We start from the raw sequence: 72,089 nt of genomic DNA on the forward strand, positions 1-72,089 counted from the left end.
TTTCTATCGACGAGTATACAAGCAAACAGTGCGATTCAAAAGAATTGGTTGAAATAATTGACGTACAAACAATGTATGACGACAACATTTGTTTAAAATGCAATATAAAGGACAAATAAATAGTTATTCGAAGCAAACTGTACATCCTCCTCCCCAAATTCGTTCAGAGTTTGAAAAGAATATTCAATCATTATTATTACAAAGGTCTTAGTCCAGTCTAGATTGGTGAGAAATCGACCAGAATGTTATATCGTTGTTTCTCAAGTGCATAAATTAAAAATATATTTTAACTCTGAGTGAATTCTTTTGATTGCAGCCCTTTTCATTAGGGAGCAAAATCTTGAATTTACTTTTCTGCTTGGCCAATTTCACTTCATATTTACTCTATTCTTTTTCTATGAAATGCTTTATTACTACTCATGACAAAGACACCACAACTGCAGAGGCAAACAACAGTCTCTTCGAATTACAACGTACATGAGTATAATTTGGTCTTGTCAACGTGCTTTCTGACTAATTTTGTCCTTTTGGGTCCCTAATGACATGGCACAGGTTTTACCGACCATCATGTTCTAAGTTAGTAATATACACATGTATAGCCACTTTTTCGAGAACGCACACGGTACCAATCTATACACCTTGTGTGGCCCACAAGGAATCGCTCAGAAGCTGCTGCTGAATCCATAACTAGGCCTCTAAAAATAATATATATCAAGTAAAACAATATACAGAAAAACCGACGTTCAAGTCTTAACAGTTCTATATTCAGAAAATTCAGATGACTACTCTTTTTTTATTTAATTTAGCAGTATTACTTTCGACATGCTATGAATAATCGAATAGAAATTATTATAAGCCATGACAAGCTCTGCTCTGCTCTGCTAATTTCGAAAATGAACCGGAACTTGTATGCAAGCGGGATGGAAATATCCGTTTGGTCAAAAATTACTAGTATTCACTGCGTATGCTTGCCATTACAGGTGATGTTTCTGGACATGGATACTAATGCTGTTAAATAGTGTTTGAAAAAGCTTACATTTTTGAACTCAGCCTTATTCTTAGATGTCTCATCACGTGCTTCACCAAGCATTTGCTTAAGGCAAAATACGAGAAGTTTAATTTCCTAACTAAAAATACACGCCAGGTTTAACAGATAGTGCGTCTAACTCTGAGACACAACATTGAGAGAGTAAGAGTTTCGGAGTAAAATATCTTTCTATATATAGGTAGGGAAAGAAGCAAGTCTTGCAAGTGAGATTTAACAAAATTGAGTCATTTTGATGACTGCAGAGTCGATGCCAGTGATGAATGCGTGGCTCGCATAATATTTGAATATTTGAATCGTATTTAACACTACTCTTGACTAAAAGGCATTAACTGACCATGAAACTCATGTGGAAAATGTTTAAAATTAATTGGGTTCCAATATTTCCAAAAGGACCCAATCATATATTAGCCATACAAACGCCCTTTTTGTGTAAATGAAATTATGGTGATATTTAAATGGGAAATTAATCAGATTGCTTCTCAAAATATTTGAAGGAATTTATGGAGTTCGTAAACAAATGTTATTAACTTACCAAAGGACTGAAATTTTATAATTGTAACTTTTTAACTGAGATCGCTTTATTGATCGAATGCATTATGCAGATTAAACAGAGAGGCTCAATATATGTTATATGAACGTTTCAGAGACATACTCAAAACACAGTAATAAATTGATTATCTTCAAAGTGACAGTAGCATCGGAACAAAACTCAGTGAGGCCTATACAGAGAGTTAAACCAAAAGAGGTTACTTAATATTATGCAGGAAAATGTAGTCGCCTAAGGGGGGATAAATCGCTCACTGCCTCTGGAGTGTATGATGTTTGGAATGAATATGTTCGCTATAATGATGAAGTTATCCGAGAGTAGGTCAATTAAACCCACATTTTCCGACATTATTGTTAGCATGACTTCCCTGAGCTCATATCTCTTCAGTCCATAAATGAATTTTACTATGACTACGCAGAATAGAATAATCACAAGCACCGAAATCAATTTTCGGAAGCAATTACTACAAACAACGAAATAAAATCAATAAAACATTTGAGTCATTGGTTACTAACACACAAAGCCTGGTTATGCGCATAATGTCGTGAGAGGTCGTTTGAGTTTTTTGGCAGACTTTAAGATGGATTTTATTTTATTTACGTATTCCCATGGCATATATACTAACTCTAAAGGGTGTCTCATTTTATCCGAGAAAGAAGATTTATATTTTCGAATTAGAATGAGACTCCCTGTCTGACTCGCCTCCATACGGTATACCATCTGATGCAGAGGAGGAGGTAAAAGAGCGGCAAATGGTTACCGAAGACTTGGATACATCTGAATACATCATGACCGTAGTGTTTCCACCAGTTAGAGACATTTAAGCGCAATGTTTGAACATAGTGCGAAACGTTTTTGCTATAAGCGTAATGTTTGTTTTAACGCTCCTCAAAATTGCTTCAACGGAGCCGTTGAATATTGGATGAAACATCGTCGTGCTTTGCTGCTTGATCTACAGCGACCGAACAAGTTCAGATAAAATACTGACGCAGATTCAGTTATACAGTTAGTGTCGATCTCCTTTGGCACCCCTGAGTAGACAAATATGTACACTGTCTCATCCAAACATAAGATTTAGCCTTGAGCCCGTGATATATTTGTATTATAGGCAAATCAGATGCATGTAGATACATAAAGAATAAACGAATGATTCTAATTTGGTGCCTAATTCCTTCAAATGGAAACAAAAATGATGTACGTGATGTGTTGAAGTTTAGTGTATTTAGTCATGTTGTAAAATATGTGCCCGGGCATTGTGTTTGATCGACGATACAATGACTGTACATATTTGGCAAAGGTAAGAGATAAAACTACATCTTTTCAATCGTATCTTTCTTGAAATTGCCTGTTTCGAATCCGTTATTATAAGATTCGTTTTTGTTACGGAAAAAGCACTTCCTCTTTTTATCATTTTTTACGTATTTCTCATTTGTTCCCATAATTTCCCACAAAAAAACAGAATTTCATGAAGTCCAAGATTGGCACAGACTGAAATTGAAGCGTATATAATATGACATCAAAAAAGAAATTATTACCACATAATTCATTTCTACATTAGAAGTACATTGTAGCGTAACGCTACATTCTCTATTCCATACCCACGCATGAGATGAAAAAGGATCAGATTTAATTACATATGTACAGGCTTATAATTGAAACATTATGTAAAATGTAATACATTGCAGAAGTATTTGTCAGAAAAACGTAAAAGAAAACAAGCACATATAATTTGTAAAAGGGGTAGTTACAAATTAATTCTAGTGGTTTACATTGAAATGTATTCATCGCCAGTGAAGTAAGTAACATACAGAATAAACCAAAGAACACCGCACTTAAAGTGGGAGAAAAAGTATGGAATGGTAATATGTTCGAATGACAAGTTTAATCGCAAAAATTGCTCATTATATAAATTATTTTCCAATTTTTACATTGAATATCATGTGATCGTTTGAAAGACTTTCATCAAACCGATCACAGTACCTTTCTCGTGAATCAGTTAATTTTGTTAAACTCATGCACAATATACGTATTAAGAAAACATAATAGTTGTTATCCGCGAAACAGAGCCTAAATTGTACAGCATTATCTTAATTATTATTATTATTATTATTATTATTATGTTTTATGGGTAACGAATTTAACGTATTCTAACATAATAAGATAAATATCATTCAGGTATGATAGTTGTTGTACTCCCTCATTCTTTAACGACCTTACTTTAAATAAAATCAACAGTAGTGATTTTAACTTAAACAATGAACACGAAAGTTCGATGTGCCAAAGTACATCCAACATTTTCAAGCTTTGATGCAATGCTACCAAATATTGGGCACTATGAATAAAAATGATAGGTTAAATATAAGCAATATTATCATTTTCATATATCTGAATATAATTTTTTAGTGTTTCTCCAATCGAATAATTTTTATAAAAAAAACAATTGATTCTTGAACTTGATCTTACTGAATCATTTTGGGTCTTTTATAGCACCATATATATGCAATTGGAGATGTTAAACATGCGATGACTTCAACAAATAAGTTGTGGTACTGTTAAAGATGGATAAAAACAATCAATCTTTTAGAGTCATAGATTTCATGCCTGTCTCATTATAAACTTTCAATCTGGTCAAGGTGTTAGGACATGTGTTGATGTAAATCAATATTATGTACTGCTCATCGTAGTGTCTGAGCGTTGACTAGGGAACTGGATTTATATGCAATATCTTCAACTAGCATTTTGTTCATTAATCAGATATATCTAAAGCTTTCCATGATAACAAAAGGCCTCTTAAGCCACACATTTCCCTATACCAAGAGTGTAGCAGCAGTTTTGATTACTTACCGACAGCGTATTGAAATAATCTATACTGCTCCCTCTTTCTCTCTATCTCTTTACGTATGTTTAATGAGAATTCGGATGCCCTTTAAGTGTACAACACAAATTTGAGTATCGTAGAAAGCTTGCCAGAAGCTTCTCGCGGGTCGGTGGTTCTTTCCGGAATTTTCCCGTGTTCTTCCTCCACCATTAATACTGGCCGCGATGTATAGCCTATCGTGTACTTAAAAATGGCATTAAACCCTACAACAACAACAATATCGAATTTTAAAAGAATGCTGGATATAATAAGACATCTTAAGAATTGTACAAGAAATTCACCAATTAAGGAGAACATGAGAATCATAGTCAGTGGGTAATCATTAAACTGCGCAAGAGTGCATTTATCTTAGGTATCGGAGTTTGGAATATAATTCGTGTAAATTGAAACAAAATGTAATTAGGAAAAATACCATCATATTCAATCTAAATTAGACCACATGTTTGATTTCAGCCTAAATAAGTTTTCATGTCAATATTCGTGATTCTAATTAGAGGCTGTTGCAGGAACGATACCTCAAATGAACTGGGAGTGATTTTGGGGTTTTCTGTTTTCAAACATATATTACAAAATGATCTGATTCGTATCAATATGATACCATTTCTTTGAAATCGTTGATTTACCAAGGTAATCGTGAAAGTCCTTAAACATTTATTTTATATTTAGATAATATCATACAAGACAACACTTATAATGCTGCTTCCTCCTCGCCGTCGTACACTGTTTTGATAGATGATTTCACAATTCCTTCACAAATCGTATTCCAGCCGGGTCTGATAACAAATTGACCATTCTGTAATCTCCATGTTGCTCGGGTACACCATTTTAAAATATCTTTTAGCGCTGATGGAACATTTTGCTTGAAAACGTCTTGATTAACAAGCAATATCTTTAATTTGTTTTTCTGCTTGGCCAACATTACCTCGTATTTACACCACTCACTTTCGATGAAATGTTTTGTTACAACCATGACAATCACATCACATTTATTCAGATAACGATCAATTTCTTCAGCAACCCATCGCCCAGGGGTAAAATGTGTGTCTCCTGTACATATCAAATTGCTATTGTTACCAAACTTTTCTCTCAAACCTTCTTCGAGTACAGGATATATGTAATTACTCACTATCTCATCGTCTCTTCCAGCATACGATAAAAACACGAAATATCGTTGTTGATCATAATTGTCCTTATGATTATATCTCTCTATCAAAACGCGCTCATCTTCTCTCCTTCGTTTAACTTTACGGCGAGTCCTTATTATAATGTATATAATTACTATCGTACAAATTATACTACAGGGTATTGCGATTATTAAGCCAATAAAGTCGTTGAGTTTACAATGGTACTGTAAATCTTTCTTGAACTCATACGACATATAATTTAAGTTTCCATCGAATTTGCATTTTAACAAGTGCTTGTTCAACAAATTAATATTGGTAAACAATATCCAATCATTGAACCAAATTCTATCACATTTGCATTCCATTAAATTACCTGTTAAGTCTACGACTAATTGGCTAGTCTTTGATTTACCTAATAATAATGAATACTTCATTTTTTGTGGTGGAACATTACCTTCATTTGCCATAGATGTATTTGTATCATAAGTGTTATTCCTGCAACGAGTCTGTTCATTAAAAATTGTCACTAGTCCTACGATTGTGTCTCTTGAAATGTATTTAATCATATTATCACTCAGGTCCAATAGCTTAAGGTTACTCAACTTCTCAATATGAAAATCGCAACTGGACAATGAATTTCCTTGCAGACGTATAATCGAAACATTTGGAGTTGAAATGAACATAGAAAATGGTATGGATGTAAGACGGTTTTGAGAGAGATCTATGATTTCTAATTTTGCATTACCTTCAAAAAGATTTTCGAGGTTTGCCATCGATGATAATATGTTCCTTGAAAGATATATCTCTCGTAAATTTGGAGCCTTCTTCAGTCCTTCGGGGGACAAATATTCTAGAGAATTGCCTTCAAGATCGACAATTTTCAAATTTATTAATGTTATGTTTATTGTAACGTTAAGCCAACGAATATTCGAATAACGAATATAAAGTTCCTCGATACCTAAAGTAATACACTTAAACCGGACTCGATAATCGTACAAGTAAAATGGGCTGTTCGTCCTGAAGTTATTTAAGATGACACGTTTCAGTGATGATACATATCGATGGCAAGAAAGTTTCTGATTAACTGGTCCTTTCACTGATAAAGAAATTGCACCCGGGTCATAAAAAGCCATGTATGAAATATCAATCTCCTCTACATTGGGAAACAGGTTATGGTTGTTGTGACGCAAATACCATAAACCTGTAGTATATGATAAGTTTAAATACCGGATAGACTCCGTAGTGAGTCCATCGTTTAAAAGAGATAGTTTTGTTTTACTAACGTTGAGCGTAATGAGGGGCTTGTTTTCAATAGCCATTGCAAACGTATTACCTAAAATAAATGGCTCACTTAACGCATTCTGTAAGTAACACAGATCCAAATATTTTAATTTTGGAAGCGATCCATTTAACGCTGCGACAACAGTTTCCAGCGACAACCATGGATTGTAGCTGAGATCGAGAACTTCTATGTTTGGCGTCAGACGAAAAGCACCCGGATGTACTATATTTTTTAACGTGTTCTCCTGCATGCGTAAAACTTTCAGTCTTGAAAGTCCTGCTAGTCGTGTTTCGTTCAACTGAAAATATGCCACATTTCGTAGAGTGATTTCTTCTACCTGTCCCCAGCTGATGTCTGCGAATGATATATCTGTTCCTTTAAATGCATAATTTTTTTGCGTGACTCTAAAGGAAAATACCCTTGTGTTGTTCGGTAGAATGGTTGGGAAATCGAAATAATCTGATCCTGGATTCTGAGTAATGGTATCGCAGGAAACGCTAAGCTTTCCGCTAGTTGTCTCTGTAGTACACGTACAACCAGGAGAACATGTCAGAGACTGTGTTCTGCAGATGGAAAGGTTTCCAAAAATCAGCACAATACTGAAGAATGTCTTTACCATTTTGGATCTGAAAATTATAAATACTGGTCAGACACCCCGAACGAGAGAGAATCCGGTTTCATCTTGCATACAAAAGTGAAATGCATCATGTCTTCCAATTGACGAATCAGCCTCGAAGTAAACGTTACATATGACCAACGCAGTGTAGTTTCTTTACTAACGGAGAAAAGTATTCCGACACATGTACAAGGGTCATACAAATTAACTACGACCACTATTAAGAACGTGAATTATTAGACGCATTGAACTAGCATACCCGTGTATGTCATTTAAAGATATTGAATAGTACAGTGTTATAAGTGACGCTTGGCTTCACTTGACAAATACTACTATCGCGGAATGTGGAAATTAATGTCATTGATTCCCCGTTTATTCACGTAGATTCCATTTCGTATTTTAAATTCACTGCTCAATGTATGTTCATCAAACTCAATGGATGCTTGCATCTCAATTTAAGCACAGTACCCTCACATTTTATTGGCTTAGGTAAGTTTAGCTTTCAGGTCATAATAATAAATAAATACCTTTATCACACTAAAAACATACGATTATTCCTAAACTCCTGAAATGCATTACGGGGTGTATATCGATCGATACCTTCGTATGTGTTACTTATATGTAAATGTCATAAATGAAAGACATATAATCAGTTTTATACGTTTACTTTTCATAATTGAAACATTAAGTAAGATGATTATATGCATCTATTGTACTCCCAATCCTTTGCGGAAAGGTCACCCTGAATTACATTCCAGACTGTATTGGCTTAGATCATGTTGCTGTATTAAGCAAATGATGCAAGTCGCTGCTTACATTCTATATCGGTATTATCTAATCTAAAATGACAACAGTTGGTTTGGAAATGCGTCTTGATGAACCCTAGTCCATCACTTCCGAAGTAGGTAGTTATAGTACTTACTTCATACTTCACATATGAGTGTTTAGTGTTGTGTATTTATATTCATTTATCAGAAAGTGTTGATAACGATAATCCAGAATTTTATGATCATAAGTAAATATGTTAACTAGTCTACTGGTGACCTCCAGTATTTCTTCCAATGACTTTATTTTATTAGTTTGCGTTGAACCTTAAAATCTATTTGCATAATACGTTGCAAAAACGTCGAGACCTTTCTACCAAAAAGAAACGACCTTCGTTACTATGCTGAAATATTGATATTACAGTTTCTTTTCTCGGTGGTAGTTATTTTAGCATCATCTAAGTTTATAACTCTCTGAATATCATTAAAATGTTTCAGCCTTACAATATACAGTCTCAGTTGAATACCTTTGTCAATAGAAAGTCATCAATTTGGAATGGAAAAGAGTCAGTATAAGCTTTACACGCCCATTTAAGACAATTGTGCACTTATTGCGAAAACCAAAATGTAATGTGCCATCCACTTGCCATTTAAATGTGAATATGGTGATACTTACCTTCTTATTGGCCAATGTGGATGAGTGCAGGCTCAGTTGTATAATAACAATTAAAATGTGAAACGACAGTAACTATGAACAAAGTTAAGGGTACTTTCTGTAGTCTTTACTGCCCCAGTGTCACGGACATAAACTCGGGAATACATAAGGATGCAATAGAGGCATATCATTATGTCAGTATACATGTCCGAATGTAACTTCATTGCTAATGCAGTATATTAGTAATGTGACCTTTTACATTTACAATCCAGATAGTGTTGACAACATGACTAATAATGAACAGTATATTGATTTATTTTAAAACTTTTATTTGACACAACGTAAGCCCACAAGACAATAGTCAAGGTCATTATCCGGAAGCGTTTCATATTATAAACGTGTCATGTTGTGACTGCCTACACATTAAGACATGTATATTGTTGCATCCAAAACGTGATATTCCGGTCTTATAATCATTATGTTATATTTTCCTTAATATTATAAATCGCCTCACAAAAAAGAGAAACTAATTTTACTATAGTTATAAAAATGTCACTGCATTTTATAATTAGTCAAATAGACTTGCCAAAACGTTAGTTCTCCACCGCTCCTTCAGTATGACTGCCCAGTCAGTCAGGCGTCGTTGTTATATTCTAGATAATTCTTCAACGTGTTTAAACTGCCTTGAACACATTCTTTATACTCCGCAACTTGTTCTGGAACAATGTATGGTTTCAAGCATTGACAACGTGTTGATTTTCATATTCAATGACTGTAATTTACAATCGTTCTTGCTAAATCTAGGCATTAGACGAATTGATCTTTAAAACACATAAAAATGAAATATTCGTTATCATGTTTATGATACGATGTATTCGACCTTGACCACGAGTGCTCTATTCCGATAGAAAAGAAAACAATGCCAGTTTAATAACCGTGTTAGGTCCAAAAAATATATGATTTAACTGAATGACTGTTTACTGCATACTAAAAGAATAAGGCAAATGAACGTAGCCGAGGTTTCGGATATGGATATTTTGACAATAAGATGTGGATCACATAAGTAATATACAAATATTAAGCAACTAGGTTGGCAAGCATGGCTATAAAATATACAATCTTGAAAATATTGAACATATCTAATCATTTGAAGTATGCCATACTACTGTTGAACGACAATTATGTAAACGTTGGTCGTATGATTTATCCACGCGATCGTCTTAGAGCCGTTATTGCTGACAATGTATTAGTGAAGAATGCTCGTTCATGGAAAAAGGTTATGTTTAATCTTGATTAAAAATATACATATGTTATTACCACGAATCATTTTATACAGAAGCCTGAAATATGAAAATGTAACATAACTAATACGACAGCAACATTCTAATATACGATACAAATATCTTTCCTAAGGCATGAATGTCTAAAGACACTGTCCACTGTTTATCGATATATATACAACGCACTATACAAAATAACTTACCTGTTTAGGCTTATTTACCTGCTTCTTCCAGAAAAATAGTATAGCGTCACTCATTTCCTCATTATTCCAACAAATAAAGCATTTTCACTATTGCCTTCAATGATAGTTGTTCAAATATGTTCTTGCGAATTTTTAACAACAACGTTTTTGTTTGTTATAACGAGTTCAAGTATTCAGCCAATGTGGGTATCTGAGAAATCATGCCAGTAGCTTCTCTTGGGTCGGTGGTTCTTTCTGGGGTTTTCCCGGCTTCTTCCTCCATATTAATACTGGCCGCCATGTATATCCTATCGCGTGCTGAAAAATGACGTTAAACCCTACAACAACAACAACAACAACGAGTTCAAGGATAATGAATTTTAGTAGAACATGCATCACCGTTGGTAAATTAACAAGACAACCAACTTAACATTACAAAATACAATATAATGAAAAGACTTATCTCTGACTGCTGATATGTTGTCTTGTCTTCTGCGTTATTCTTGTATGAATGCAGGAAGATAGGAAACGTAATTTGTCGGCTTTTCATCTTTATGTACCATCAAAGCTAAAGACATACTATACTAATTAGCATGTGTGTACTTGTGTATGTCAGTATGTACTTGGGATCGATAACAGGAATTTAAACAGCGATACTCGTGCACAACTTTCAGCATAATATTTTAAGAGAGTCACTAAACAATGAAACTTGTCTATATTGATAGGTCAAAGTACCAAGCATTCTTTTTAATTTTTTTGATTTCTCAGCTGTCCATATGTATTTAAGGAGCCATTCTTGAAAACTTAGTTGTGTTGCCATAACTAAGCCATGACTAAGCTCGTGTAATAACTGATATCGATTAAAATGAACCATGTGTTTGAAGGAATAATGATTTAGAATTTCAGCATTAATTTGATATAAGGAAAACAAGTTATATGCCTTATTGACTGAACCGAAAGCTACTTTGATATTGATGTTTGTTCAATGACCTTCAAAACGATATAACCAGCATCAATCTCATCGTCGTTACTCACCATGCAAAGTAGGATTAACTATATTTAGAATATCCTGTCTAGATTAATATATAAAAATACCATAGTAATGGATAACATCAACGGTTAGGAAAGCAAATACCTGATTCACTAAAACAAAATTCACGTATAGCTGTATTGTTCTCGTATATATCCTCCTTAGAGAGATGTCGAGCATTTACGACGGTAATGATTAAATATGACAACTGACGATAAAAGGTAATAATACTTTTATAAACAACTATTTAAAATATCCTGTTAAACAATGATGAATCTCGGGAAATATAAAGCACCGTCAATTTTTGCGCTAAGGTAGGGAGCAAAGTATTATAAATTTTCAAAAACATAAACACCTGACCCGCAGTCTAGAATCTGCGCGCAACATATAAGGTCCAATATATATTAAGAAAGTTTAAGAATAATTCTGAATCTGCTTTTTTGCATATTATATAGAAAAAATACAGACATTATTCTTGAACTTAAATCCGATTTCGCCTATATAATCAGAAAAGGAAGACAGAATCTCATGTGTTTATTAAAGTAATGACCACTAAAATAAACGTTGTCATGTTCATATCTTTTTTTCCTCTGCTTACACGTTAGAATGTAACTTAGTTTCTCACTAAATACTTATAAAGTAATCGAGTGTTATGATTTTGTGACTCACCTAATTAATGCTTGGAAATGAAGTAGGAATAGATTCAACATCGAAGCTGTGTCACCAAATGATCAATCATAATTTGGGACCTATGATATATATATATATATATATATATATATATATATATATATATATATATATCGAGAGAGATAGATATATAGATAGATAGATAGATAGATAGATAGATAGATAGATAGATAGATAGATATAAGCTAGCTAAGTTGGGATTATGATGCAATCGACAATTAAATTTATTCTCATAGTTATGGTTATTTCATAATGTTCACCCAGCATCACGTTTCACGTTAAGCGATTTTCGCTAGGAGAGTTGACATCGAAAATATAACTTTCAAGTACTTTCTATATCATGGACCTCGCGCTGATTCCCAATGGATAAATAAGGGACAATACATACAAGAATCTAACACTTGTATGAGAGCTTCTAATCCTCGAGCTTCAATATTTTCTTAACCATTATTTAACTTCCAATTTGTTAGTCATTTGGGAGCACATTAGTTACGCATGGAACATGTATGTGATGTAAAGGAATCATATACTTGCAAAACACCTAGAACTGTAAAATAACATTGCTAATGTGATGATGCTGTTAACATGTGTTTAAGAGGCACTTGTTGAAAGATGTTATATGCTATAAAGAAAAACAAACGCAGAGCAATCGTGAAATAACTGATAATTATAATTATGAATCCAATGTTTGAATTTGAAGGGATATATGCAATGTCTGTTCATTTGATGGAAGTACGAAATACAGATACCTTAAATATTGAATCAAAACTTAGATTAATATAGTTATATGTTAAATGAGCTTCAAAACAATAAAATCACCAACAAACTTACCTGTGTTAGTAACGTTCACAACGTCGATGAAATATGGCTACATGGTAGTGTGTAAATTTATAGATACTAAAGGTTATAAAAGGACGTCATGCCATCGAAACAGAATGTTTGACTCATTGTATTATGACCAATGTATTGTTTTATTTTCCACGGATATGTCCTACTTAGCGAGCTCACGATCTGACATCAGATGGATTGTAGTCCAAAGTACACAATTTAGCACAGACACAATATATATATATATATATATATATATATATATATATATATATATATATATATATATATATATATATATATATATATATATATATATAAGACAGGGACTCTTTCAGATTAAGTCTCATGACAAAATGCAACAAATGATTTAATGTCTTAGAAGGCAAAAATAGAAAATCTAACATACATATCATTAGTACTGATTCGACTTCTGGTGTTAAAGTAGGAAGGAGTAATTTGAAAAGACTAAGAACAAATACAAATCCATGTTGTAAGTCAATGTCTTTTGAAAATATTCTAAGTGAAGGTTATGCATTTCCAATTGAAAGATTAGTAGTTTCCATTCAGATACAAATAAATGTATACCTGTACTAATAATGATCCTAATATTTATTATATAATCATAGAGAAATATAACCCATTTGCTATAATGTTTACAAAGAAAAATGTTAATAGTTTTGTACACCATTAGTTTGATTTTGGAAACATGGTCAGTTGCAATACATGGAGAGATTAATATATAGATAAAAATATATATAGATAGATAGATAAAGAGAATGAGAGAGAGATAGATAGATAGATAGATAGATAGATAGATATATAGATAGATAGATAGAAAGATATATAATATATATATAGATAGATATAGATAAATAGACAGATAGATAGATAGATTGATGTATATATATATATATATATATATATATATATTTATATATAGATAGATAGATAGATAGATAGATTGATTGATTGATTGACTGATTGATTGATTGACATATATATTTATATATATATATATATATATATATATATATATATATATATATACAAATGTATCGTTATGTAGATATATATATATATATATATATATATATATATATATATGTATGTATATATGTATGTATATATGTATATATATATATATATATATATATATATATATATAAATATATATATATATATATATATATATATATATATATATATATATATATATATATATATATATATATATATATATATATATATATATATATACAGGCAGAAGGACATACATACGGAGAGAGACAGACAAACAGACTGAGACAGAGAAATTGCAACAAGCAAAACAAAGAAAGGCATTTTGGACATCTGGAAACATGTGATAAACGTGTTGTTCACAATTAGACAAGGAACCTTTGAAGAAACATTTATAGGATCTGAGGGTTAAAGGCAGTTAGTTTATCAACAACTCGTTATTATAGTAAATTACAGATTTCACATTCACTTGTTGTGGTCAATGGACTTTAATTATCTTAGTGATTCGTCCAGCCTCAAAAACAGCTTTTAGAAATTGAAATCCTACTACTCCGTCTTTCTAAAGGTACAAACTAACGTCATTTGAACGCCTTTCCGTTTGTTTGGAATTTGATGAATTTAGACTGTCCCATTTATACAGTATGTGTGGGATATAGATTGTTCCGTTTGTACAGTAAATGTGGGATTTAAATTCGCTCATTTGTATAGAACATAGATGATTTAGATTGGTCTATTTTTACAGCACCTACTGAGTGTAGATTGGCCCGTTGTTAAAATATATATAATGTGTTATAATCAAGTAATTGATGATGATAAATGTCTTTATTTTATTTGTTTGAGACTTCTATGCATAATATATTTCTAAAAGCTTATAACCTTTGTTACACAACGAGGCGCTTTTCGTGACTATACTGAAATGTTGAACATTTAAGTGTTTATGTGCTAGTTTTGCTCCAAGTATATAACTTTCTAACCCCATGCATATTGTTAAAGTGTTACATTCTTACAAACCACACGTATATGTGACCTGCATGGTATCATAAACTCAAGTAAAAGAAATATTTGCATGTATTATATCATCATGTAGATTTTTCAAGCATATGTGCATCATAGCCTGCAGAAAAATCAGTTTCTTTAAAAGTACTATTACGGATATGTGTACTCGACGATAAGCTTTCTATATTCTGCAATCTTATTTACAGACAACTTTAAGACCTAGTTTATGTTCCGATGTAACTGAATGCATTGCGAGTTGTGCCCGAGTAAAAAGTGAAAGCTAGCTAAATTTTGCGTTTGCTTGTAAGCAAGTGAAAATGCATATTACCTTGAACTATTTAAAAGTTTCAGCGGACGTCTTATTTTAATACCTAGCAATCGTTATGACAAAGAAAAGATTCAGAGTTATCTTTCCTATCACATACAATAGAAAAAGCTATCCATTGTGCCAACCTCAGTTATAATGTAGCTGGCACTTGAAAATCTTTATTCCACCACATATTTCCTAAACCAATGAAACTTCCTCTTCTTATAATTACGTTTTGTCTTTGATTTCGACCGTTTTGATTCCTTAATTGCAAGCTGCATATGTATTGTAATAAAGTAATCCCCTTTATGACATGGTGTATACCCTGTTTCGTCTTTCCGTCCTTGGTGTCCTAGTCCCATAATTTATCCAAAGATGTCCTTAAAGGCTGTCATATACAACGTGCTTATTTTGTGTCTTTCATCGACGGCGTGTGCGTGGGAGTGCGTGCGCACGAATGAGTATGTAGGTGTATGTGCATGCGTGAGCTTGGGAACTGATGTGTGTGTACGTATATTTGCATGTGCGTGCGCATTAGTATATGTGTGTGTATGTGTCCGTGCGTGTGTGTGCGTGTAAGAGCGAACTCGTGAGCATAAGTGTATGTGTTTGTGTGTGTGCTTATGGATGCATGAGTATGTGTATTGCGTGCGTGCATGCTCTTGCATATTGATGTGTACGTGGTTGCATCAGTGGGTAAAATACCTCGTGTGTGTGTGTGTGTTATCGTTTGAGTACGTAAGAAAATGTGTGTATGAATATGCGTTTGTTTGTGCATAGATTTGTGTTTGTGTATGTGCACATATGTGCGTATTGAGATGTGGGTAGGAACGTGTACATCAATATGGATCTATGTATGTATGCGTTCCTGTGCGTGCATATGAATCGGTGTATGATTGCATGAGTTTGCATGAGTATGAATGTGTGTAAGCGTGTGTATGTTTGTGTATATAGGGTGGATATGGATAATATTTTGCATGTGTTGGTGTTATTGCTTGTGTGTGGGTATGAACGTGCATGTATGTGTTTTACGTATTGATGTAGGTGCTTATGTGTGTGCGTGTATGTCTGTACTAATGTGTATGTGCATTATTTTTGTGCATGTATGCATGGGCTTGTTTCTGTGTTTGGCTTTGTATGAATGTGTGAATGTGTTATGAATGGGTATGTGTTATGGTGATCGTAAATATGGATAGGTGTAAGTGTTTTAGGAGGACGATATAGCGACGATGGGGATTAGCATTACAGACCACATGGGAAGATATAGCTACACTATGTATAGTGACAATGATTATTGAACAGGTGGGTTACGTCACGGTATTGTAAATTGGCAACAACGTTTTAAGTACTGACCTCAATCCGGCCAAACAGAAAATAGTGATAGGAGATGGCGGGTAAGTTCAACTAATTCATAAACTATACGAATAATAATGCTTGTCGTGGCTGGAATGTCGGGACGTATACATACGACACATATAGGTGAACATCAAGATATAACATCTAAAATTTCAAGTCGACTGAAAACATTTTAGGCTCCATAGCAAATCCTTTCTAATAAACGGAGTAGCTATGAAATGGGCCGTTGTTTATTTTGTTAGGATCATTCCGTTAACAAAGAGGGCATCGCATTGTTCTTCTCGTCCTCAAAATTATTCTGACTTCTTGATCGTAGAAGAGGAATCTCTTCAGACAGACATGTCTCTTCAGATAGATCATTCTTTTCCAAACGCTCGGTGAACTTGATGATAATACATGATGATTTGACATAGGTGGGTAAGTACGTGCGGATCAGTATCGATTATACGAGGGTATACGAGTCAGTGTGAGGCCACATCTTGTGACGAAAACAGGTGCAGGGAATGACGTGAACCGTGGTTAGATATAGTGGAGGATAGGATCGAAACGGATTGAGTTTGTTTCACTCATCCTAGCACGTGTTACACAATTCAGTCACAGAGTGGTGTCTGTTTTCCAAACCAAAGATAGCTAACAATGACGACATGTTTCTAGATATGTGTTCAAGCGTATGTGCGCAATCAATCAATGCGACATTGTTTTGAAACATGACGGAAACTAAGAAGACGATGAAAATGGGTGAACCGGCCGCGGAGACGATATGTGATGGTATAGCAGAGGCTACTAAAGTCAACACGGTCCTACTTCCAGAAGAAAGCAGTTTTAATTGGGATTTTGTGGGTTTTCGTTCTTCTTCGCAAGATTTTTTTATAATACCAGCACCATCGCAACATTCTCCTTCCTTACCACACGTCGAGGATTTTAAACAGAGACACACAGAAGAAGAAGAACTGGATAAATTGTGTACAGCAGCTGAAAAAACAGTACAAGATTTCGCCTTCAGCAGCAACAGCCAGAAGAAGGAAAGGAAAGAAGGATACGACAAGAAGAAGAAGAAGAAGCAGAAAAGAAACAAGGTCTTAGAGAGAAGGAGGACCGATAACGTCTAACGGTGACGGTACGATTATACATCTTGACAAAGTTAAGGAGTATTAAATAAATGTATCACATTTATTAAACATCACCCAAGAGATAAAGACCGTCCAGAGTCATACAGCCCAACCCTGTTACTACGCCTGGGATAGCAACTCTAGTGATTACTAACAAATTATCGATAGGAGCATGTCCAAAAGTAGGCCTTGGCAGTGACAAAGGCTTCATCAGTAAAGCTGATTCCTTCTCGTTCCTGTCTTTTGTTCATACAAACACCCAACGGTCCTTTTCAGGGCCACCCACTATTCTCGAAAAGAGATACTAGTCTATTTGCCAAAATCAGTTAAAACTCAAATTAGCATCGTTGCCCCTTGTTGAAGTTGCGTTAATGTGGTAGTGTGCGTCATTTTTCTAAAAAATGAAATCTAGAGACACTTACGGTTTTGTTTTGTTATATTATGGTATAAATTGTCAAATTCAATTCAAAACACAACACTTTAAAAAGCACAGACTCCTTATGTACCTTTTTTAAACTCTCTTTTGAATTTCTTTACTGTGACAATTTGCTCCTCTTCTTCGTCACATTTCTTCTCAGCCTGGACGTGTCGGGATTATTCCTTTTGGGTGGGTACCTCTTCTTCCTTTTCGGAATCCATCACTTCCTCTTGCTCATGTTGTTTTCAAGGGCAGTCTGAAGACCAATCCTCTTTCTCTTGACAATGATAACAATTATTTTGACTTGTGCATGCCTGTTTTGTTTTTCTGACGAACTGGACACTATATATCCCAATACCTTTTCTTTTCACAGATATAGCAAGCATCTTGACTTTTATCTCGAAGACATCGGAGAGTAGTCCGTCGGCTTGTCTGAAGAAAATATTCGTATGACATCTCACAATGTTTTGATCAGAAGTTCGAGATGTGTTGCCTCTTTCATCTTTCTGGTAAAATGAGTGAAATGAATAGGTGGATGGACGACAATGCCCCGGCCTGGCATTGATATATAGACCCATAGCGTTTAAAATGTAGTCATTTGACGTTTTACAGTCAAGAGGAAACGATAGCATCATATATTGCATAAAGGAGAGAAATGTAAGAGGCTGCGCCGTGACATATCGCCTAGTAGAGTAGCTGAAGTCTTGGTTCGAATTCATGTCAGCGAATTTGAAGATGACATGAGGGAACCACAATAGACCTAGATAGTCTACAACAAACCAAAGTCCAACACCAACACCCTCAAAACTACTTCCACTTCTGAGAAACGGAAAAGAGCTCCTCTAGAAAATTTAGAACCACAGCCTACACGTACACGTTGCGGTTTAAATACTTCAAGTCCGACGTACCGTTGGAGAAATCAACAATGGGTGATATTATTTGTTAACCACGCTGCAACGGCAATCTCAAGCCAACAAGACGATCGCTTGAGACTTTCCATTCATCACAACCGCTTATCAGGCAATGAGAACTGACACCTTCCAAAGTCATCGACTATATTCAATACAAACAACAATCCAACGACAAGTTTCACATCACCGACGGAAAAGCGATCCTTTTTCATGACCCACGTTTCCCTTCCCCAAGGGAGGGGACAACACAGAAAAGTGTTATTGGTGGAAAACCTTCGTAGCATCAAGCGTTTTGTAGTTCAATTGAACAATCCTCAAGTCAAGATGTATTTAGCCATTGCCATCGTGTTGGAACGAACTTATGGCGACAAGAACCACATGCTAGAATGAAAAAGAGCCGGAAAACATTTCACCAATCGGACCGAGCAAAACAACGACGAAAAGCAAAACTCCTGTACATCAAGCGGGGCAATCCAAAGGCACACCCTGCGACATTCCTGAATTTCTAACTTTCAAGACGTCTTGGCTCCAACCTACACAATGAAACTGCACCCTCAAGACTGCCGCATACCTCTGTTGTTTCGTGGCAAACAGTTCAAATACGGAAAATACATTCAAACCTATCATCAAGATGGACATTTGGTTATCACTGAATTCCTGGAGTTATTACTGTGAGGAATATGATTATGACTATTACAATTAAGAGCGACATAAGCATGCTAAATCCTGTCTGGACGAAGGACACGAACGAGTGCAATATTATGCTTTTCAGTGAACATTTTTTAGTCCTATATGTTGCTAACAACATCTGAAGATGCAATGTTAAGAGTAGAAAATAGCTTTTCAACTCTCGAGATTGTGCCGCACCTTTTGACAAGTCATACGTAGCATTAATTATAAGATTATCATATGTTCAGGAAAGAAACGACGTCACATTTGTCATTAAATCATGTACTTTTAACACGAATGCTACTTTCAAAAATAGCATTACAAACTTGAAAAGGAAGACGACCATAAGAAAGAGGATTTCACCTTGTTCAATTTATAATGCATGCAAGATACCAACATTCACATTTTGAATTTCTGCGTGGCTCACCTAGAGTGCGAGAACTGCTTACAAAAGCCTATCTTTAGTCATTGCCCTCACTGCAGCATTATTCTTGGAGAACGTTAACAAACCATTCGGAGACCGAACAAGCTGACAGATTTTACCCAATGAATAGTAAATCATATCAACGAAACGCGGAGTCAAGAGGACATCGAACGTTACGGATAGTTTCATCGCCATGCCACGAGTATGACTCACAATTATTCTGGATAGGACGGAGAATTTATTTTGAGATGCTATACAAAACAATGTACCGAACGTCATAAATTTACTTTGAAGGGAGCCAAACTGATTTACATGTAAGTGGGACAAGTGCAGTCTACAAATTCGATGAGTAATTGGCCATGCCTTTGAGCCGAATGCCTTAAACATTTGGAATAAAAAGGGTCGTAGTTATTTAAACATTATTTCTTTAACATAAAGGGTATCGCACATGTATTTTTCTCTTCCTCTAACATCTTCTGACATAGGGACCGTAAATCATGACTGTCTTGAGACAGACATGTCTCTCCAGATATATTCTTTTTCAAACGATCATATCGTTAATCCTGATGATTGTACATGGTGATCTGACATACATGTTTGCTCAATACTACGACCACGAAAACATGCACACCGATCAACGGGTAGCTTTCTACACTTGTTACCAGAATCAGGCCTCGGACCATTTCGACTTTCAGGGGAAATGTTCAAACATTTTTGTTCCCACTTGGGCATTTTACGGCGATGCTGTGTAAAAGTTCGAGAACTGTTCATGGAACACGCAATGATCGATCTCCAAATCGTGTTCCTTAGTGTACCGCCAACGAATCATGCACGAAAACACACTGGCTGTCATAAACCTTCAAATGACGAACTTTGTCAAACGTCTTAACTTGGTCAAAACCCTACTCTGCTTACATTATTTGTGCGACAAGGAACACAAATGGATCCAACATGCCCGAAACGGAGGAGGCGAAAAGACATTCGGAACGTATTCAATGGATGATAGGGACTTAAAAAAACAATATAATGTGTAAGACTTTAACGGGTGCTTATTTCACAATTGTCCCATCTTTTACCCTCAACATGACAACAAAAATCAGTTTATACAACGGACCATGAAAGACCAGTACCAACCAACTCGTTCTAATCACCTGAAACAAGGATACAAAGTGGTGGAAATGTGTGACCACGAGTACCATCAGCGTTTGAAATCAGATCTCGGGTTTACACGCATCGTAGAAAGTTACAAGTGGGTTTAGACATTGAACTCGCGGGAGAGTTTTTACGGAGGACGAACGAATGTCACCCGTTTGCTGTACCAAGCCCACGAGAAGAATGGAGAAGAGATAAAATACTTGGGCGTGTGTTCGCTGTATTATTACGTGCATGAATATTGTCACTTTTCGACAGGTCACCCACATATATAGATAGAGCATATCGATCTGGACATAATTCAATAATACGAAGGATTGATTAAATGTAACGTTTTGCCTCACACGGACTTGTACAATTTCGTTTTACCTCACCCGTCTCAAGAAAAACTTATGTTTGCCTAAAGCCTTACTTGTGCATAAACATGCAACCAAGACCGACCTTGTCAGCACACGCGGGAATATGTATCAGCGTGGAGGTGTTTAAATGTATGGGATACCAACTGTTAGAAGTGTCATTTTCCCAACAGAAAATACTACCACAAGGGTGACCAAACTCTGAAAGGCATTTTCGCTGACTATGTAGATGCATTTTGAAACTGAAACAAGAAGCATGCGACTATCGTTCCTGGTGTCACAATCCCGAAAACCAAGAGAAATACTGGGAGCAGGAATACTTCACCTTATACAACTTGGATACAAACGAAGCAAGGCAATCGCTTGCTAAATTGATGTTGAATTCTTTTTCGGGTACAATGGAAAAAAACGAATGTGTTTAGCCAAGACATAGTATTTGACAGAACGTTTCCTCTACTTCCAGATAATTTACAGCAAAACCAAATACATACAATACGTGGACGGCCTTCGTGGCGGCTTGATCTTAGTCAATTACGAAGAAGAACTGGAGTTTGTAGAGGCTGTCGAATTTGGGAATGCCATCATTGCGGTTTACGTGACAGCCCATGCTCGCTTAAGATTGTAGGAAGCGCTACACCAATTAGGAGATCGTGTGCTGTATTTTAACATAGACAGTTTGATCTACATCGATCGGCTGGGTCAACGTCACCATGTTATCGAACGAGACCCGATTATGAGTCTGGACGGACGAGCACTCCAAGGACAAGATTCTAAGTATTGCTAGTGGCGGTCCAAACAATTACGGTTAGGAATACCGGAACCCCACAAGAAGACGTGCACACGGAGTGTAAAATGAAAGAATTTAATCTAAATTATCCCACCTGTCAAGTGGTGAACTTTAGGGTACTGAAATAAGCCTTGCAGTGTGGAGAGGATCGAAATTTTAAAGTGACCACATACCAACGTCACAAGATTGTACGTCTAGCCACATATCAAATTGTACGTCAACGCTTTGAAACAGTGAAACAAATCGTGTACCTAAGTGAGTGCGACTTCTCTATCACTTTATTTTGCCACACGGACACAATGGTATAAAAGATGGTTCAAAGAGGATAGCCACCAACAAGGATGATGCTATCGACACAGGATGAATCGAGTGAGAGACCCACTGAGAACTCCAAGATCAAACCATACCATGTCCTGTCTTATTGCCCAACTATTGTAATTGTGCCAGTCGATTGGATACGTTTCAATAATGGCCAGCCTATTGGAAAGGATTACCTATTACGAACGTTTTAGCTAGAACAGGATTTGTCAGTTTGTGATCAGAGATTGGTTTAAGATACGAAGTACAGTGTTTCAGTTGTTGTCTGAAGTTGCAAATGGATCTAGGTATATATAAAGATTAATATATTCTTGACCATATTCGATGGTCTCCGCACTGTTTTACCTTTTTATGGCCTTTCCACCAATTATACTACGGTACAGGTATGACGGTACATTAGAAAAGGTAGTACCGTTGTCCAAGAAGAAGAAAATGGAAGACATCCAAAACTAGGCATATAAAGGAAAGATCAACACGCGTGAGACCTCGTTACGACTAGTATTAAAAGGGACAACGTCCAAGACCGATAGTTCATTGCAACTGCCAAGATTTCGCCAGAATAATGAATACAAACAAACAGATCACATCATTCCAGTTCGGTGTTTATCAGTTGCGGTGTGTCATTTCACCAGTGGGAGCAGAAATATTCGGCTTGCCTGGAATATTATCGATTGTCTCCGGATTGTCACAATCTACCTTTAATGGGACTACCTAAGTAATCTCTGGGTATATACTAAACAAGAGAACATTCGTGGTTTGCATGTGGATTTGGGAGAACGAACTTACCGAGAGTGGGTCAAGATAAGCGTTCAACGCAAAAAAAAAAAACTGCATCTGATACGTCACCAATGTTGTAACCACTGTTATCAGAATGGCATAATATGATTGGTTCAATTTAGAACGTTCCAGCGGTCAAAAATGGTTGAACTAGCCTAAGACCAGAATACTTTGGATGGCTACTCATCATACTGTTTTCAAGGTGGCAATGCTATATCGAATTACACTGGAAGAGTTACAGAATAACCAAAATAGTGTACGTTCTAGTGACTAAACATGTTGAATACGACGACGGAGTACGATCAGTTTTGTACACAAAAGTAAACGTATTACTTCAAAGAAAAAGAACAATAAACACGGACTACAATGCCACGAATTGTATCACTCATGATACAACGATTGTCGTTGAATGAAATCAATGACAGTGTTCAAAATGAGGAGGATTACAATCTCTTTTTACGAGAATTGCATCCCGTGAATTTGGGTCGCCGTGTAGTGTGTGCCTTAGTGACGTGTTTTCTTGGATTTCGTTTACCAGTCGATTTAATTTGGGTTCTGTGCGATTTTTAGTGGTAATCGACACAAAGCATGACAGTAGTACCATTAAATGTCAACGAGAGACTCATTATGTTCAAGGCCCTGCACTTTTATATGGATACTTCTGGACCTCTACGGGAAAAAAAGATTCTTCAACTTGTAGGTACTGAAGATGTGTAAGACGATATGTGTGTAGAATGTGACTTAACACCCTCACGGGATAAATGTATGTGACTGGAAAAGTTGGGGTTTCTCAAATTATGTCTAGGACTTGTGATCCTAAATTCAAACGTTTAGTGAAAAAAAATAACTTGTAAACCTAAGTTAACTGGAGTGGCAAAAGCAGAACTCGTCACAGAGGAAATACGCTCCCTTCAGGACAGGACTGTCATGTACATTCCCGATAAGCCCTTCCGTGATGACAATCATGTCAGTGTACCAAATGTACAAACTCTAAAACCATTACACACTGACCCTAGGACACCACACATTCAAAGCTAATGTTGTGCATAGACTTTATATTCCAACTTGATCGTTTTGATGTGTATTTTAATGATGCACTTGACCATTTGGTGTTTATTTTTGTCTATTTTTGTATTTCGTCTTGTTCCCTTTTAACGTGCACAAAACGTGTCTTGAAAAAAGTATAGAAAATCGTGTCTTGTCTGTATATGTGTCAAAGTGAAATTCCTTGCACTATGGCTATCTCTACTGTCTCTGTTTCCTCTTCCTGAACTTTAAAAGTCATCGACTAAAACTTAGATCGTGTTAATTGTAAGGCCTTGTATCTTCGCCATCCCTTTAACATGTTAATTGCTGGACCAAGCGGTTCAGGCAAATCTGAATTTGACAAGCGTTTGATCGAAAATTAAAATTAATTGATCGCTCTTCCACCTCAACGTGTTTTGTGGTGTTACAAAGAGTGGCTAGTCTTCTGCGAGAAAGTCAAGGAGATTCAATCGTGTTTGTGGAAGGCATTCCTGGCGAAGACGACGGGATCGTGTCTGACCCCAGACAAACGCATCTGGTAATCTTCGACGGCATCTTAGGAGAATATGAAGAATACATTAAGCTGCAATTTACGCGCAAACCCATCAGCGTTTCATGCAAAACCAAATACGTCAAACGTTCGATCAAACATAAACATCATTTGATCGATCGTCCACCTCAAATGATCGTGTGGTGTTACGAAGAATGGCAATCGGCATACAGCCTTCTGATAGAAGGTTAAGGCGATTCCATCGTGTATGTGGATGTCAGTCATGCAGAGACAAAGGGATCGTGTCTAACATACGTCACACAAGTCAGGCTAGGAGAAGATTAAGAAGAAATTAAAGTGTAGTTTACGCTCAAAGGGCATTATCTTAGTGCCATTGTCATTTGCATTGCTCAGAATTGTATTCAACACAGTAAAACCCATCTCAACATCAGTCTCAATCCTCATTACGCGGTCTTGTTTAAAAGCCCTAAATATAAATCGCAAATGCAAGTGTTAGCCAACCTGTTAGGAACTCATTTGCTGCCTCATGAGTACGGCGATGCCACTCAAACACTTCACGCATATTTACACGTGGATTTAAAACCCACCACTCCCGATTATTTTCGATTTTGTACCCATCTGTTTCACCACTGGTGCTAAGACCGTGGGCCTGTCGTGTAAACGATCCCGTCGTCGACTTCACAGCAACAAAAAAAATCTATTAAAACCTCGCACACTTTGAGGCTGTATCACACAGCGCCAACATGACGTCTCTCCAGTTTCATCTTTCCGTCAATTGTATTCGTGCCTTGTACGACATCGGTCGCGACTAAAATCCACAAATACGTGCTAATATCTTAGAAGCCGGTCTCAAATAAGTTTTTCGTTGATTTACAGTGGGAGCACGTCAATTACTGCAATGTATCATTCACATCAAACCAAACACTTTTTGACAGAAACAATGCAGTCTTGACGGAACTGGCAAATCCTTTCCTAGACACTCAAACCATAAAGCAAAGAATTTTGAAACTTGGAGGTAGCAGTTCTCTAGGAGGTGTCATAGTTCGCTCCCTCTTAAAATGAGATATAACTGTCCCAAAAATCTTCCCCAATGAAAAAAAACACTCGCCAACGTACCCAGAGGAAGAAATAGAGAGACGGTGTAAAGACGAGGACACGGCCTCAGAAAGAAGTAAACAGAAAACACCCGATAAAACACCTTCTTCCCGCTAGATAGTTACTTTGGCCAGCACTCAACCTTACATTCGCAAACCACTACCACCAGTGACTGTGACCGCATCTCCAGTAGCCTCAGGTTCTTCGATTTATCCGTTGCTGGTGATGCCTGATAAACCCAATTTGACAACCGTTATTCTTAATTTGATGAAACAATGGAAACCCGTGTCTCCAAGAACTTCTCACCCAACGGTAATACCCTCTCACTCCTTAGCTGCAGTAGCAGCTGCTCACAAAGTAAATTCTCCAAATATCCAAGTCCTTTAGAGATCGGGCATGTTACAGATATTTCTGGATTTATCCAAGAGAGAACTGTCCAGATTTAGTAATTTGCGAACCCCTTCACGCCACGCATTGCCTACCATCAAGCTGATACGATGTAAAGACAATCAGTCGCGACGAATTTTAGCATAAAAGAGACCTGAACCAAACAATGTGCATCAGTGATTTTGTGCTCTTGAACGCCCGGATATGCCCACTCAATGAAATGTACCTCCATCGTCGTTATCTTGTTCGAAAAGAAAAAGGAAAAATAAAATGACTGTCTCTTTATCCAAACTAACGCTTAGCCAAGCATTGACGTCACCACCAGAAAGCACCCTGTAGTTTAGAGTAAAGGAGACGCCAGAGAAGAGAAGGATGTTCTTGGATAAACATATGGTCAATTAGTTTAAACAACACCTTGAACAAAGGTTTCATCCGATAAAAAGATAAAAGGACGCGTTTCAAGTAATGGACTTTAGTGTACATTGTGTGTGCTCCTGAACGCCAAAATATGTCCCCTCAAAGAAGTGCACACCGTCACCACTGTTATTATTCTGTCTAAAATGGAAAAGGAAAAAGAAAATGATACTTTGGTCATTCGAATATACGCTTAGCCAAGCATGGACCTGCCCCCCCCCCCAAGAAAAAGCAGCCGTCTAAAGACAAAGAGGAGCAACCAAAGGGGAGGATTATTTTGGCGATTTTGGAAAACAAATCGTTACCTTTTAACGAACCAATAGTCACAAAACGGAAAGGGTGTATCCCAAGTCATCAACGTCAGTATATTTTGGTGTGTGTACCGAAACTAACCAACCAACAAGCAAACAAGGATGCCACGCTCTAGAATACATCATTCTGTACTCATGAAATAATAAATGGAAAGGACTTCCTTCTTGTTTAGTCAAACATGGGGACATGTACGTCCTGTCCCAAAGCTTCTCCATCCATGCGAAAAGAACTCATTAAAAAAGGCCTCCAATGACATCGGCGATACCGTGAGGGAATGCTGTTTGAAACACTTGAAAGGCACAATATATTTTTCTAAACATCATAAAAAAATGCTTGGTCAAGCATCGACACGTTCTTCGCCATATGTTGCAAAAGAAAATCCCCATCCATCAAAGAAAAATGTTGGTCCAACGCGGAAATTATTACCCCTGTTAGGTGCTATTGTCATACAAATAGTAGGACCCATGTTGGGACTCCTGGGAGGTATTTTACCCATGCTTCCAAGATAAAGCTGACCAGGAAGATAAAACTGACTTCTGGATTTAAAAGATCTCAGACCTGACCATCACAATCTGATGAAATGACGAAAGCTGACTTTAGTGAATTACAAACGATAAACGCAGTATTGTCGTTTGCAAGAAGAACGGACCACACATTTACTTCCCAATCCTTATCTGACCGAGATTGACCTTTACAACACGAATCGCAATCGTTGAGGAAACGCAGCCATTTGTCAGAAACTGAAAAATCCCAAAGGTACTGTCAAATGTTACAACGCCTGAAAGTCTATCTACAGAAAGCATTAGACGAAACAACTATGCGAACTCTGAAAGATTGTATGACCCTGACGAAAAGTCCATCACCACCCCTACCACGCATTTGAAAAGACAGAAAAAGGAAATGATGAAGAAGAGTTTCAAACTTCACCAGAAAAAGTGCGCAAGTAAACACCACCACCAGAGAACGTATGCAAGTTAACAACACAAACAACATCCATCACTGGATGGACTAAAAAGACGATGGTCACCCCTTCTTCCACAAAAGAGAAAAGTAAGGTGAAGACAGTAGTGAAACAAGAACCGATTACACATGTTCAGGTATCCAACTCCTCGACACGCAAAGAATTACAATCCAAGACAATACCAAACGAAGAAAAGAGTATAATCAGTGAAGAGTGCTTTACCTCTTAACATAATCAATGAAGAACGTGTTAGCATTAAATACGATAAAGCCGATTTTGATACGGAGGAGTTCACACACACTGTATCGTGCTACCAAATCTTTACTGGAAATTGTCCGTTTACCTCAACTGCAACTAAGGTTACACTTACACGAACAAGCCACGTACACCTTATGCAAACTCATTCTATGAATTGTTTTCCAGAAGTAACACCCGAGTGGAGGGCAACGATCATCAGTGGCAAGCCGATTTAGCCGAGGTCTCTCATTTTGCAAAATAAAATCGTTGATACAAATATTTTGTTGTGTCATATACGTCTTTTCCAAATTGTCCTGGCTCGTGCCATTGACTTCCAACATCGAGACCTGACTTAGTGTGCCCCAAACTGGTGTTGAAACAAACTCATCGTCATCCTGTACGACGGCAAACCGACAAAAGCATCGACGTTTGGAACCAAGTTTTCCATAATGAATTGAAGAAGTGTGACAATCATTGTAGCATCACCGAGAATCCAGAAACCAAAGCAAGCCCCTTGGAACGTTCTTAACGAACCTTGGAAGAACGCATGTGGAAATAATTTAAGCATCAACACACTCTCAAGTACATCGACGTCTTACCCAACTGGTCCAGGCGTACAACCAATCTAGATATTAGCATCGGATGTGACTGAATAAGTGACTCCCGACAACAAAGTGACTGTTTTTGAGCACCTATTTGGTACGTCACCGACTGCCACTTTCCACAAGAAAGGTAGAGTTTTGGTAGCATTAAGAGGTTAGTGTTGTGACTGGACGGAATGGTGTCAGGATAATGTGACAGAGTGGGACTTAATGCTGCATGTCTGTGGCTTGATGCCCGAGTGCAATACATCACTATAAACTGCCACACTGCAGACATCGTAGCGATAGGACTAAATGATGTTAAAGCTTCGTTACAAATCAAAATCAAACATTCGTTACAAATCAAAATCAAACACACACACACACACACACACACAGACACACACACAAAAACACACACACAAATACTCCTATTTCATTATGGGTATCGTTTTCATTGCTTGATGTATAAGTGTGTGAAATTAAATGCATTCAGAAAGCTTTTATTTGCTACTGAACTAAATATCAAAACTATATAGAATATATCCTATCATATTATGTGCAGTTTTCAAACAACCAAACAGCATATTGACATTATAGAGATTAAACTTTGTATTTGATTTACCATTAAACGTGGAAAACATCGAGTAAAAGAGGGCATTTGCATGCACACAAGAATGCTACTCACGATGTGTATTATCATAAAATGGAATGCAACCTGTAGATTAAAGAGCAGTGTGAACTTATACTGTACATAAGAAGTATAAGATTATTATGTTCACATTACATATGTCACATACTTATGTCATAAAACAACAGACATAAACCTTTTTCAGACAAGAAATTATAAAAGTGTGCCATCTAAATTATGTGTAATACAGTTTGCAGTTATAATGTTGATGAAAGACATATAAAAATACGAAAATGCGCTGTTCATACATATTATATGAGAATATTCGTTGAATTGTGTCAGACCTAAAACACAAGGAATGAAGACAGATAGATCTCCCTCCCCGTCTTTATATTGGAAATCTAATCATCTACTCTACAAATACTGACCTTCTACTGTCTTGCTAGTTTAGCTTTGTCACTATCCCAATAGACAGTTCACACCATTCATACATTAAAGCAGCAACGCATGCGATATGCCATGTATGCAGGACCTCATGTATCATATTTGGTGAGCAAATACCTAACACGTGTTCATTTTTGCTATGTGATGTAGCATTTTCTCGTATTTTGTAGCGATATGACTGAATTTTACTTTAAAAGTTACGTTAAAAATCATAATCACACACATACACACACAACCGCATTTTGTATAAATTTGCTATATTCTCTGCTATACACCTTGATGTAAATTATTAAACTTAAAATCTGTTCCAACACACATTACGACATTGTTGTACTGGTATTTTCAATATTAAATCAGATCTAATTCCCATTGATAATGTGCAAATTGGCCAATATAAATCCCATAGATGCTGTAGAAACGGGCGAATATAAATGCTATATATACTGTACAAATGGACCAAGTAAATCCCATATACAGTGTACAAATATACCAATTAATAATTCCACAGATACAATACGAATAAATCAATCCTGATCCCAGAGAAGACTAACGAATCTAAATCGTATATATACTACACAAATGGCAATCCAAATCCATCATACATTGTACAAAGGGACCAATCTAAAAACCATAATACTATATAGATGAACCAATCTAAACAGCGTCGCTGCTATTCTCAGACCAATGTAAATCCATTACGTAATATGCAAATGAGCCAATCTAAATCCCATATATACTTTACAAATATAACATGTTAAATCCTATAGATACTGTACAAACTAACCAAGGCGCTCAAATGGCGACAATGTGTACCAGTAGAAAGGAAGGATAGTAACATATATTTCTCAAAGGTTTTTTCTGAGACTCGACGTACAAGACAGATAAATAAAATTAATTTTCCATAGAAAGTAATTTTCGGAGGCCTTTGCTATAATATGATAACGCTTTTTTGGAGGGCTTCATTGTATTTCATTAATAATTTGTTATTCTTTCTTTTTTACCGGATCATAAATAGTATAGCTGCTACTGTATTCCGTCTTCATATATTGATAATTCTTACTGTCAACAATACTACTCCTATCCCTACTACTAACAATGATAACAATAATGATTATAATAATGATGTTGACTGACTTATTTTCAACTGCTGGTGCAATAGTTGGCTTCTGACACACCAAATATTTCTGATTATTGAAAAAGCGAAGCGGAAGTATACGTCCTTGGGTAAATCCACTCATCTTCAGGCTTCATTGCAGATTGCTGGGTATATACAAGTGCATAGAAAGAACGACTTTAGCATGAGATATTATTTAAAATTCTGAGGATCTTTAACCGTGTGTTTCATCTCCATTTTATTTTAATGGTATTGCAAGTTGTATACTTTATATAAGAACTGATCTTTTTTTTTCTCAATTAAATACAAATCAATACTTTAGTCCGGGTCTTATTATTTACACCTCATCGTTTGCACTTGTCCGTATCGCCTCTCAAAAGTAGCTCGGATTTGACATTGTACTTGCCGTTGATATTTCCCCAGAATGCAAACGGTATATATAAATATTTGGAATTAGTGAGATATGAATGGTTTAAACTTGACTTAGCTACACTTGTTTTGTACCAGAAATTACTTTCCGATATTAAGGGTAGAATGCAGAATGGTTCCGACTCTAACTATCACAGACGTTTTTGTTACTGAGCAGATTATTAGTGTGCGAGTTAAATTTAATACAATGCAATCTGGAAACAAAATTTCTCCCAGGACAATGTTGACACGAGACTTTTCAACATTGTACTAAATCTAGGAAATTTCAAAGTTATGAAAATAAAAGTAAGATAGCGTAAATTAATAAAATCTATACAGTATTGGCAATATGGTTTGTTAATGACCCGGTATAAATTATTACCAAGTCAGTAGGAAGCATACTTGGTAGGCAATCAGCTGGTATTTTTGTCGAACTCACCTGGTATATTCTCGTACAAGGTCTTTAGGTGACTCCTCTTGACCTATGACAAATGCGTGCATCTAACACTACAAAATAATTCGATGACACAGACACAAAAAAATTACACTGGTTTTGGTTCTTTTCTTTCATTTTCTTATTATGATTACAACTTGTTCATCATTATTAAACCTCATTAATATGTTTTTCTTGTACGCCTAATTTAAACTGGTTGTAAGGCAGTTTCGGATACAGTGGTAATAACTAATAAACATTCAAAACATGTAAGGGGGGAAGAAGAACAAATGAATATAGAAGAAGTGACACAATCTACGATTTCATTGTCTGCAAATGGAATAACAAGTGAAAATGTATATACCCGATAATAATTATTGTTTTTTTTTTCTGAGACAGAGATAGCGAGAGTCTCTCACATTTCCGCCTGCATTTAATGTACCTAGTTACAAAATTTCCGTAAACAGTTTTTAAAAACTTCAAATACAAATGTCACCTGATATGTAACGCAGTTTTTCAGGTAAAGCGCCTCAGTTCCGTAATGGCCAATACTGGCGCAAATTTCCATTCTTCCCAGCCTTGAGACTGGTTTACTGAAAATGCAGTAGTAATGCAACTTTATTCCGCAATTTGAATCGAGAACTCACGCAGCAGTCTCGGTGGCCTAAGTGTTAATAGCATTAGCCTCGGATGCGGAAGGTCGCGGCTTGGACCCGGACCTAGTCATTCCAAAGACTTCTAAATATTTTACAGGCAGTTGCCTCGCTTGACGCTTAGAATTAAGAAGTTAGTGTTAGGACTGGTGTAAGTATAGTGTGACTGGGTGGACATAATGCTAAATATCTGCGGCATGAAGCTCCAATCCTTCACATTACTTTAAACTGCCATACTGCAGACATCGTAAGGATATATAATGAAAAATTGTTAAAGCTACAGTAAAACCTAAATCACAGACACACACATACACACGCATATATATATATATATATATATATATATATATATATATATATATATACATGCACAAGGGGATAACAAGGGGCACAACTTGATGTAAGTATGTTATTAATTATTATAACGGTTGTGTCCCATTTAGTATAAATAGTTCCATCACTCTAATTGTAACTAGATTTGATTAAACTGTTTCAAAACTGCGCGAAAGTTGTGAACATAGTGTTTTACCTGCAAGCCTGAAATATCTCAGTCATTATATTTTGAGTCACAATGAGGGGAATAAAATGTCATTCACGAGAGCGGAAATGGAGTAAATCGTTGAACAACATTCTGCTAGGAATAGTACAGTGTCGGTAATATATGATTAGGCTATTCAATTATGTTTTCATTATCTGATAAAGTAATGGTTCAGTGGCAGCGTGAAGTGGGGATTAACGCATCCCCCACCCCTACCCCTCGCCACAGCCCTGGACAACTGGGTATTTCGGTGCAATATATGTAGCAGTTGCAGCTTAAAGTTTTATATCAATGGTACGTACCTTAATATCACAGGGCCACTTGAAACAACTTATATTTAGACGGTCGGGGGGGGGGGGGGGAGGGGGGGGATAGCAATAGCCAAACAGGTAAAGTAGGTCAGAAGAAAGCGCGTATTTAAAAGCGCCACTACAGAACATTGCGACCTTGAATCCTGGCGCCATCTCTGCATAGATTTGCAATAAATCCAAAAACAGTTACAAACTGCGCTTAACATTTTGAGGGTGTTCTACCCGTGTATTTCGTCTTATATACACTTTTATTATGTTTTGTATTACCTGCAATAAATCTTGCTATTTTTATTTTACTATTATTCAGATCGAATACATTGAGTCTAAATGATTCATCTAGTATGTCACTAATGAGATGGATATATCATTGAAATATATTTTGATTAATTTACATATTGTAAAGATGATTTTCCTCAAACTATGCAATTACGTTTGACAATTGTACGATCTTTAAATATATTCCGTCAATTTACCAATGTTATTTTGAGGTACACTAAATTTGAGAGACTGTCCGTTCCGCCAAACGTTCAGGGTATCTAACAAATGTGACTTCCCATGGCAGATCAAAACGCAAATTGCTCAATAAATCTTTACAAAAACGTATGTGATGATTTCATCTCAGACTTATATTAACTGTATGGACTGGTTCACTTTAATAGAAGATACAAATGCAAAGTATGCGCCAAGACATGGTATACGCAGTTGGTTATTCATATCTCTGTAAGCGATTTCATTAAAAGCAATGATGAAACAGTCGCACACAAACTCATACCAACAAAAGATCAGCACTAATTAGTATCTAAAAAATACTTTATCTGAACAAAACTCATGTTTCGTACACCATTTCGGGATTTTAGTTCGATACCCTTCCGATTTATTTCACGAGGTCGAATTAAATTAAATTAATGTTGGAAGTTTTAAACGTCGAGTCCTTGACTGGCTAAGCGAAACGTCACTGGGATATGGCGTCCAATGAGATTGTTTGGTATCTCTACAAACACAGCGTCTATCAAGGTACCCATATGAGATGATCTTAAGTAAGGTTCTTATTTAATACAAAATAAGTCTCAAAGTTATTTCCAGATTTAAGTCTAAAAGTTTTTTTTTTTTTTTGTTTTTTTCTTTTTTTTTTTTTTTTTTTCTTTTTTTTTTTTTTTTTTTTTTTTTTTGTAGTTTTTCTATGTTTAAGCTTTAAATAAGATTGTTGCATCAAATACTGAATTTCTGTGTTGTAGGTTTATGTACATTTGTGCTTTGTAGGGGAAAATATTTCTTATTCCTTATGTCACATTACAAAGAGTAGCAGAACGAAAAGGGGACCTTTGCAGATCTAGTGCTGAAGACTGTTTAGACTGAATAGAAAAACAATAATATTGCAAGCAACTGGTAGTTGAACGTGCTGATTAGATATCATGTTAACAAAACAAATCACAGTGTCGGACATTAGCATTTATTTAGAGTGTCTGCGCATTTTAACAGTTAAGAATGGTTTTGAAACGTTTGACCAACCATAATAGTTCGGCGGAAGATATACACCTGTATGCAGCTTCAAATTTCGGTTGTATTAAAGATGCTTAAACAGTTTACTTTGTGACAAAGTGTTTTGAAATCACGTACACATATGAAGATCCGTGCGGGTGGAGGGTTGGCTGTGAGTGTGGGTGGGTTAGTGGGTGTGGTTCTCAGATACACGTTTGCCTTTGAAAGAATAAAGATGTGCCTGGCATTTGATCTTTATTTTTGAACGTTTTGTCGACAGAAGGGAAGATGATTGAGCCCCTGCTATTGAGACTGTTTTATATCTCTTTTGGGTTACTGTGAATTTCATCTGAGATACGAAGTTTACGTCTCACATTGCACTAAAAATCTATCTGGCGGGAAAATGGATATGGCACATTCTTTCTGAAGTTTTTCTAAGTAAGAGAACCTGTCTGTTAAATGAGACCATTGTGGCCAATGTCATCTAAAAGTAGGCACGTTCATTGGTAGCAATCTGTAATTCCACGAATAATCCTAGAGATATATGTTTAGGTGTTTCTTCATATGATTTCCGGAATAGTTCAGCCGCGCTGTATCCATAGACCATCAGCAAAACCCCCTCAAAGTCTTGTAAATGTCGATGAAATCCAACTCCGGTTAATGTGAGAAATTTTTAAACGAACGTGCTTGAATTGTTCAAATATCGAAAGTAATAGCTTAATATATCCGCCAGATTCACTGAAATGTATATCAAATTTAATACAGTGTCCCACGTGCGGCCTCGAAAAATTAGCTTTGTTACGTCACCTTCGAACACCCGGACATTGATGTAAAGTCTAGGGCAGCCGTCGTATTCATATGTCGGACACATTTCCAAAACGAAATATTCAATCACCGTCGATTTAACAACAATTATAGTCCCTTTCTTCCTAAGGTCCTTTTCAAGCGTGTAGAGATAGTATCGGTAGATTTCGGTTAAGTCCGGAACTAGTCGGTCCGTTTCCAAACGTATTACAGAGTTTACAAAGGGTTGTACGAAAGTCTGAGTGTAGCACATCGCATCTGCGAATTTCACTCCAGACGGAGGCAAAATCTCGTGTACGAGAAACAAAAGTTCCTGAAAATTTAAAAGGAAATATATCACATTTAAGAGTATAAAAAAAAATCTCTTTAATTTTATTCTTCTTTTTCTTCAATATGTAACATAAAAGGTTATAATCATTCCATTTTATGAAATTCATTTTTTTTTCTCACCGTGTTTCAATTAACTTTTATGTTTGCCATCAATAATCAACAGATAGCACATATACATATGAATCAAGTCTTGAAACGAAAGCATAACTGAGGACAGTGCAATATTTATAATTTACCTTGGATGCATCAAATGAGACGAACATGCAGATATTCTCTCTCTCTCTCCACACACACACGCGCGCGCGCGCACACACACACACACACACACACACACACGCGCGCATTCTTTAAGAGCGATACTTCGTATAATTCCCTGTATGTGACCAAAGAAATCATTTGTCAGGAACGAAATTATCAGAATACTCCCTGCGAAAGAGTACATTTCGAACAGAATAATAATTAAAAAACAGTGTCAGTTGAATCGTTCCATTAAAAATAAATTATATACTGTTGGGTAACCCCTCTTGTATCTCGCATAACTACCGGAAATATTTACTAACGTGTATAATGTCTGTGTTCATGGATAAGATAAAGACTTAGTTATTTAAGTACTAGTAAACAAATCCTATATTTTAATAAAGTTATAGACTGAATGCAAGCTGAGGTGAACGATTGCAAATAATGTATACGTTTTTCTTGGACAACTAATATAGTGTAAAGCTAATCATGCTGACTCTACATTGGTTCATGATCAATACAAACACAAACATGCATGTTAGTAGGCGGATATAGATGATAATTATAATAATAATAATAATAATAATAATAACAGTTGTTGATGCTTATGTTTATAATAATAATAATAATAATAATAATATTGTTATTATTATTATTATTATTAATATTATTATTATTATTATTATTATTAGAGGTGTGGGAAGAAGAGATCATACTTCATACTTACATATTCCTTGTGTCTCGTCTGATTCTTCTTCCTAAATTTCCTCGGCATTTTTGCCTTAAATAATGACAGAATTCTTCGAGTTAAAATTTTCTCGCAGTATATCCCAAACGTTTAAACTGTTTTCATCGTACTGGCGTAACATGTTCGCCCCAATTAAATCCATCAAACATGTATCGTTCTCTGAATTACTGTGATTCAACTTATCGAAATTTCCAGCTTTATTTGTATGTATTATATTCAACAGTGGGCAATTTACTGCACATATATTATTGCCATCACTGAGAAGGCCAATTAACTTAAAGCAGATCTCTCTCTCTCTCTTTCTCTCTCTCTCTCTCTCCCCATCGTCTGAAGGTAAATGGAATGTTTGCGTACCAGAACTAAACAGTTGTTTCTAACCGCTTCAACAAAACAAATTCGCCACCACCAGAACAACATCTACGACGATACCTCCCGACCTCACCCTATTCCTGATCGAATCCATTTGGAAGACAACCAGTATATTAAAATGGAACACTTACCGTGTTGTCAGTCATTGTATTTCCATTATATTACTGAATATTTTCTTAGTTTTATTTATAAAGCCTGGATTCATCTTTTATGATCTTTCAGGTATTACAAAACGTATACAAGATTTGAACCCGCTCGGATCTGATATCATGTTCCCTAGAATGATGAACCAAAGCAAAAAATCGATCAATCACCAGCTGATATCTACATCACTGAGCCATTCGCTGTACATCCATTACCCTAAATATAGCCTGTCCAACATTTTCATCCTCGTCGTTGTCATCAGGTCCGACAAGAAAGGGGGAACGACCAGGGGCTATATCCCGGGGTCATTGGCCCGGGGGGAGGGGGCACAAGCCGAACATTTTGAAGACAAACTACGAGAAACCCAGGTGTTTCTTACCCAAGGGCCCGTGATAGCCCTCTACGGCCCTGGTTTTCATCACCTTCTATATCATCGACATGTATGTCTGTGTGTCTATGTATGTATGTATGGATGGATGGATGGATGAATGTATGTATGTATATATGTGTGTGTATGTATGTATGTATGTATGCATATATGTATGTATTAGTGTTTAAATATACGCTTAGAATTATCAGTATTAGTAGTAGTAGCAGCAGTATATGTTGTTTTCATCATCATCTTCATCTTCATCATGATCATTAATATTAGTGTTATTATTAATATTATTGTTATTATTATTATTATTATTATTATTATTATTATTGAAAGATTGCATCAACTATGGGCAAACCTGTCATCTAATACTGCTACATTATCTATTAAATATTCGTCTATTTTATTAGATGTTGGGGATGACCTTTTGGACGTTTCGGCTGGTTTACAACTCCACTGGTTTATTAGCCAGCAAATGTTGGGTGTAATCAATTGATTATTTACCTGTCTTGTTCAGGAGATTCTATATCATGTAAGCCATATAATTTATACAAATGTAAACAAAGGAGAATGATCTACGTGCCGATACTCTGCCGTCATTGTTTACACATATATGACTGGGTAGTGTTTGATTGGACACCTGATTACATACTTTCAGTGGACACTCTAACGATACTTGTAACATAAGTATGTACTATGCCATGCCAAACAGTACGTTTCTCCCAACATTGAAACGTTAATTACATTTAAAATATTTAACATGTCCGATTTGTTGTAAAAGTATATTAATTTACTTTTATAACAATATTCCTTCAATTAGAAAGGTAAATAGAACCTTATAACTGCACGTTTTTGATGCTTGTGGTGAAACGTTCCCTTTCAGCGTATGACTGGCTTATACTAAGCGATCAGTCTTGTTACAAGCCAGGGGTATTCGCTTGACAGACCGGTGTCAAACCCTTGCGCGATTCAGCTTGAAGTCATAAGTTTAACCCAGATTTTGAAAGACTTCCATACAGCTTCACTTGTAAATTATAAAGCAGAATGTGTCCATTGTATACATAAATTATACTCTAGACAATGCAAGAACACTTTCCAGTTGTATATCAACTGTTCATCCGCAATGTTTCTATTCATCAACTTACCGTATCATCAGCAGTTCACGCCTTAGAAACTAAATCATAACGATAAATGAGTGTAACTAATTCATACGGAATATTTATTCATAGTTGGGTGTAAATATCGTACAATATTCAGATTAAATAACATTCCCAATGACGTTTTTTTTTTGGGGGGGGGTTTTGTTGTTTCATTTTCTTTTTGACTTTTGAAACATCAAATATCGGACGGTACATGCAATAACTTTCAACATGTTTTTTCTTTGCTTATGCTGACACGTAATAACTCTCAACTTTGCTGGGGTTTTTAGACAACATTTCTGATTGCCACCAGCAAATTCATCTAGAACAGCCTTCTAAAAATAGTTTAATTCTGTTTAACTTTCCTTGCATCAAATATGTAAGTTTTAAAGATCCAATTATTTCACAGTTTCCGTCAAATTACTTTGGTTCGCCTTTTAAATCAATATTGATCCACATGACCGGATATAAATTTGCAAACAGTATGATTTAAAAAAGAGACTGCTTGTAAGAACATAATCTACAAGCCAATAATAAATGGATACTCACAAATATTCGTATTTCTTGTCTTTATATATCGTCATTCTTTCTAACCTAGCATCATTTTATACTCGTTTTAACCAGAAGTATGTTTATGTAATATATGTATACGAACACCCATTCATTCGAGGTTATACATACCCATGCACCAAATGAAAGAAAACATACATACATACATACATACATACATACATACATACATACAGACAGACAGACCAATAGGTTAGAGCCACAAATGTCCTATACATGCATAGTGTGTCTAACATCGATATTTCTCCAAACTGTATACTCTAAAATTTCCCACCCTTCAAGGAAATAAAATTAAAATAATCATCAAGGAGACTCGTACGTGCGCCTGCCTGTTTAAACGTGGTTGACATTTGTGCATTTTGAAGAGAAAAAAACTCAGGTTATTTCATGAAAAATATAATGAACATTAATAGAAAAGCAACAGTCTAAATCAATAATAAAAAGCCTTTAGAAGTCAGAATTGTTTCTCGTTGTTGTGCAGCCTCCATTAATTACTATGATTGAAGCTGTACAAAATAAATATATTTTCATTAATCATCAAGCGAGATAAATTGCAAGAACTTTTTACGCAGCGATAGACTTTTGCACAATCAAATCATACAAACTAGAGCATAAGGTAGTAATTGAAACATAATGAAGTTCTGAAATGGGCAGACAATATTTATTTGAAAGCTGGAAGCTGGATAAGTTAGTGAAAAAAAAAAAAAAAAATATGTACAAATAATTGATCAAATATTGATAGAATTTATTTTTAAGATAGTGATATATCGATCTTTCTTGCATAATGTGAGCGGTCTGTCACATTTTCTTGATCTACATCTGCCATCTTAATAGACTGAACTATCCGGAGGAGGTGAGTTACACCGATATGCCCTCTGGTGTTATCAAGGGGAGATACTAACCGTGAAACCCCTTATGCTATAGGTGTATACATTCGAAAACTAACTACATTTATAGCTGTAATTAGTAGTTAGCTTTCAGAAAATCAGTTTGTAATTGTATCCGTACTTTAAATGCATCATAGGCATATCATGTTGTATCTTATATTATTAATATTTAATATTCTGGTAATGTGTTTTCGGCATGGTCGGTTGATTTAGTCGGTTGTTGGTGTCTTAGTATTAAAGTAGAAACTTGACAATTGTAGTCAATTTAATAGATGTTTGCAACCGATAGAGTATGCTAGCATTGACCTGTGAAATGTATATGTATTATTAAAAATCATATTAAAATAATACAGTAGCCACGTTATGGTATATTTTTAGCTGATTGGGATAGCAAGGTGGCAGCATAGCGCTGATATGCTGGCAACGTGGCAGCAAAGAGCTGACAATGTGGTAGCATATCCCGCAGTGTGGCGCCGTATTTATTAATGTAGCAATGTGACCGACAGTGTGTCATCGGAGTCTTAAAACGTAGCAGCACACCTGGCAGTGTGGCAAATTAGCTTAATCTGTGGCGGTATAATCCACAATAATGTGAGCTCCGGATTCTGCTATGATTTTTGATCGCAAGGAAATGTGGTTATATGAAGCGTATTCATTGTTATATCATACCGATATAGGAACCTTGTGATATCGTATATTTATATGAACCGTTTTCGTTCGTTGTTATATCATATCGATATAGAAACCGTGTGATATTATATGGTTATATGATCCGTACTCGATGCTATATCATATCTATAAAGACGCCCTATGATTATCAGATGGTTATATGAACCGCATTCGTTTATGTTTCTTATATTTTCACAATATGGTGTTTTCGTATCATTTGACAACTTTTTTTGATTTGTTTTTCACGTGTTTACATATAGTTACGTCTATTAAATTGTCACAGCGTGAAGGGCAACTCAATAATAGGACCTACGTGACTATTGGTTTTGAATATTATTTCACTGTTACTTGAAGAGTCATTGTGACAGTTTTTAAACTCGTGTACGTCATCTCATACATTTCGTTGACCATTCGAATACATTGTGTTCGGTGCTTTTAGTTCATCCAAAATCCATTTGTAACCTATCCTGTTGGAGTCTCAGAATTAAACTAATTTCTAGTTTTACGAAGAAAGGAAATCATTCGGAAATTACCGAGCATTCACCTTTTACCGGTTTCCAGGCATCTTCCTTCATCTGTATTCCATAACAGCACCGCCTACTACTTTATCTACCTTGCATGTTGGGAATATCAGTTGTATGTATGTGCAAGTATGCAATATCTGCTGGAGTACATTCACGTTGATATGCATGGATTGTTTACAAATGTTACCTACAGTAACTAAGATCTTAAGGATAAAAACTCCAGATTTTACAACATTTCCCCCCAACAACAAAACAATTTGTTGCAAGTATGCATAGGTACTATCTCTGGAAGAACTACTGCAGGAAGCTTCGAATATTGCCCTCAAGAAAGTTCCCTAAGCACCATGCCTTGAAATATTCCCGATATAAACCCTCCAAATATTTAGAACATCCCTAAGTGCCAAGTCCCATTTGTCTCCCTGAAATAGCCGATAAATTAGTCCTTGTTAGTAAACTATAAAGTTCATTTAAACAGAAATATGGTATGTGTACAACCTAATCGCACCAACCTTCCCACCATTTGCGGCATTTACCAACAGTTAATATATCCTCTAAACATTAAATGTCGTATTTAAATTCAACCATCGCTGTCACAAATTAACGTCGCTGACATTTTTAAGCTTTCAACCGCCATCGGACAACTAGCTATATTTGATACAATGAACTGCCCTCACATATCGGTATTCGGTACACATCACGAATTATTTATTCAGTAAGGTAACTAACATATTTCTGCGCTGATCGACTGACTTTATACTAACAGTACTAAAAACCTTTATGTGGTATGAACCCCAAGACAATTGTTTTTGTATTGCCTTTACTTCTTGTAAATTAGCCGACAGATTAGATATACGTGTGCAATTCGGAACACGTTTCATATAAAGTCTAGCTAATCATACAAACAATCAAGTCAGTCTCTTTGTTTCAGATCCAATATGTTCATAATTGCTACAACTTTGTCCAAGTGAACTTAAAACTGTCCCAACCCACTCAGTAGGACGTCCATACAGGTTTGAATATCTTAAATATTTTATGGATCTCTGGGATTAATAATGCAGATTTTTTAGACAGGTTGCCATGTATGCTAATGTTCCTTCCTGGTTTCCGTGCAACAAAAAAATGCAACAAATTTCAAATGTGGTCCATGCTTGGAATTGTGCGTGAGACGACAGTAGATCACGAAAGCGAAATGCTCGACTTTAAGCTTATGTTAACATGTATAAATAGCGACAGCAGTTAACGCTCTTTAATCGTTTGCGATGTTTACCAGCTAAAGGCTATGCTAATATCTAATCTTCAAACGCACTGGCAAGCTGATAATTTTATAAACCTACTTGATTTGGCCTAGGGCTCACATTAAATGTGGCAATTATAATCAATGAATAAAATGTTTGCAAAACGTATGTGTTTCATTTTTCAATAGGGGTCCTTATAGCTCAACCTCCCAATGGTCCAGTTCACTTATCAGCCCCTCAATTGTGTTTATTGCATTAAAGTTATTGGACGACTTTGAATTTTTATCGATTGTGATGTAGTCAGATTGCCCCCAGCCGGTATCAAGTGAATAATATTAGGTCTGTGAACATACCTAGGTAATAATATATAATCTCTGCAGTTTATCCATGCTGCTTGTTCGGTAAATATTGGCACGCGTTAACATTATATAATATTGTTTCACACAAACCGGGTACTTTAGGGGAATTCAATGTATTTGTTATTTTTCCGCGTCCTTTATGATCACAGTATACATTGCAATCATTACCCAATTTCATGCAGATATAGTAGACTAAGTATCATTATAGCATGTTTGGCTTAAAATAGACTCGTTTTATACCCATATCTATTCAATGATTTATGTCTCACTTGACTTACTTTATAGGACAAATTGCATTGGACCAATCACTTATCCCTACTAGTTGGAATAACTAATATTGTGCCTCCGATGTGTCTATTTTACGGTCTAGGACTGCAGGCTCTGGCATATTTTCGACGGCACTTTGCGTCTAGATCCTGTATTCGCGTGAGTTTATGACATACTGATAGTAGTGAATAGGGGCACTTTAGCGTCAATGGGACTTAGCATTAAAATCACCCCCTGGGCAAATATAGCGTCAAGGGAAATTGAACATGGAGAAAAATCGTGGGCAAATATAGCGTCAAGGGGAATTAAACATGGAGAAAAAGTCGTGGGCAACTCTAGCGTCAAGGGGAATTGAACATGGGGAATAAAGTGTGGGTCTATCTAGGGACAAGGGGAATTTAACATGGGAGAAAAAAAAACTACTTTAGGGACAAAGGGAACTGAACATGGGAATTTTTTTTTTTAAATATTTTTTTTAAAAAAAAGGGGTAGGCAATGGAAAGTCATTCTCTTTTCGAGAAATATGGGTCGCCCTGAAAAGGGCCTTTGGTTTTATGTTAATATGCCCATAACATAAAGGGCATCTGAGGCATCTTCTTGTCCTCAAGCTGCGTCTTACTCGAGGACCATAAAGCAGTGTCCTCTTGAGGCAACCTTGTCTTTCTACGTATACTCTTCGTATCCACAGACTGGTGTCTGACTTGTCGACAACGGTTCACTTGGACCGGACATACATGAGCATGTCCGTCCTAAACATCATTGAAGACACAAGGGTGGATGATTCGACTGTGGTCCACATCTTGAAGCGACGAGAACAGGTGAATCAATGCAGTTAACTGCCCTTATTTATAGGTAGAGGAAGGATTGAAACGGATTGAGTTTGTTGACCAATCCAAACACGCGTGACAAAATTCAGTCAGCCCGCATCCAATCCGAAGAGAGCAGTCTGTGACGTCACGTAGTCTATATAGATTCGCTAGCGCTTGTGTGCAGTCAATCTATGCGACAGTGATTCAACATGACGGAAACTCAGAAAACGATTCATTGGGGTGCACCAGCAGTGGAGACCACCCAAGGGAACCCGGACTTACTTTCAGAAGAGGTAAATTGGGATTTTGTGGATTTTCTTACTTCGCAAGAATTTGTTCCGGAAACTTCGTTACCTTCTTCGTTACCGCAAGTGGAGAATTTTAGACAGAGACAGAAAGAAGAAATGGAGAAATTTGTACAACGACAAAAGGAAGCGGAACAAGCTTTTCTCCTACAGCAGCAGCAAGAAGAAGAGGTAAGAAAAAAACAACAGCAACAACAGCAATAAGAAGTAGCAGCAAAGAAACAAGAGGGTGAAAATCAAACGGTCACAGTACTGTTGGTCATTTTAGCGGAGTTAAGAAGTCTGAAACAAATGTATCAGACTTCTTTATTACGACCGAAGAGAATACGACCTTCCCGAGCTAAACACGTTAACCCTGTGACTAAGCCTGTCGTACCACCCTTAGTGATTTCAACCCAATCATCATCATCAACATTACGCAGTCCAGAAGTAGGCCTTGGCCGTGGCAAAGGCTTAAACCAGTTAAAGTTGATTGCTTAAACTCACCCCTACACCAAAAAGAAAAAAGGCCCTTTTCAGGGCCACCCACATTTCTCGAAAAGAGATAGCCTTTCAATTTGCCAATAACTCAAAAAAAAAAAACAAAAAAAAAAAAACAACCCATTTTACCCCTATAGTACGTGTCTGTGTATGAGTGCGTGAGTGTACGTTCTTATTTTAAAATCAAAACTCAAACACACTTACCTTATATCATTAATTTATTCTTTTGTCCATTGTTACAATCCAATTCACAATTCACAACAGAACACTTTAATTAAAAGTTCATTGACTTCTTCTTTCTCCTTGTTTAGTCTCTCTGTTTTTTGAATTTCTTCACCGTCGTTTCCTCTTCTTTCTCCTCATTTTCTTCCCTTCTTCTTTTCTTCTCCTGTTTCTTTGCCTCTTTTAAATAGAATTGTCTTCTTTCTTCCTCTTCTTCCTCTGAAGAATCCCTCTCTTCCTCTGAAGAATCCCTCTCTTCTTCTGAAGAATTCCCCTTTTCTTCTGACTCCTCGTTTATTTTTTGGGCAATCTGGAGACCAATGTCCTTTTTCTTGACAATAATAACAAGTATCTTTACTTCTGTCTTTTTTAGCCCCTTTTTTCTTTTTTGACGGTCTGGACACTCTGAAGACCAATGCCCTTTCTTCTGACAGATATAGCAAGTATCTTGACTTTTTATCTCGAAAGGAAGGAGAGTAGTCCGTGGGCTGGTCTGAAGAGAATGTTCTAATGACCCCTCGCAAAGCTATGACGAAACGTTCGATTTGGCTAGTCTCTTCCATCGTTGTGCTCAGGTTGAGAGTAAAATGAATAGTGAAATGACAAGACACACACCCTTTTATATACGCTGGTCTGCCATGACTATAAATTAGTCTATGGTGTTTAAACTTGAGTCATTTGACGTTTTTCACTCAAGATGAAACGGTCCTATTCATTCGAAAAGAAAGAAGAAGAAAGTAAGAGGCAGAAACGTGATCTATCGCCTCGTACCAGAGCTGAAGTCTTGGCACAAATTCATGCCAGTGATTTTGAAGAGGACATGGGTGAACGAGAATTTAAACCCTCTAAACCAAGTTCGCAACCTTAGTCAACCCTGAAAAGTACTATTCCATTCGAGAGACGGAAAAGCGCTCCTCTAGACAATTTAGAACCACGGCTTACAAATACACGGTGAAGTTTAAAGATTTCAAGGCTGAAGTACCGTTAGAGAAAGCAGAAGTGTTCATCACTGGGGTGTGGGATTCTTTGCTCACCGCACTCAAGCGACAATGTCAACCCAAAGAAGACGATCGCTTGAGACTTTCCATACAACACGACGGTTTGAAATCCCCTGCTTGGATCGAGTTTAGCACCCCTGCAGAATTGACCAGTTCCAAAGTCATGGACAAGATTCAACACGTACAACAATCTAATGACCAGTTTTACATCACCGATGGAAAAGCCACACTGGACATGACCCAGGTCTTTCCTCCTCAAGGGACTGGACGCAAAAAGATGTTATTGGTGGACGACCTTCGCAACACCAAAAAGAGTCTCGTCCGAATTCACAACCCTCAAGACCAGATGTGTTTAGCCCGTGCCATCGTGGTGGGACGAACCTATGCCAAAAAGAACGATACGGTAGAATGGAAAAGAGCCTGGAAAACTATTCAACAATCGGACCGAGCCAAACATCGAATCGAAGCAGAACTCCTGTTGCAACAAGCTGGCCTATCCAAAGACACACCCTGTGGCATTCCTGAGATGCAAAAATTGCAAGATGCCCTAGCTCCACGATACACCTTGAAAGTGCACCCTCAAGAAGTGCGCGGACCTCTGTTGTTTCGAGGCCAAGACTTTAAGGACGGAAAATACATTCATGTCTATTATCACGATGAACATTTCGATACCATTACCAGTATCACCGGATTCCAGGGATACATTTATTACTGTGAGAAATGTGACCATGGTCATAATAATCGAGAGCAACACAAGCATTGTGGATTGAAATGCTCAGGATGTTTGGCCTCTTCACCCTGTCTGAACGAAGGACCAGTGCCTTGTTCAACTTGTCTGCCCACGTTTGTTAGCCCTACCTGTTACCAACAACATCTGAAGACGCAAAGTTCACAGCAGAAATGTGCTTGTCAACTCCTGAGATTGTGCCCTACGTGTGGACAAGGCATATGTACCAATGCTGCCAAGGCACACGTATGTCGAGGAAAGAAAAAATGTCACATTTGTCACCACATCGTGGACTTGGAACACCAATGCTACGTGCAAAAATACCAACCCCCACCAGAGAAAGAGGAAGGTCACAAGAAGAAAGGCAATTTCATCTTTTTTGATTTCGAATGCATGCAAGAGACCGGCATTCACATTCCTAATTTCTGCGTGGCTCATCGAGCGTGCGAGAAGTGCATTCAAGAACCTATCTTCAGTCATTGCCCTCACTGCAGCAAGATTCCCGGAGGGCGTGAAAAAATCTTTCGGGGACCGAACACGTTAGCCGATTTTGCCCAATGGGTCTTAGACCCCGTCGACAAGACGTGGAGCCAAGAGGACATCGAACGTTACGGAGATTGTCATCGTCATGCCACGGTGATGGCTCACAATTTCTCCGGATACGATGGACAGTTTCTTTTGAGATACTATACGGAACAAGGCACCGAGCGTCCTAAAGTGACTTTGAACGGAGCCAAAATCATTTTCATGCAAGTGGGACAAGTACAGTTTAAAGATTCGATGAGCTATTTGGCCATGCCTTTGAGTCGAATGCCTAAAACGTTTGGAATGACAGAAATGGCTAAAGGGTACTTTCCACACTTTTTCAATACGGAAGCCAATCAACACGCCGTTCTACCCCATTTACCTGAGGCTCACTATTACGACCCCGACAACATGCGTACCGAACAACGAGAAGCTTTCTACGCTTGGTACCAGGCTCACGCCTCGGACCCTTTCGACTTTCAAGAAGAAATGCTAAAGTATTGTCGTTCCGACGTGGACATTTTACGGCGTTGCTGTGGGAAATTTCGAGAACTGTTCATGGAACACGGAGGGGTCGATCCTTTGACAGAAGCTTGCACCATTGCCAAAGCGTGTTCCTTAGTGTATCGACAACAATTCATGCCTGAAAACACCGTGGCTGTCATCAGTCCTCAAACGACCCCTATGTCAAACGTCAATACTCGGTCAAAGCCCTACGTTGGTTGCATTACTTGTGCGACAAGGAAGACAAATGGATTCAGCATGCCCGCAGCGGAGGGGGTGAAAAGACCATCGGAACGTATTCGGTCGATGGCTGGGACTTAGAAAACCCAAAGATCGTGTACGAGTTTAACGGTTGCTTATTTCACGGATGTCCCGTCTGTTACCCTGATCGTAGCACTAAAAATCAGTTTTTACAACGAACCATGGAAGACTTGTACCAGGACACTTGTCAGCGGCGCCTAAAGTTGGAACAGGAAGGATACCAAGTGGTGGAAATGTGGGAACACGAGTACGATCACCGCATGAAAACCGATTTCGAGTTTAAACGCCTCTTGGAAAGTTACCAGTTCATGGACCCACTGAACCCGAGGGATAGTTTGTACGGAGGAAGGACCAATGCCACCTGTTTGTTGTACCAAGCCGACGAAGAGAAAGGAGAAGAAATCAAATACTTGGACGTGTATTCGCTGTATCCCTACGTGTGCAAATATTGTCGCTTTCCTGTAGGGCACCCACAATTGCTGACGGAACACATCGACCTGAAAAACATTCGACAATACGAAGGCTTGATCAAGTGTAAAGTTTTGCCGAACACGGACTTGTACCATCCCGTGTTACCTCACCATTGTCAAAGCAAACTGACGTTTCCATTGTGCCGTACTTGTGCCGAAACGTGCAACCAAGACCAACCTTGTCAGCACACCCAGGAAGAACGGGCCTTGACAGGAACCTGGGTCAGCGTAGAATTGTTCAAAGCTCTGGACATGGGATACCAACTGTTAGAAGTGTACGAAATTTGCCACTTTCCCAACACACAACAATACCACAAGGGTGATCCCAGTCAGAAAGGCATTTTCGCCGACTACGTGGATACCTTTTTGAAACTGAAGCAAGAAGCCAGCGGCTATCCGTCCTGGTGTCACACTCCCTAAGACCAAATACAATTCAAAGAGAAATACTATGAACAAGAAGGCATCACTTTAGACCACATCGAGAAAAACGAAGGCAGGCGATCGTTTGCCAAAGTGATGTTAAATTGCTTGTGGGGTAAAATGGCACAACGACCGTCTTTACCCAAGACGGAGTATTTGACAGAACCTTCCCGCTACTTCCAAATGATTCACGACAAAACCAAATACATGAAACACGTGGACGTCGTTCGCGAGGATTTGATCTTGGTCAATTACGAAGAAGATCTGGACTTTGTACAAGACAACCCTTTTGGAAATGTCATCATTGCGGCTTACGTGACAGTTCATGCTCGCTTAAAATTGTACGAAGCTTTAGAACTGTTAGGGGAACGCGTCCTGTACTTTGACACGGACAGTTGCATTTACATCCATCACCCGAGTCAACAGCACCCTGACATCGAAGGAGACCGTTTAGGAGCCTGGACAGACGAGCATCCCGACGACAAGATTCTAAGTTTCGTGAGTGGCGGTCCTAAACATTACGGCTACGAATACCGGGACAAACAAGGAGAAGTGCACACGACGTGCAAAGTGAAAGGACTGACTCTGAATTATCGTACCTGTCGAGTGGTCAACTTTGGGGTATTGAAAGAAGCCTTGCAATCGGGAGAGGATGAACACTTTAAAGTGACCACCTATCAACCGAACAAGATTGTACGTTTACCCACTCACCACATCGTCAGTCGGCCCTTGGAAAAAGTCTATCAAATCGTGTACCAGAAGCGAGTTCGACTTCCCAATCATTTCACCTTACCGTATGGACACGTTGGTATAAAACATTGGTTGTAAGAGGATAGTCACACGCTAGAAGGATGACTTCGCCACAGCAAGAATCGAGTGAGAAACCCGATGAGAACTCCAAGTTCAAACCCTACCATTTTCCAGTCTTCTTACCTGACTATTGTGATTGTGCCCGTCGATTGGACACGTTTCAGAAATGGCCTACGGATAGGGAAGGATTACCTTCTTCGCATGTTTTAGCTAGAACAGGATTTGTCTACTTGGGACCTGAGTCAGGATTGGGATACGAGGTACAGTGTTTCGCATGCGGACTGAAGTTACGAATGGATCTATGTATCTATAAAGATTCAGCTATGCTGGAACATACTCGATGGTCTCCGCACTGCCCTTACCTTTCTATGGCATTTCCACCCATCACACTACGGTACAATGTTGACGGTACGTTAGAGACGGTACCTTCCAAAACAGGACATAAAAAACATAAAAAAGGAAAGATGTACAAGCTGGAGACCTTATTGCGACTAGTATAAAAAGGGGCTATGGTCAAGATCGATAGTTCATTGTGACTACCAAGACCGAGCAAACAAGATGAATACTTTCAGAGAAACACAAAACAAGTTGTTTAGAAAGGCACAATTCAAATGTGAGGCTTCGGAAGTGGAATGCGATTGTGAGCCTTGCGATGGGTACGATGCTGTACGTTGTGACCTTAGCGATGCCGTAAAGCATCATGGGAACTTTAGTGTCACTACCCCTATCATGGAAAGGGATGCTGTGCGTGTCAAACCTGAGGGATGCGAAAGTGATGCCGCTCGTCCTCTTGGACATTTTACTGGGTTTCGTTTTAAAGCGGAATGTTCACCTTCACGTCTACCCCCCTACGGATGTCATCCAGCCCTGAGCAAACTCCTACCCATGTCACCCAACCCTCATCGAAACGAACCTGTGAAAGACGAATATTCGTTCCCTGTGCGTTTGTCGGAATACTGCGACTTTGAAAATCGTCTTCAATCGTTCAAAGGAAAATGGCCTAAGTATCTGGGAGGACCGACCCCCGAAGAATTAGCCAGAGCCGGATTTTTCTACTTGGGCGAAGGAGATAAAGTCAAGTGCTTCAGTTGCGGTGTGTCACTTCACCACTGGGAACCGCAAGATTTGGCCTACGTAGAACATGCTCGATGGTCACCGAATTGTCATTACTTACCCTTAGTGGGACCGAGACATTGAAGTAACTTACCATAATCTGTTCATGGATACTTTACAAGAGAACATTCGTGCTTTGCCTGTGGAGTTGAGAGAACGCATTTACCGAGAGCTGGTCAAAATACAAGTGAAACGTAAAGAACAATTGCATCCGTTACGTCACCGGTGTTTGAACCACTGGTACATCAATGCTATACAAGGACTGATTGAGTTGAAAGTGTTCCATTGGACAGACATTGATCAACGACCCCCTGGTTTTAAAAAGGAATGGTTTGGTATGGACGATTCTATATACTACATTGTAAACGTACTGCATCGAATTCCAGAGGAAGAGTTAACGAATTACCAACATCTTGTACGCAAACTTCTGAACTAATTGTAACGTGTAAATTAGTAACTAAACGATTTAGATTCGACAATGAATTAAAACCATGTCTGTGCAAAGAGTACATGTCTTGTGTCAGACAAAAGAGGATTTAGTATGATCTATTCATGGATACTTTGCTAGAGAACATTCGTGCCTTGCCTGTGGAGTTGAGAGAACGCATTTACCGAGAACTGATCAAAATACAAGTGAAACGCAAACTCAAAGTTATTGAACCGTTTTTAAATTATGCTCTGTTCCAAAGTATAAGAAGACTGATTATGAGTGGATATTACATCAGACACAAAGGTAAACGAGGCTATTGGCCACCACCCAAGGATTCCAAAAACAGTGTATATACTTATGGATACTTTACAAGAGAACATTTTGGGCTTGCCTGAGGAGTTGAGAGAAAGGATTTACCGAGAGCTGGTCAAAATACAAGTGAAACGTAAAGAACAATTGCATCCGTTACGTCACCAGATCTTTAACCACTGGTACCAGAATGGTATAAGAGGACTGATTCGTCAGAAATTTTTTCAGTGGTCAGACCTTGTTGAACATTTTCAGTTTGTGAATGATGATGAACTAGACGTTCGTAATTTTGGTTACTTCGAGATTCACTTACTGCAACGTATTGAGGAAGACGAGTTAAAGGATTACCAACATTTGTTACATGGAATCTGCTTAGAAAAAGACGAAACATCTAGACAAACTCTGACGTTTCAGTTACAGTATGTAACATTTAAATTCCCTACTGGAGAACGAACATGTCTAATTAGAAATTACCTTTATTGCTTCCGAAACAAAGACACTATAAATCAAGTTGCCATGCCACGGATTATGTCACATATTATTGAACAGATTCCGTGGAAGGAACTCAATGACCATATTCAAACCGTGGATCATTACCATCGATTATTACAAGAACTGTATCCATTCAATTTGGGACGACAAGTGGTGTGTGTCTTAGTGGCTTGTTTTCTGGGATTTCGTTTACCTGCCGATTCCTTGTGGACTCTTTACGATCAGTACTTACCACCTCAATGGCCTTAAATGGTCACGAGAGATTCCTTTTGCTCAAAGCCTTAAGTTTTCATCTGGATACTTCTCGACCTCTACGGGAAAAAAAGATTCGTCAACTTTTAGCTACCCAAGACGTGTATGACGATGTGTGTGTGTAGCTTGTGACTTACATCCCCATTGGACAGATGTCCGTGCCTGGAAAGAATGGGATTTTGAGGCTTGGACCCAAGAAGTGGCCCAGTATGCACGAGAGTTGTTAAGGAAAAAAGTTACTTTTCAACCAGTGTTAGTGACGGTGCCAGAAGAACCCGTCACCCAGGACGGGACTGTCGTGGACAGGCCTGAAAGACCCTTTCGGGAGGACACTTGTGTGACCTTACCCCCTACTACAGAACGGGTCAGAACATTACCCAAAACATGTTGTACAGACACTTGTGTTTATTCCACGTTAATGGTTATCATGTGCCTTTTATCTTTGTACTTAAGCCTTTGGCTTTTATGTATTTTTGTCTTTCGTATTCATGTTTGAAAAAAACATTAAATAAACATGTTCTGAAAAAAGTATATAAACTCTTGTCTTGTTTGTTTTCGTGTCACAAGTGACATTTCTCACACAATGGCTACCTCTGCTGTCTCTGCTCCCTCTTCCTCTACTGTCAAAGTCGTCGGCGAAGACTTAGATCGTGCCAGTTGGGAGGCTTTGTATCTTCGCCATCCCTTTAACATGCTCATTGCTGGACCTAGCGGTTCAGGCAAAACCGAATTCGTCAAACGTTTGATCGAACATAAACATCATTTGATCGATCAACCCCCTCAACGGATCGTGTGGTGTTACAAAGAGTGGCAATCGGCGTACAGCCTCTTGCGAGAAAGTCAAGGCGATTCCATCGTGTTTGTGGAAGGCATTCCTAAAGAAGACGACGGCATCGTCTCTGACTCCCGTCAAACCCATTTGGTCATTTTCGACGACATGTTAGGAGAAGACGAAGAAGAAATTAAACTGTGGTTTACGCGCAAAGGGCATCATCGTAATGCCAGTGTCGTTTACATCACCCAAACTTTGTTTCAACAAAGTAAAGCCCATCGCACCATCAGTCTCAATGCGCATTACGTGGTCTTGTTTAAAAGCCCTCGAGATAAATCGCAAGTGCAAGTCTTAGCCAAACAGTTAGGAACGCCTTGGCTGACTCAGGCGTACGACTATGCCACTCAAACGCCACACGCCTATTTACTCGTCGATTTGAAACATACGACCCCCGAGGATTTGCGATTTCGTACCCACTTGTTTCACCACTGGTGCCAAGACGGAGGGCCTGTCCTGTACACGTCTCCGTCCTCGACTTAATTTCACTCCACATAAAAAAAATCTATAAAAACTCAGACCCTTTTTCGTCTGTCTCACACAACGTCAACATGACGTCTCTTCAGTCGCATCTTCCCGTCAAATTGATTCGTGCCTTGTATGGCATCAGTCGAGAAATAAATCCACAAATACGAGCTCGTGTCTTAGAAGCTAGTCTCAAAGAAGTCTTACGATGGTTCACGGTGACGGCACGTCAATTGCCCCAAGGAATCATTCAGATTCCTCATCAAAGCAAACGCTTTTTCGACCGAAACAAAGTCGCTTTGGTCCAACTGGCCGATCCCCGCATCGACACTCAAACCAAAAAACAAATCATTTTGAAACCTGGAGGGAGCGGTACTCTAGGAGGGGTCATCATTTGCTCTCTCTCTTAAGATGGTATCCTAATGCCCCCAAAGTTATACCCAAGAAAAAAATCCAACGAAGCCCCAAGAAGAAAAAGACCAGGTCCCCAAGGAGAACTTCTCCAGTGGCGGGACCATCCTCTTACCAGACACCACCCCGGAAAAAGAAAAGAAGCCCCCAGAAAAAGAAACAGAGAAAAAGTCCACAGAAAAAAGAAAAGTCCACAGAAGAAAACTAGTCGCAAGAGAGGCACTTCGGCCAGGACGCAACTTTACACTCGCAAACCGCGACCTGCCACGGCAGTTACTGCGTCTCCGGCATCCTCACGTTCATCCACTTCTCCATTGATGACACCAAGAACTGAATAGTACTTGGAGACGTTGATCACACCAAGAACTTCTCCGTTGATGACCCCAAAAAGAACTTCCCGAGTGGCAGGACCCTCCAATTTAGCGGCAGTGGCTGCTGCTTACAAAGTACCTTCTCCCAAAATCAAAGTTCAAGAAAGATCGGGCATCTTAAAAAGTTTACTGGATTTGTCCAAGCAAGAACTGGCTCGATTTAGTCCGTTACGTACCCCTGCACGGCGTGTCATGCCTGTACTCAAACTAATACGACGTAAAGACAATCAGTGGCGACGCGTTCCAGTATAAAAACGGACTGTGACCAAGTCGGGGGTATCAGTGTTTTTTTTTTTTTGGTGCTCCTGAAGACTCAAAGATGTCACCCTCCAGAAAACCCCAAGGAAAGAAAAGGAAAGGACTACCACCACGTTTAGTCAAACATGGGGACATGTTATCTATCCTGTCCAAAGCTTATCCACCTCTACAAAAATAAACTCATTCAATCGGCCTCCAAAGAGGTCATCAATACCGTGTGCGAATGTTGTTTGAACGTCTTGAAAGGCACGATCCCTTTGTCCAAACACCAGAAACAATGCTTAAGCAAACATCGTCACGTTCTTCGCCAAATGGTTCAAAAGAAAATTCTCATTCGTCAAAAGAAGAAGATGTTGGTCCAACGTGGAGGCATTTTGCCTCTCTTGTTAGGCCCCATACTGAAAGGAGTCTTGGGAACCATGTTGGGAGGACTGGTGGGAGCAAGATAAAAAGGCCTTCGGAAGTCCCAAGATCTCAGAATCGACCCCTGACAACCCCATCGAAGGACGAAAACTAGATTTAGTGCCTTACAAACGATGGATGGAATACCATCGTTGGCAAGAACAACGCACCCCGCATTTACCTCCCAATCCCAATTTGAGCGAGATGTCCCAGTTTCAACACGAATTGCAGTCCTTGATGGATCGCCAAGATTTGTCCGAAACAGAAAAATCACAAAAGTACGGTCAACTCTTGCAACGACTGCAACTCTTTCACCAGAAAGCTTTAGACGAAACAGCTCTACCCACTCTGAAAGATTTTAAGACCTTGATAAAAAGTCCAGCACCATCACCAGTACCAGTACCAGTACCACCAGTACCAGTGACCAAGACAGAAAAAGAAGAAGAAGAAGAAGAAGGGTTTCAAACTGCACCAGAAAAAGTACGCAAGTTAACAACACCACCTACCTCCAGAATTGGATGGATTAAAAAGATGATGGCCACCAATTCTTCATCACAAGAGAAAAAGAAAGTGAAGACAGAAGTGAAGACAGAAGTGAAACAAGAACCGATATCCCCCGCTCAGACATCCTCCTCTTCAACACCTATTGCCGGTCGCACACGCAAAGCATTGCAATCCAAGAAAATACCCCAAGAGAAAAAGAGTAGCATCCTCCAAGAGTGGGTGTCTTATTAACATACGAACACAAAAAATAAAAAGAATGGAAAAAGTCTTAGCCAGCATTTAGTACGATCCGTCCCATCCTGCAGGTTACGCAGAAGTTCAAAAATTGTATCGTGCTGCCAAAACGCGACTGAAAAGTCTCCGTTTACCTCAGGTGCAACGATGGTTACAAGAACAAGCTACCTACACTTTACACAAACCCATTCGACGCAAGTTTGCCAGAAGTCGCACCCGAGTGGAAGGCATCGATCATCAATGGCAAGCCGATTTAGCCGATGTCTCTCATTTGGCTAGCTACAATCGTGGCTACAAATATTTGTTTTGTGTCCTCGACGTCTTTTCCAAATTTGCCTGGGTCGTGTCCTTGACTTCCAAATCGAGCAGCGAGTTAGTGCGAGCCCTGCAACGGGTGTTGAAACAAAGCGGTCGTCACCCTCTTCGATGGCAAACGGACAAAGGCACCAAATTTCTGAACCAAGCTTTCCAAAAAGAATTAAAGAAACGTGACATTCATTTTTTTACCACCGAGAATCCCGAAACCAAAGCCAGCATCGTGGAACGTTTTCAACGCACTTTGAAAGAACGCATGTGAAAATATTTTACGCATCACCACACTCTGAAGTACATCGACATCTTACCGCACCTGGTGCAAGCGTACAACCAATCCTACCATCGAAGCATCGGACGTGCCCCGCAAGAAGTGACTCCCGAGAACGAAGTGTTGGTGTTTGAGCGCCTGTTTGGTACGTCCCCGACGAGGGCTGTCCCCAAGAAAAGTGGAGAGTTGACCGTATGAGACTGGGTGCGCATTGGCAAAACCAAACGCACTTTCGACAAAGGTTACTTACCTAACTGGACGACCGAATTGTTTCGCGCCACTGGACGAGTGTATGGCAGTCATCCTACCGTCTATAAATTGGAAGACATGAACGGAGAAGTGCTCAAAGGAACGTTTTATTTGCCCGAGTTACAACGTGTCACTAAAAAAGAAGACGACGTGTACGACATCGAAATCATTCTCGAACGCAGAACCCGTAAAGTGGACAAACGACGTGTCAAAGAAGTCAAAGTACGTTGGAAAGGATATCCACCCAGTTTTGATTCTTGGATCGACGCTTCGCAAGTCATCGACTATAAAAGAAGTGACCATCATGCCCTTTCGCACAGAAGCAGCTACGTCGACCACTCCTTCACCTAGTTCTTCTGTGCAAGATTTACAAAAACAACCCTTGTGGGTGTGGTGTGGAGAACGTGTGCCTAAAACGCAAATCGTCTTTTTCTGCCAAATCTTCGTGGTGTATTGTGTCATCAGAGCAGCCATTGCCAATTTGAGTTTGCAACAAGGAGACAAACAATTGTGGACCATTTTATTGAGCAGTTGCATCGGTTACATGCTTCCCAATCCCTCCCTGAAATTCTCTTCGAACGGGAACCACGGGAACCTTGTGTCCAGTGCCAGTGTCAGTCACCACTCCAACAACAACAACAACAACAACCACAGCCAGAACCCCATTTTGGGCGGAGACAAGCCTCTGACGTCCAGTAACCCCTCGGACAGCCAAAGAACTCTGGAATTATGAGTCACCAAAACCAGTTTTACTTAACCTTACCCAGTGACAGTTCCATGGAGATGTTTCCCAACAACACGTTGTGCTGTTACACGGCCAAATTACCCCAGGCCATCCCCTTAGATCACGAAGCCCATTGGGAAGTGGCTTTGGTAGAAACGATTCACCCTACACAAATCAAAAACATCACTGAAACTCAAAACTCTTTTGACGTCGAAATTCTGGACCCAACAGTGCAGCAGCACATGACGAACAGTCCTCAACATAAATCACTTCCCAAGGCCCCAATACTCAAAAGTGACACTTCTCCTCCTCTTTACATGTATCACTTTAAAATTAACTCAGGCCATTATTTTAGTGGTCAACATCTGGTGGAGGCCATCGCTGACAAATTGTATGCAGCATTTGTGAAAGTTCTGACCAAAGTAGGTAAACGTGTCACCATTGAGTACCACAAACAGTCTCACCGTCTACTCATCAAATTCGAAAGTGAGGATAGAAGTATACGTATTAAATTTTGCCCTGGATTGTATGACATTTTGGGTGGATACCTCAATTTGGTCACGGATAAGCAGACCCAAAAAATTGAGAAAGCAGAGATTGACAACAACGGGCATGTTGCAAGGTTCCTTAGTTTCCCGGTAGAACTGAACCAGGGACTGAATTTGATCTTCGTGTAGTCCGATGTGGTGGAGTACAACGTGGTGGGACACACCTCCGTACCATTACTGCGTGTCATTCCTTTCAAAGTAAATTCTGCCACGGCCACTGACGAGGAAGGTGGAAACACTTACCACGTTCACCGCGAATTTGTACATCCTCACTATTTGCATGTCAGCAAGTCGTATTTGGACACGGTCAACATTGCTATAAAAGGAGATTTGGGACAAAATATTCCATTCACCAAAGGAAAAGTCACGGTGAAACTCCATTTTCGAAAACGTTTCTCTCACGATTCGTAAGTCATGTATCCAGTGTACCGAGGGGTTGCTCGACAGCGAGGACACGGTTTAGGAGATATGTTAAAATCGGCCTTTCGTTCGGTGGCCCCAGTGTTGAAACCGATGGTGACACGCGGATTGCATGCTTTGAAAGATGCCGCACTGACGTAAGGCAAAGAATTTCTCCAAAATGTCATCATCGACAAACAAAACCCTAAAGAAGCCTTCATGAGGGCAGGCAAAAATGTCTTGCTGCAAACGGGCAAAGACCTTTTGGGTCGCCGAGACACACCTATAAATGCCCTGCACGCTACCGAATCAGGCATTCAGCAAGGACAAGGCAGAAAGAGAGGACGAAGAAAACACCCTTTCATCAGACTTCACACTTCTAAAGCGAGAAAGATCAAGAAAAGAAGAACCGTTCGAGACTTAGAAGTTTTCGATTATTGAGACACAGCAACAAAACAAATGATGCACCGAGAGTCTTGCGCCTGTTCCAAGACGGAACTGGATCTGTTTGCCATGCTTCCCACCATGATGACCATGCAAGAATCCCAATGGGTGGAATTTCATCCCGTCTCCTCATTGGCCGATTCCGCTCCCATCGAGATTGAAATCAAGGGACAGCCCGAAGATTACATCGATCTGAATAGCAGTTACTTGTACTTAAAAATCAAACTTCTAGATAGGGATAATGGTGCAGTAGAAAACACTGAGAATATAGCTCCCGTCAACAATTTCATGCATTCCTTGTTCAGCTCAGTGGACTTGTGCTTGAACAACAAACTGGTCAGCAGCAGCATGGATACTTACCCTTACCGTGCCTACCTGGAAAATCTCTTGACGTACGGAATAGATGCCAAGAATACTCATCTCAATGCTTGTGTGTTATGGGAACCTGACGAAGCGACCAAGTTTGACGAAATAGATAAAGACAATGACGGCTTTGTGGAAAGACAAAGAAAAATCCTAGGTAGAAAGAGTTTAGAACTGATGGATCATTTGCATTTGGACATCTGGTTGCAAGAGAAATATTTGCTGAACGGGGTCAATGTCCGCTTGAGCCTGAATCGTAGCAGTACCGCTTTCCATTTGTTGGCTGATTCTGATGCTGGCAATCCTAAAAGCAAAATCGAGGAGGCCAAACTCTACGTACGACGCGTGGAAGTGTTACCCAAAGTGGGAAACGACGTCAGTCAAACGTTGAGCAGAACGACCGCCAAGTATCCCATACGAAGGGTGGAAGTGAAAACGTTCACCATTCCCGCTAGCCATCATTCCATAATCGAAGATCATCTGTTTCAAGAACAGTTACCCAAACGTTTAATCCTTGGTATGGTCGAGAATGAAGCCTTCAACGGAGCCTTCAAAAAAAATCCTTTCAACTTTCAACACTTTAAGGTGAAGAAAATCGAAGTCAGTCGCGATGGCAAGACCTTGTGTACCAGACCTTTCGAACCTGACTTTAGTGACACGAAGATTACTTGAGATCGTACTTGTCCTTGTACGAAGCCACCGGCCAGTTAGGAACCAACACCAGTCACGGCATTACGTACGAAGATTACGCAGGAGGCTATGCTTTGTGGGCTTTCGATTTCACTCCAGACCAAGGCAGCGACGAGGGACATTTCCACCCTATAAAATCAGGTCAGATTCGTGTGGAACTTCAGTTTGCAGAACCACTGGACAAGACAGTGAACGTCATCCTGTATGCAGAATTCGATAATACGATAGAAATCAACAGTTTGAGAGAAGTCATTCTAGACTATTAGAAGCTATGGAAGACTGTTATCCCTCTTTACCTAGTGGAGAAACTTTGGAGATGGAATGTGAGGAGACCGTGGAATGAGAATCCCAAGATAAAGACGAAGAAGTTGTCATGATGAAGTCGAGATGGCCAGAACAAGAAGCCCATTTAGTCTGCTGTTTTGCCAAACACTTGGCGGAAAAATTGACGGAATTGATCAAGAAAAATTGCTATGGATGTCATAATGATCATCCCAGTCAAATTCAACACGATACATGCCTGATGTTGAGTCAAGTAGAAACATTGGACGAATATCTGGGCGAAGCTTGGAGTCTCATCTCGGACGAAGACGTGTGGCACCAGTGGTATAAAGACTTGCGTGAACATTCTTGTCCACCATTAACCACTCAAGAGATCCATCGTATCGAAGCTCTCCTGAATCAGAGTGAGGAGACGAAACGAAGAAACGGTTATTCGTCAGACATTTTCAAGCAAAAAGTCAGGATCGAATTGACAACGTATTATTACCTGTGAAGAAGAAAAAAAAAAAACACACAAAACAATGGATACCTGGGAACTTTATTACCTTTTGAACCACAGTTCGTATACGGCTTCTTGGAATCCTGTCGTCTGTGCTAAAGATGAACTCCCTCATCTCAAACCTAAAGACCATCAAGCTTACGTGATCAACACGGACGACAGTCATCTCCCGGGAACCCACTGGGTAGCCGTCTACTTTCCTCAAGAAGGATGTGTGGAATATTTCGATTCGTACGGATTGCCCCCTTTGGAAGACGATATCGTCGACTTTATGAGAAGAAATGCTCAAACCACCCGATTCAATAATGTGAAATTACAAGGCACAGATTCCCTGGTGTGTGGACAGTACTGTGTGTATTTTCTGCATCATCGCAGCCTGGGCTATTCCTTAGAACATTTAGTGACTCATTTTGATCCTCGTTCTTCTTCTAGAAACGATGTGAAAGTAGATCGATGGTTTTGTGACCATTATGCTTATCTTTTGTCTCAAGCTAGGAAACGTAGTGCCCATCAATGGCCTAATGACTTCCAACAGTGGACATCACAATTTCATTCACAACGTTGTCAGCCCTGTTTAAAGTAGAGTATGAATTGTAAAGAATGTTTCTGATTTGAAAAAAATGTTTGATGTTATTAGTGTTGGATTATTGTTAAAAAATGTTAGAGTTGTTGGTTAGTGTTTAGTGATTATTGAATAAAAAATATTGTGTTTTGAAAAAAATGCCTTTGTCTTTTGTTTGACTATAAGAATGTTGGATTCATGCTCTTTAATTTCTTACTATCCCTCTCATGACACTCATTGAACGTTGCGGCTCGAAAACCGTGGAGGGATGTTTACCTTCACGTCCGCGCTTTGACTTTAAGAACCGGGGAAGTTTCCAGTCTAACCATCCATTGTCGACTCATCCTCCTACGAAGATGTGCTCCAAACTAGCTAAGCTAAACGAAGCCTACGTGAATTTGCATAGGGTCAGACACAGTCTGATTCCGAAGCCAGAAGAGATAGAGAATGTGAGAATGTTAAGTCACTGAAGACCTGATAGAAGAGCTCTTCAGAGAAGAAGTGAACAGGGAGAAAGAAGAATGGACAGAGAAGTACAGACTTCAGAGACAGCAGCAACAGCAACAACAACAACAACAGCAGCAGCAGCAGCAACCTGAACCTGACAGAAGCTTTGTCGATTGTCGCATCGACACCAAAGAGTTCTTCTTCTGTTTCCGAAGAAGCAGACCTATCGCCAGAAAGTCTATCCTCAGAGGACATCGCATTCTTAGAAACTAAAAGATTGCCATAGCAAACAAAAAAACAGCCCTTTTCAGGGCTACCCAATACTCTAGAAAAGAAATAACCATCAATTTGCCAATGTGTGTAGGTAGAGTAGTGTGAATATAAACACTAACTCTTTTTTAAAAAATAGTGCGAGTGCATGTGTTTGTGTATAAGATTGTGTGTTTGTAAGTGCTCAAGTAGGTTGGTATGGATAGTAGATTAAAATGATGTCTTTTTTTGGTGTTTGAGGTGTAGATTTGGGATTAGATTGGATTGCTTTACGTATCCACAGTCTATTGAAGTGGTTAATAACAAAAAAATTTTAGAATAGGAATGGGTAGCATAAAAAGTGAGTGAGTGTTTCTTTTAGGTCCGCGCGTTGTTTTTTTTTTTTGGTCATGATCTAGGTAAGATCAATTTTATGTTTTTATGGGGATGTTTTCCATCACGTCCGCGCTCTCAGTATAAATTGAAACTCGCTCGGCAGTCTAGCTACCCTTGTTGATTGATCAACACCACCAGAAGAATGAACACCAGAATTGTGAGGCTGCTAGAACTCCAGATGCACCTGGAATATGCCAGGCGCATAGTAAATGAACTATCCGCGGAAGCCATAGTAGAAGAGGCAAGAATAAAGAAGGAAGAGGGGGAGAGAAGAGAGAGGGAAGAGGAGGAAAAGAAAATAGGAGAGAGGATGACTTACAAGATACCAGAGACAGAGGATTGGGGTGCTGAAGCCAATCATCCCGCCTCTGCACTCCCAAGAAGAAAGGTGAAAGGAGACTGGGGAAGAAGATGCGTGTGTGGCGCCAGGCCAGGAAGGTGCCATCATTAGATAGGTGCATCTGGAGTTCAAAAAAAGCCAACAGCCCTTTTCAGGGCTACCCAATACTCTAGAAAAGAAATAACCATCAATTTGCCAATGTGTGTGTAGGTAGAGTAGTGTGAATATAAACACTAACTCTTTTTTTAATAATGCGAGTGTATGTGTTTGTGTGTTAGTGATTGTGTTTGTAACTGCTCACGTAAGTTTGTGTGAATAGTAGATTATGGGTTTCTTTATTGTTTCTTAGCATATATGGAGAGTATAGTTTGGGTTTTATTATATGAAATGAGAAAAGTGGGGATGTTTTCCTTCACGTCCGCGCGTTGTTTGGTCATGATCTAGGTAAGATCAATTTTTTATATCTTAGGGGGATGTTTTCCTTCACGTCCGCGCTTTCACTATAAGAACCCACAGTATTCGTCGTTCAAACCATTCTACAGAGAAGATGGCTTCAAACCACCTCGATAAATTGCAAACATTGCAAGACGTCCTTGACAATTTGGGCATGATGGAACAAATGCTAGTGAGACTCAATGAAGACCATTATTCTTATAGTCCGCATAGAGTAAAAATGGAGATTAACAACTTAAGAAAGGTAAAGGACATGATAAGTGGTGTGATGAAAGAAATAAAGGAGGAGAAGGAGGATGAAGAGGAAAGGATAAGGATAAGAGCATGGAACGAAAAAATTGAAAAAGAAGAAGAAAATGAGAAGAGGAAGAAAGAAGAGGAGGAGAAGAAAGAAGAGGAGGAGAAAAAAGAAGAGAAAGAGTGTAAGAGAGAAAATAAGAAGTTGGTGGAGAAAAAGAAGAAATTAGAAGCAGAAGAAGAAGAAAAACCAAAGGCCCTTTTCAGGGCCATCCATATTTCTCGAAAAGAGAATGACTTTCCATTGCCTACCCCCTTTTTTTTTTAAAAAATATTTTTTAAAAAAATCCCATGTTCAATTCCCTTTGTCCCTAAAGTAGTTTTTTTTCTCCCATGTTAAATTCCCCTTGTCCCTAGATAGACCCACACTTTATTCCCCATGTTCAATTCCCCTTGACTCTAGAGTTGCCCACGATTTTTTCTCCATGTTCAATTCCCCTTGACGCTATATTTGCCCACGATTTTTCTCCATGTTAAATTACCCTTGACGCTATATTTGCCCAGGGGGTGTTTTTAATGCTAACTCCCATTGACGCTAAAGTGCCCCTATTCACTACTACCGATGTCTCGTTTTACTTTTTTGTTTGCGACATCACCCATAATTAATTCGCACATAATCTACATATTACAGGAAATAGCCCTAGAGTATAAAACATCGACCAGAAGAAATATCGAGGTTTCGTACGATATGCGAACAAATAATCACCCTGTTATACTGGTCCCGATTTCATATTCCCTTTAAGGACATTTAGCGGAAAGTTTGATTTATCTTCTCTCTGAAGTTTTGTACCAAGCGGTTGCACATTGTGCGAGACGGTCATGTACTTTACTGCTTGATCGTTAACAACCGGCAAAATTCAGCTAAAACTCGGATATAAATTTAACTCGACAATTTGAAACGGCCCACTTTATTACATCTTGGCTAGGAGTTTCATGTCTTTGTTCAGACTACACAATATATTATATATATTTCATATTGGTACTATTATTAGTTTGCACAGTTTTCTTATATTATACTTCCAGTACTACACATTAAACAGGTTACAATGTTGTTACAAGATTGTGCATATTTAAATATTGTTCGTTGTTCTCTTTCTATTTACGTTTACCAAGATTATAACTTAGAGACAATCCACAATTTTCTGATTCTCCTATAAACAATGTAATAACAAATACGACAAAACAGGTATGGACATAATACATATAAACAACAACCTAAATGTATGTTATCACAAACAAATCGCATGTGTAAATGCACTGAAAGCAACAGGAACAAAGTATAGCCTTAATATACAATGGTTCGGAAACATTCTCAACAGGAAAACCTAAATGTATAAAAGTGAAATAAAATGTATTTTCTGCTCAATTTTATTAACTGCACAACGATTAATATACTAGTCGGTTATCTTAAATAATGGGAATTTCTTATTAAGTCGTTGATATATTCTTAGACAGCTTATATACAGTTTTATAATAATGTGCATTTCCGGAGGCCTTCCTAATCAAGTTTCAACGTCACTGTAACTAACGCGCACACGCCGCAAAACACGTGATTGTCTAACGAAAATAGACGGCTACCCGATGAGTCTTCGTTATTATTCTCTTTACTGACTGTTATGTTTCACTTAAATTCGATTCAGTTTATCAATGGGATTCTCAGCACAAGCTAAAAGGGATAACAATTTGTTACAAGTATATCTGACTGTCACCAATATTACGTTAACGTATGTTTGATGAATGATTAATAAATGTAATTATATCGTTACAATTTCTGAACGTGAATGATTTAGTTCGGAACATATCCATACTATTGTTAATCTTCCTAACACGAAATAAAACATATTGCACTATAGGCTAACATAACTATACGGAACAATAATGTTAACTGTTTGAGGTCACCAGACCTTCGACATGTATTGCTTTCTATCACATATCCATTATCTACCTAGATTTATTATTCGCAAGAGCTGGTTGAAATACTGAATGAAGTGAGCCACATAAAATGAATACATGTCAAATACGCTGAATGTCATGTATGAAAACGTTTAAGCTGTTTTCGAATGCAGCTATGGCCTATACAGTTGTGTATGTGTTACAACCAAAAGATATCTGATTAACTACGTTATGAGGTTATGTTAATCAGACGTTATAATTCATGAAACAAAGTAAAGCATTGAAATTTCTGAAGGTCAAAACGTCTCATTAATAACTATACATTTTATTGACTCATCATTAAACTTTTTATCAGATCGGATATTAAAGTTAACTCGGAATTTTACAGTTTACACGCACATCAAAATGTATCGTCGTCTATCCAGAATGTTAACCATATGTCTCAGTTTTAAAGAGGATTCGCACGAACAGTTTAAAATAATGTACAATGAAAGATCGCCCAATGCATTCATATATTGCAAGGGAAGGTTTGGACAGTAGCCGCCCAAAGAACAAAGACAATATGTCACCTTATCGCCATTATGACACAACTCAGTGAATTTAATGTTCCTATTCAATCACAATTGACTCATATGCTAAATTCCAGTCGAGAAAACTGGATTTAATGTCAATATACACCAATCTACGTTTAGGATATTGAAACAAGGGCATCGTCAATAAACTTCGAGTAATCTTGGTGATTGCTGTTTTTTTTAAAAATCACTTTTTTCCCACTGTTTTGGATGGACATAAAACAATTAGTATGAATAAGATGTCATCAGATAGAGACCATTATTTAACTGTGTAATGTAATGCAAGACAGTTAGAACGCTGCCTCCTCCTCGCCGTCGTCCACAGTTTTGATAGATGCATCAACAATTCCTTCACAAATCTTATTCCAGTCGGGTCTGATAGCAAAGTGTCCATTCTCTAATCTCCATGTTGCTCGGGTGCACAATTTTAAGATATCTTTCAGCGCCGATGAAATCTTTTCCTGGTAGACCTCTTCATTAACAAGTAAAATCTTTAATTTGTTCTTCTGTTTGGCCAGCATTACTTCGTATTTACACCACTCACTTTCGATGAAATATTTTGTTACAACCATGACAATCGCATCACATTTATTCAGATAGCGATCAATTTCTTCAGCAACCCATCGTCCAGGGGTAAAGTGTGTGTCTCCTGTGCATATCAAATTGCCATTGTTACCAAACTTTTCTCTTAAAACTCTTTCCAGTACAGGATATATGTTAGTGCTGACTAGCTCATCGTCTCTTCCAGCATACGATAAGAACACGAAATATCGCTGGCGATCATCATCTTCATTATGTTTGTATCTCTCTATCAAAGCACGCTCATCTTTTCTCCTTCGTTTTACCTTTTGCTTTATCCTGATTATAACGTATATAAATAGAATCGTTATAAATATACTACAGGGTATTGCGATTATTAAGCCAATAAAGTCTTTGAGTCTACAATGGTACTTTAAATCTTTCCAGAACTCATACGACATATAATTGAAGTTTCCCTCGAATTTGCATTTGAACAAGTGCTTGTTAAACATTTGAATATTGGTAAAGAGTATCCATTCACTGAACCAAATTATATCACATCTGCATTCCATTAAATTACCTGTTAAGTCTATGGCTAACTGACTAGTCAATGATTTACCTAATAGTACTGAATTATTCATCTGGGATAGAGCTTTACCTTCATTTCTCGTAGATGCGTTTGCATCAGCAATAGTTTTCCTGTATCGAGTCTGTTCATTAAAAAGTGATTCTAGTCCAAAGATTGTATCTTTCGAAATATATTTAATCATATTATCACTCAGATCCAATAGTGTAAGGTTACTCAACTTCTCAATAGAAAAATCGCAAATAGACAATGAATTTCCTTGCAGACGTAGAATGGACACATTTGGAGTTGAAACGAACATAGAATATGGTATGGATGTAAGACGGTTTTGAGAGAGATCTATGATTTCTAATTTTGCATTACCTTCCAAAAGATTTCCGAGGTTTACCATCGACGACAATATGTTCCGTGAGAGATATATCTCTCGTAAATTTGGGGCCTTCCTCAGTCCTTCGGGAGACAAATATTCCATCAAATTGCCTTCAAGATCGACAATTTTCAGATTGAAAAATGTTATGTTTGTTGTAACGTTCAACCATCGAATATTCGAATAACGCATGTAAAGTTCCTCCACACCTATACTGAAACACTTAAACTGGACGCGATAGTCGTAAAAATAAACTGGGTTGGTAAATCTCATGTTATTACAGATGAAACGTTTCGTTGATATTAGAAATCGGGTACAATCCATTTTCTGATTGAACGGCCAGATTGATTTTGTAAAGAATTCTCTCGTAATATAGAAAGATGTGTATGAAGTATCAATTTCTTCTATATTGGGAAACAAATTATGGTTAAAACGACGTACCATCCATGTATCATAAGTATATGATAAGTTTAAATATCGGAGAGACTCAGAGGTGAGTCCATCATCAAATAAAGCTATTTTAGTGCGACTCACGTTCAGAGTAATGAGCGGTTTGTTTCCAATAGCCATTGCAAACTTTTTGTTCAAAATAAATGGCTCACTTAACGCATTCTGTAAGTTACACAGATCCAAATATTTTAATTTCGGAAGCGATTCGTTTAACGCTGCAACAACGATTTCCAGTGGCAACCACGGATTGTAGCTGAGATCGAGAACTTCTATGTTTGGCGTCAGGCGAAAAGCGCTCGGGTGCGATATATTTCTTAATGTGTCCTCCTGCAAGCGTAAAACTCTCAGTCTTGAAAGGCCTGCTAATCGGGTTTCATTCAATTGAAAATTTACCACATGTCGGAGAGTCATTTCTTCTACCTGTCCCCAGCTTATGTCTGCAAATGATACATCTGATTCTTTAAATGCATAATTATCTTCCCTGAGTCTAAAGAAAAATACCCTTGTGTTGTTCGGCAGAATGGTTGGGAAACGGGGATTGTCTGATCCTGGATTATGAAAACTGGTATCACAAGAAACGCTAAGCATCCCGCCTGTTTTCTCTTCATTGCACGTACATACGTCAGGACAACGCAAAGCGTCTGGTCTGCAGATGGAAAGGTTTCCAATGATCAACCCAATACTGCAGAGTATCCTTAACATTGTGGATCTGAAAAGTATGAATACTGGTCAGAAACGCAAAATCGTCAAGAAAGCAGCATTATTTTATATTAAATTGAGATGTATCATGTCCGTAAATTGAGGAATAACATAGGATCAAAGGTTTTAATATTTCCTGTAATAGAGAACTGTCTGCTGACTCGATAATATGATCATACATTTCACTGCGATAACTGTTATTAACACGAAGTCTTAGACAAATTGTAGAAGCACACCATCAATGTCATTCAAAGATATGCAGTTGATAAAGTCGGTAATACGGATGATTACAACAGCTGTTTCTGGCGGAAGGTTGTGCGAGATTCCAACGGGGGCATGACATCGGATTAAATATATTGATCTGACAGCGGACACATTGATAAAAGACGATCATACATATTTCTTACATAAAACTGTAATGTTATGTGTTTTTGAAAACTAACTGCAGAAGGCGTTATATCATGTTCATTGAACACAATATATCATTACAGTTAGGAATGAGAGTAAAGACGGACCTGCATGTATTTTCTCCATGGAAATCTACTGAATATGTATCTTAAACCAGCTGTTAATGTATATCAGCTCTAATCTAGTGTGGAATATCTGATTACTTTCACTGCACGTGCTAATTCAAAGCTAATAAGAAGCAGCAGAGGGGGCGAACAGACCGACCTTAGGAGGGTCCAAAAAACCGAAATAAGGCTTCTAACTAAAAAATATTTCGAGCTGAACATTTGCTTGAGAACTTCGGTTAATTGTCTAATTTATCAAAATTACTATTACAAAAAAAAATGAACCAACTTGAGGTCATCGCCCCCTCTGCTGCTATTAATTAAAAAATTGTTATATTAAAAATAATGGTACATCCAGAATCTCATACTGCAAGAATAGTACGAGAGAGACTAGAAGCAATTAAAAAATTTCTTCCCGTGCGAGATTCATTCAGAAAAAATCTACAAGTGCAGCAAGAAGCACAGGTTGAGTACGAAGAAGACACTAAAAAACTGTTTGAACCCGTCACTGCAGCTACTGAGAAAGTTACGACTGTCATCAAAGAAGATCTTCTTCCGGTATCAAAACAAACAGCAGAACAAGCTGAAAAAATAGCAAGAAGAACTAAACAAAGATTTTATGAGATCTTCCAACTGATATAGCTGCCGCTCAGCATCCACCCGTTGGTGAAAAAATATTTGAAGATATTGGAGAACTTCGTGCTGAGGTCGCTGACGTGAGAAAAGAACTTGCATCTGAATCAGAACTAATAGAAAAAAAACTTAGAATTGATTGCAAAATTTAAAAAAGGGGTTGTCGAAGATATTAGAGATACTGAAAGAGAAAAATTACCCGAAATAATATTATCTGGTATATTTGATAAATCTGATATTTTAAAATCCCATTATAAAAACACAAATGATGACAATCTTATTAAATGGATATATCGCGTATAATACAACAAGAAACAGGCTAAAGGTCGAGAATATAAAATTATTGAAGAAGAAGTAAAAAGACTTTATAGAGGGAGACTGAAACAACTAGAACAACAACAAGTCTCCCAACAGGAACCTTCATATAAATTTCCTCCACCTCTGCAACAAATAGAACAATAACAATCTTTGCCGCAGCAAAGGTTGAAGTCGGAACTTAAAAGGTCTGAAGACATACTTAAAAAATCAGCAGAAGAAAGATCACCCTGAAGACTACTTAAGAAAACAGCAGAAGAAGAAGCAACGGGGAGTGGTCTGGGAAATAATTTTGTTTGTCCTGATAATATCATCAATGATGTATCGCGGTTAGAAGTTCTCATAGGAGGAAAACGAGCTGGAAATAATTCACCAGAAATAACCAATGAAGCAGCTGATATTTGTCGGCAATTATTTCAAGGTGGTATCATGGATATCGGCGTTTACCGAGAGCTTATTGATGAGCTCGTTGATGATTAGTCACCGCGATTAGATAAATGGTAAATAAAATAACAATAATCATCGTAAATCCGTATCGGTCAGAGCGGTAAACTCACGATTACCAATCTATAGGGTTAATTACGGAGATGGACTTGGTGATGTTATTCAGGGATTATTTACAAGGTTAGCCCCAAAAGCAGCGCCTATTGCAAAACAATTATCGATGAAGGCTATCGATGTTGTTCGTGAAAAAGCTCCTGGTGCAATTATCAATGTTGCTGGGAAGGTGTTCTCGGCGATCAAAGATAGACTAGTACGATTATTGCGACGAAAACAACAACCACTGGTGAAACTGGCAAGTACCGAAATTATGCCCGCAGACGTAAGTAAAATAATAAATCAAGCTGCAAATCAAAAACTAGCAGCGTTAGCAGATCGGGGACTCGGTGAATCGGGAAATAATATTTCAAGTTTAATATCAGGAAGTGGAACTTCCCGAGGTGGAATTTTCCGAACGCGGTAATCAACGTGTCAGACGAAAATAATTATAATAAAATGTTCAAGCGCGTATCCGACACAGCATTTGACATGGAAGCACCTGTCCTTAAAGATGAATCGGTACGTGATTATCAGTTTTACTCTTATGAAGCACGAATACCAGATCAACGTTGAAGAATTGAACTACAAGTTCATGACACAAGTAGATACTTTTTACCCGCTGGGGCTTTTCTTGAGGTAGAAGGTACAATTATAAAAACGGATGATAATAATTACGGAGATGCAGTAAAAGTTGGTTTTGTCAACAACGGGATCATGCCACTGTTTAATAGCGCCACTTATATGATCGATGGAAAAAATATCGAATCGATTCAGAAAGATGTCGACGTTGCTACAACAATAATAGGATTAGCAAGATATTCTGATGATCATACAAGATCAGCAGGTCCTACAATGATGTTTGTAAAAGATAATTCCAATCACCCTGAAAGCGATCCGTATAATATAAGACGACCAAGAAATTTTGCCAATAACGCTGATGCTGATGTGTGGCCAGTGGTTCATGGTTCTAGCGAAAATTTCAACTTGGGATTTACAGCGCGTAGAAATATGTTGCTAGGAGACAATATAAGGTTTTCATGTGCAACTCCACTATCGCACATTTTTGGATTTTGCAGGAATGTTAAAAAGGTTATTTTTGGAGCTAGACCCACGGTTGTTCTTGTAAGAAAGGGTGATGATAACGATGCTCTGTGGAGACC

General features: G+C 38.1%; 1 protein-coding gene and 1 long non-coding RNA gene across 2 annotated transcripts; both read right to left on the bottom strand.

Annotated features, from left to right (window-relative positions):
- Positions 1-10,116: 10,116 nt before the first annotated feature.
- On the bottom strand, positions 10,117-13,008 carry LOC149784162 (uncharacterized). Its single transcript, XR_016414105.1, has 3 exons — positions 12,928-13,008; positions 12,076-12,155; positions 10,117-10,694 (listed from the first exon to the last, which is right to left on the bottom strand). It is a non-coding gene; the product is annotated as an uncharacterized LOC149784162 (long non-coding RNA).
- Positions 13,009-64,943: 51,935 nt separating this feature from the next.
- Positions 64,944-68,933, bottom strand: LOC149784163 (uncharacterized). The gene has a single exon (XM_089933217.1). The coding sequence runs from the start codon at positions 68,930-68,932 to the stop codon at positions 66,599-66,601; it is 2,334 nt and encodes a 777-aa protein (XP_089789343.1). The 5' UTR covers position 68,933; the 3' UTR covers positions 64,944-66,598.
- Positions 68,934-72,089: the final 3,156 nt, after the last annotated feature.

The sequence above is a fragment of the Sinohyriopsis cumingii genome, chromosome 14 (assembly GCF_028554795.1).
Source record: "Sinohyriopsis cumingii isolate HCF-2022 chromosome 14, ASM2855479v2, whole genome shotgun sequence".
NCBI classification, from domain to species: domain Eukaryota; kingdom Metazoa; phylum Mollusca; class Bivalvia; order Unionida; family Unionidae; genus Sinohyriopsis; species Sinohyriopsis cumingii.

Bases quoted from the DNA above. Each gene is read 5' to 3' on its own strand.
- LOC149784163 (XM_089933217.1), bottom strand. From the start codon at position 68,932: ATGTTAAGGATACTCTGCAGTATTGGGTTGATCATTGGAAACCTTTCC.